Source organism: Papaver somniferum, chromosome 8 (assembly GCF_003573695.1).
Source record: "Papaver somniferum cultivar HN1 chromosome 8, ASM357369v1, whole genome shotgun sequence".
NCBI classification, from domain to species: Eukaryota; Viridiplantae; Streptophyta; class Magnoliopsida; order Ranunculales; family Papaveraceae; genus Papaver; species Papaver somniferum.
The window spans coordinates 138,415,901-138,487,989 of record NC_039365.1 but is presented as its reverse complement, the minus strand read 5'-3'; the positions used below and the strand labels follow the sequence as shown (position 1 = coordinate 138,487,989).

At 36.1% G+C, this 72,089-nt stretch overlaps 1 protein-coding gene and 1 pseudogene across 1 annotated transcript; both read left to right on the top strand.

Moving 5' to 3' along the window:
• The first annotated feature begins 13,778 nt into the window (after positions 1 to 13,778).
• LOC113303199 lies at positions 13,779 to 20,956 on the top strand (annotated as a pseudogene).
• A 30,814-nt stretch (positions 20,957 to 51,770) lies between these two features.
• On the top strand, positions 51,771 to 56,850 carry LOC113303198 (protein indeterminate-domain 5, chloroplastic-like). Its single transcript, XM_026552224.1, has 3 exons — positions 51,771 to 52,720; positions 53,059 to 53,455; positions 55,200 to 56,850. The coding sequence occupies exons 1-3, from the start codon at positions 52,558 to 52,560 to the stop codon at positions 56,557 to 56,559; spliced, it is 1,920 nt and encodes a 639-aa protein (XP_026408009.1). The 5' UTR covers positions 51,771 to 52,557; the 3' UTR covers positions 56,560 to 56,850.
• Positions 56,851 to 72,089: the final 15,239 nt, after the last annotated feature.

The window sequence follows — 72,089 nt, the reverse complement described above, 5'->3', positions numbered from 1 at the left end:
GGGTAGTATGGATTAAGCCACTTAGCATTCCAAGGATGTCGGAGGACCTCGCCTTTCAGATTACGAGGTAGCAGGAACCGCTTCCCGCAATGTCGTGTATTATAAAGGGTCCTCCCCACGTAGGTGCTAACTTCCCCTCTCTTTCTCGTTGATACTGTGGGATTGTTCTTAACACATACTGTCCCTCTACAAAATTCCGAAGCTTTACCTTTTTGTTGTACTCCCTTGCTAGTCTTCGTTGATAATTTTCTATCTTCTGCAATGCTGCTTCCCTTCTTTCTTCTAGGTCGTCCAATCTCTCTAACATCATGTCTGTTGTGATATTTTTCTCCCATGCTTCGGTCTTTGTGGTTGGCATGAGGATCTCTGTTGGGATGACTGCTTCAGCTCCATAAGTGAGGAGAAACAGGGATTCCCCAGTGGCATATCTTCGTGTTGTCTTGTATGCCCATAATACATTGTGTAGATGTTCACACCATCGCACCTTGTGTTCGTCTAATTTCTTTTTGAGTATAAGGGCGAGGGTCTTGTTGGTAGATTCCGCTTGTCCGTTTCTTTGAGGGTATATGGGGGTGGACTTGTTTTTACTTATTTTGAAAGTGTCTAAGAGCATGTCTATGTTTTTCCCCTGTAATTGTTTACCATTATCGGACACGATTTCCGCTGGTATGACGAACCTGCAAATAATGTTTTGGAATATGAAAGTAAACACGTCCACGTCTCTGATCCTGGCTAAGGCTTTGGCTTCCACCCATTTACTGAAGTAGTCCGTGGCTATTATCAAAAATCGTCTTTTTCCTGACCCTTCGACGAAAGGCCCGACGATATCTATGCCCCATTTTGCAAATGGCCACGGGCTATCTACAGAATTTAACATTGTTGCCGGCGCGTGTATCTTTTTGGCGAAGCGCTGACATTATTCACACCGTCGGGACATCCTTGCGGCATCCTGTATCATTGTGGGCCAGTAATATCCTTGCGTTTTTGCTTTGTCGGCTAGTGATCTCATGCCGCTATGATTCCCTGCGTCACCATAATGGATGTCGTTTAGAATTCGATGCCCCTCTTTCCGGGATAAGCAACGTAGTAACGTTCTGAGGAAGGATTTCTTGTACAGGACCCCATCCCGGAGATCATATCTTCCTACTTTGTAGAGTATTTTCCTAGCTTGTTTATGATCCGCGTGTAAGCTTCCCATTTCGAGAAACGCATGGATCACCATTCTCCAATCATCTTCGTTGCTGAAGTCTTCGTCTTGATTTTGACAGGATATCTTCTTCGTCAAAATCGTTATGGATGTCTTCTCCTACCTGGTCTTCGATATTTTCTTCCACTGTATCTTGATTGGTAGCGAAGGAGAATTGAGATGCAATCGAAGGATCGTATACCCTTATTATTTTAATAGCTTCGACGCTTTTATCCTTCAGCATGGATGATATATATGCTAGGGCATCCGCGTGCCTGAGATCCCTTCTGCATAAGTGCCGGAACTTGATGTTCGGAATTTGTGATGCCAATGTTTGGACCAAGGACATGTAAGCTGAGAGGGTGTCATCGTACACATTGTACTCGAGCCCTATTTGCCATATACAAGCTGCGAATCACTTGTCAGTCTTACATCGGTTACCCCCATTTCTATTATTACACGGAGGGCATGTACGACTGCCTCGTATTCGACGATGTTGTTGGTATGCTCTTTGAATTCTAACCTGAGTTCCTGTACAATCCTTTCTCCGGTTGGGGTGGTGATGACAATGCCTATTCCTGCTCCTTCCTTATTTTTGGAACCGTCGACGAAGACTTCCCATTGTCTTTGACTCGCGGGTTCGAGGATATCCATTGGATCCTTGCTTTCTTCCTCGGCTTCTGGTATTCCCTTAATCTCTTCGTCGTTGTCCAGGGGGAGGTCTGCTAAGAAATCCGCCAAAACTTGGGATTTTAAAGAATTTTGAATTTCATGAATGATGTTGAATTGGTCCAGGTGGGTGTTCCACTTGGCTATTCTGCGCACTTTTCCCGCGCTTTTGAGGACTGCTTCCAGTGGTGCTTTGCAAGGGACCCGGACGAAGTGAGTTAGGAAGTAGGTTCTCAGCTTTTGAGTAGCCCATACCAATGCTAGGATAAGCTGTTCGATCTTTTTGTAGTTCCTTTCCGCAGAATTGAGGGTCTTACTGACGTAATAGATAGGTTGTTCTATCTTCGTATTGATTTTGACCAACACTGCGCTGACTGCGTCTTCTGTTGCTGCTATGTATAATGCCAAAACCTCATCAGGATCCGGCTTCTGCAGGATCGGAATTGAAGCTAGGTGTTCTTTGATTTTTTGGAAGGCTTCTTCGCATTCTGCGGTCCATTCAAACTTGTTCCCTTTTTTGATAATATTGAAGAAATGTTTGCATTTGTCCGAGGATCGGGCAATAAATCTGCCCAAGGCTGCTATGGACCCATTGAGTTTCTGCACTTCTTTTAAATTCTTCGGGGATGGCATTTCTACTATGGCCTGAATCTTCACTGGGTCTACCTCAATGCCCCTTTTTGTTACCAGATACCCGAGGAATTTCCCCGAGGTGACACCGAAAGTACATTTCTCTGGATTCACTTTCATGTGATGTTTTCTCATTGCTTCGAAGATATCTCTCAAATCATGGTGGTGATCTTTGCGCAGCTTACTTTTGACGAGCATATCGTCAACGTAGACTTCTAAGGTACTACCAATCCATGGCCTGAAGATAGCATCGACCATTCTTTGGTATGTTTCCCCTGCGTTTCGAAGTCCGAAGGGCATTCTAGTGTAGCAATAAAGGCCATGTGGGGTGTAGAATGTTGTGTGTGGATGATCTTCTTCTGCCAGGGCTACTTGGTTGTAGCCAGAATGTCCATCCATGAATGACAGTTCTTCATATCCTTCTACTGCTTCTACCAGCTGATTTATGCTTGGCAGGGGATAGCTGTCCTTTGGACATGCCTTGTTGAGGTTAGTGAAATCGATGCATATTCTAACCCCTCCATTTTTCTTAGGAACGACGACCATGTTAGAGATCCATGTAGGGTACTTGACTTCCTTGATAAATCCTGCGTCTAGTAGTTTCCGAAGTTTTTTTTCCACTGCCTTATGATACTCTGGTGCAACTTTTCTAATTTTCTGCCTGAACGGGGGTGTGCCTGGTTTGATGCGTAGCTCGTGTTGGATTACTTTTGGGTCAATCCCCGGCATATCTCCTAGCTTCCAGGCGAATACATCCGCGTATTCTTTAAGTAATTTGGTTAGAGAATCTTCTCTTCTTTCGTCCATTATGGACCCTACTTTGATCATCTTCGGGTTTTCTTCCGTTCCTATGTTGATTTCTTTTACGGGCTCTACTGGCGTGAATACCGTCTTCGGGTCCCCCAGGACTGGGACGTTCTTTGATTGCTATTTGGTATGTTTCTGTCCTTCGTTGGCTGCTGAAGTACTTGTCTCTGTGCTTAGTACATTATCATCTTTTGTCAAGCCCTTTCCTGTAGTTTCGTTGAGGAACAGGTCTATGGCCTTCTCTTTCGCGGCTTCTTTATTTTTAATATTTCGGGTTTTTCGCTGCTCTTCTTGTTCGTTGTTGATACGATCCTGAGTGGCTTGGCACTCTCTTGCAGAGACCCGATCTCCCTTGATTTCCATTACTCCCTCAGGTGTTGGGAATCTGAGATATTGGTAGTACGTTGCCGCCACTCCCTTGAGTTTATGTAACCATTTTCGTCCAATACTGGCGTTGTAGGGGGATGGGGCGTCCACCACGCTCAATCGTGTTTCTAATTTCATGGGTCCAGCGTCAACTTGCAACATGATGTCTCCCAATGGCTTTGTGGGTGCTCCATTGAATCCGTAGATGGTGTAATAAGAGGTCATTAGATGTTCTTCATGGAGCTTCATTCGTTTGAATGCGTCGTAGAATAGAACATTCACTGAGCTTCCCCCGTCTATGAGGATTTTTTTAAGGTTACATCCAGCCACTGGTAGTGTGAGGACCAGGGGGTCGTTATGGTCTTCCATATCTTCTTCGATATCTTCAGCATCGAAGATAATAGGTGAGTCCATCCACTCTTCGTGCTCGTCCACCTCTATCCCATCGATCTTATACAATTCGCAGCGGTCTTCGAACTGCTTCCGTAACCTATTTCCTATCTGTGCTGTAAGTGAGGGCCCTGCGGCTTCAGAACACGAGATGGTGTTGATTGTGCGGTTCCCTTTTGGAAGTTGGACTGGCTTGGTTCGTTTGGATCTATCCTCGGCGACATCCTTTCGTACGTAATGTTTGAGCTCGCCAGCATCAATCAATTTTTGGATCATTATTTTGAGGTTTTTACATTTTTCGGTCTGGTGTCCATTGAAGCAGTGATATTCACAGTAATCTTTAGACTTCTCGGTTCTCGGGGGATGTTTTCCCTTAGACCATGGCCACTCCAGGTTTTCCCTTCCTTTGATCTCTCGCAGGATCCGAGCATAGCTAGCGTTGAGCTTCGTGTAAACTTGATCTTCGATTTTTCGGTCGCCTGTTCGTCGTTCATCCCTTCGTTCCTTCCTTTCTTCGTGAGGCCGCTCCACTGAGAAATTCCTTTTGGCCCCATTGGTTTGTTCTGCTGAATTGGTACGGTGAGACCTCTGCGGGTACGCCCTCGGGTTTTCACGCTGGATTTCTTCAAGACGAGCGTGCTTTTCAATAATTATTCGAAGATCTCCCTCTGTCTTAGGCACGCTTCCATGAATCTCAACAAATAGTGGACTCATTCGGTATAATCCCCACTTGTAGCAGTTGATACTTACCACTGGGTCCATACTTCCTATGGCTTGGCAGATCTTGTGCCATCTGTTAGTGTATTCCCTCGTGGTTTCCTTGTAGCCAATTTCCAGTGAAAAGATCTTATCCATTCCGGTGTTAACAGTCTTGTTGTACATGTAAGTTCTTAAGAACTTTTCTGTGAGTTGGTCGTAGGAGTGGATGGAGTCTGGCGGCAGATTATCAAACCAAGACAATGCTGATCCCTTTAGGCTTGACGGGAAGTATCTACAGAGTACGGCGTCGTTCTGACTCCATCTAGCTAAGACACGGTTATAATACCGAATATGTGCAGCGGGATCACTGGATCCATCATAGCATTCGAACGTCGGGACAGGGCTTTTCAGCGGAATAAGGGTGTTGGCCAGGCGATGAGTTAGGGGAGTGGAGTTAGCCTCTCTCATGACCTCTTATAACCTTCCCCCGCCTTGTCTACTTTTTAATTGCCTGATCTCGGCCATCATTTCATCACGTAGATCTTCCATCGCGCGGTGATGCCCTACGCTCTTATGCTCATGATAGTCTGACTCTCCGTCATTGTAATCTGGGTCAGATGCGCTACTTCCCCTAGCCGTGTCTCCATTGGCTGCTACGATGACTCTTCGGTCTCGATTTGGTTCTGGTGCCTTTGAATTTGCCTCATCAAGTTGCTGGCTAATCTTCGTGCTTAGGGCAATCTGGTCTTTTAAATCTTGGTTTTCTCTGGCCAGCAGAACTACAACATCTGCGTAAACCTGCTGGCTCTTCTTCAATTCTTCAAGCTCAGCCATCAGTCGATGTGATTGGTTTGACCCCCGATTGGGAGTCCCCGCTCGTGCTACTACGGCCATGGTGCCGCCTTCTTCTATGGTTTGTACTAAAGGTGGTGGAGTTTCAGCTTCGATTGTTGGCATTTCCAAATCGGGCGGAGTGCCCACCGGCACAGTTTGATTCTGTTCGTTTGTTGATGGCATTCCGAAGGTTGGCGGGTGCGCGGGTTGATGTGTTCTGGATTCATCCACCCTTTATTTTGGTTGGTGATATTGATTCGTAACAAGAGTTTTGCTTCCTTCCGCAGCCTTTGGGGATGCCGCTGCCGTACTGTACTTCGCTGCCAATGCTCTGAGGGTCGCGGTTGCAACGGAGTTAGCGTTCATAGGCGAAGTGATTTCCGCAGTGTCCTGTCTCTGACTAGTTATTTTGGCTTTGTCTCCTTTCTGCTTGCTACGGGTGATGACCGGGGTTGTCCTTGGTGCTTCCTTTGACGAGGCTTTGGATTTTCCTGCTTCCTGCATCTTTTCAATCGTGCTGTCGTTTTTTTTTTCTGCACAAGGGAATTTCAAACAGCGAGAAACAGAAATGTCCGTGCGGATCGGGTTAGTTTACGAAATTCATTACTCCAAGACAGAAAAAAAAACTGCCCGAGGGCCACAGGGAACTTTTAAAAATGCGGATTCATTGAAGATATGTGGATACGTGAAAGGATCCTTTTGAAAATGCACGTAGATCTTTTTGAAAATTTTCAAAAACCCACCGGAAAGAAAAGTCCGTACGAGATCTAAAAAATGTAAATCCATGGATCTAAGCAATAAATATTTTAACCAGTTTGAATTGCTTCGACAGATACTGCCAGAGCTAATGAAGTAGAGAAATCATATGCTAATTTAATATGAAATCACAGGATAAGATAAATCTTTTACCGGGATGAAGTCCCTGTTTCTAGCGCCAAATTGTGAACACGTAAATCACGAAGGAATCTATATGTTCACAAACAATGTTCGTACTCTAGGTACCGTCTCGCACTGATAATACAATTGCATTGATTCCTTGGCTCAAAATCCTCGGGTTTATCATAGCCTCATCTAATAACATCGCGAGGGGCGTTTACGCAGGGGAAGATAAAGAAAACGAAGTATAAAAGTAAAACTCAAGGAGCGTTAGGCGAATATAAAGTGCTGAAATGTAAATAAGACTGGGATTTACGTGGTTCAGCACTAAGGCCTACATCCACGGGGTTGTTGTTTCACTATATACTTGATGGTTACAGGGATAGTCGAGTGACTTTGGAGTTTACATAGGTCTGTATATTGTAAAGGACTAACTTACACTCACAATCTTTATCTCTCCTTCTCTCGCTGATTTTTCCCATCCCCTCACTATTGGTGGAGAGGGGGTATTTATAGGGTTAGAGTGTGGGACCCATTTCTGAGGGCCGTTGGAACCTTATATTCTTGTGTTTTGTGTCCATCACGCGGAGGTCTTCGTTCATTACTTGATCACGCAGAGCCATCCTCGTTCGTTCCACGGGTTGATCGACACGTATACTGCTCAGAGTGTTTAATGTGGGTAGTTGAGGCGCATGCTCGTGTCAGACAAGTGTCTTCTGCCCCTGTCACGTCCATGTCAGTCAACTTTCTCTTCACCGTTGATCTTAGCTTCTTTTGGGGATGAGATAAAGTAACTCTTCGGGAGTTATTTGGTGCTCCGCAGTACATCGTATTTTCGGTGCATCTTTTAACTTCTGCCCTTAGATTTGTTCGGGCAAAGATCCGACGTCGCCGGGATAGGCTTCTTGGCTATGGGCGTGTGTCATCGTGTTTTGATGAATTTGTCTGCATGCTCTCCACGTATCTTCCTATATACACGTGTTCGATGATGAAATATGTACACACAAGAATCGAGCATTTCTCACTTCCGTCGTCGCCAATCATCATAGCTGTAACTCTGGGATGAAAGAGATGGCATGCCCTTAGTAAAACTGGTGGGTGCCTTTAACAATCTGCAACATTCTTGTTTGACTGCCGCTCCTGGATAACCAACAAGCTTAATTTCTCGTTTCGCCCATAACTTTCTCATACGACGTCCGAATGAGCTCGTTCTTCGCCGTTGGCTTCGCCTTTTCGCCCTCTTCAAGATGATAGCAAAAATTCCTAGAGTTGAACGAGCTCTACTTGGTATTTGACCCTTCTCCACTTGTAGCTAACTTCTTTTATTTCACAATTACGTGCAAATTCACTTCTTTTGGACGATTCACCTAGCAAAACATAAATAAGAGAAAACAGAATAATATACAATAATTCGCAAGAATATGTAGCAATTACAAGCATGGATTCGACACTAAATATATGAAAAATATGCACTTAACATATGAATCTTATGATTTCGTGTTTAGGAAAATTGAATCTTGTCTATATTCACTCTAATGTAATGTTATTTAATTTGTATTTGATGTTGGTTATTGAATCTTTAAATCTGTGTTTCATTTTTTTCGTTTTATTCTAGGAACAAATACTATCTCCCTACTCCTACTTGTTGTGGTAGTTTATTTTTCATACTCTTTACTGTTTAAAAAGAGCATAACCATACTTAGAGCTGTCAAACGGGCAAGCTAGGGTCAACCCGGCCCTAGCTTGCCAACCCGTACTAGGGTTAGGGTCAACCCTAGCCCTAGTACTATTCACAAACAAGCTCAAAACCCCAACCCTACTCCTAGACGGGTCAACCCTGACGGGTTGGCGGGTTGGCTTGTTAATGTTATCAATTTAAAAATTAAATTTAAAATTTAGGATTTTTTAGGATTATTCATTTAGTAAAGGTCGAATCTAGGTCAATTTGGTGTTTAACTAGAAGCCCCACCACTGAGTTGTAAAGTGGACGTTTTTATTGCCACTTAATCAACGATATAGCCGGTTACGTCGCTTTAGTTTTCTTAGGCAGAGAACCCTAACATCAACTAAGCATTTTACTTTTTTTTTTATCATTTTATAAGTTTAAATTAATGTGAGTAAGACTAACTCACCGTGTAAATTATGCTAGTCCTTTTATCAATTTAGGACATCCCGAATAAATATGTGATTGATGAATTTAAGTTGTAATTTAATTTATTGATTGATTATTTAAAATCTAAAAATTGTTATATTTGTTTGGGTATATCCAAAATTAGCTTTATTTATTGATTTAAAATTAACTAATTCTAATATATGTTTGCAAATCATGGATTTTAAAGAGTTGGTAGAATTGAGGGATATATTTATTAGCCCGGCTTGTTTTCTAGTAGGGTTGTATATGCCAACCCTAACCCGGCCCGTTTAGACAACAAGCCAAGCTGGGCCGGGTTGAAACAAGTCGGGTTAGGGTCAACCCGCAAGCCGGGTTATAAATTGACAGCTCTAACCATACTAGTTGAGACATGTGTATTAGTGAATATGATATTATCTTCTATGAATACAGATCTTGAAGTTTTTAATAATTAACTAATTATCTATGTTTTGTTGTTAGGAGGAAGCCAGGAACATACAACATGGATACTAGTGGAGTTCCAATGAATACTCAAGGAGATAATAAGACTAACTTGAACAGTGATGTTGTTGGCTCCTCAAATCCATCAACTATAACCACAAAACAAGAGAACCACAGAGAATCTAGGCTGAGATCAAAGGTGTGGAAAGATTACGAACGATTCGCAAAGGCAGATCCACAAAACCCTACTAAAGTCTTAAATAGGGCACGTTGCAAAGGCTGTGATGTAGATTTTTCTGGGAATCCTGCTGCTGGCACATCACATCTCAGTAGACATACTAAAAGCTGTCAGAAAAAACAAAAAACTGATTCCGAACAAACCTTAATAGCCAGGGATGCATAAGGTAACATCATTTCTTTTCAGTTTAGTCAACTAGAGCAAGAAAGAATATCATGAAACTAATTATCCTGCGTGAACTTCCTTTCCAATTCGTGGAAGATAAAAAAAATTTGCATGGTGTATCAATGACAGCTTTCATCCTAGTTTTGTTAGTTTTAGTCGAACTACTGCTCGAAAAGATATTTTGAAGTTTTTTAAAGAAGGAAAAGAAAATTTGAAGAAAATTCTTTTGGAACATCCAGGAAAGATTTCTTTGACTTCAGATATTTGGTTATGAAAACGTCAGAAATTAAGCTATATTTCACTCACTGGGAATTTTGTTGATAAGGATTGGGTGCTTAGAAAAAAAATCTTGTCTTATTTATTAATCGATGTGTCACACACTGGAGAACAAATTGCTGAGATGATTAATTACATGTTAGTTAGTGATTGGAAAATTTCTCAAAAAGTATTTTCTCTTTCGATGGATAACTCTAGTGCAAATACACTTTCAATTAAACATTTGAAAGTGTTAACGCCTAACCTTCCAGCGAAAGGGGATTTATTTCATGTGTGTTGTTGCTGCCACATACTAAATTTAGTTGTTCAAGACGGACTAAGAGTTAAAGAATTTAAGGATATGCTTGAGAATATTAAAGATAGTATTGATTTTATGTTTGCTTCTTCTGTGAGATATGGGAAGTTCAGAAATGCATGTCGGGCAGTGGGTGTGCGTCCCAAAAAGATCCAAACTGATTGTGAGCATATGTGGAACTCCACTTATATGATGTTAAAAGATGCACTTCCCTATCGTAATGCAATTCAAAGGTGTCTAGAAGATATGGCATGCCGTTACAGTGTCACTAATTCTGATTGGGAACATGCTGAACTGTTGTGCAGTTTCTTGAAGCCTTTTTATGAAGCAACTAACTACTTTTCTGGCGTTGATTATGCGGCAAACAACTCTGTTCTTAGATTTTTGTTTGGTATTGGAAAAGTGTTTTTAGCTCATAGAAACATACCTAGTTTGAAGGTCATCATTGCTACCATGGAAGAAAAATTCGTGAAATATTGGGGTGAGACTCCTCATTTGTTTGCGATAGCTTGCATTTTGGATACTCGGCTTAACTTCAAAGGTATGGAAACTACTTTGTCTGACATTGAGGAATGCTTCGGTACTTCTGCATATATAATATTCGATGTCATAAGGAGCAAAGCAGTTTAATATCCCAAAAGCTGAAAAGTCTTTTTGCTGAATATGTATCTTCCATGGAAGTGGACGAACAAGTTAATACTGTTTCGAATACTTATACAACTCTCACTAGTACACAACCATCTTCACAGGGCACTTCAGGGGATGCTAGCTCCTCAGTTGAAGACATTTTTTGGAAATCTCGAAGTAGGCATAGAAGTGACCCATTTGCTACAGCATCACAAGAACTTACAAGGTATTATGCTGAGCCACCACCAAGTTTAGAGGAGATGAAAAGGTTTGATGTATTGGCTTGGTGGAAACAAAATGAAAAGAGGTATCCAGTACTTTCTTGCATTGCGCGTGATGTCCTAGCAGTCCAGGTATCTACGGTTGCATCTGAATCAGTGTTTTCTCTTGGAAAGCGTGTTATAGGCGATTATTGCAGCTGTTTAACGCCAAAAATGTTGGAGTGTTGTGTGTGTTTGAAAGATTGGTGGAAAGTTGAGTTTAAAGGATACCTTCAGACGATAGATCCATTGAACGATGATATTTCCATGGAAAATGAAAATGATCAAGTGCCAACTTGATTCAGTTCATCTTTAAGATATAAAACTAAGTACATTACTGTTGACAATCAAAACATATATGATTTTTGTGTTATTATTAATTCTGACATTTTTTCTAACTCATAATTTGAGTAAGCAATCATAGCATTTTTTTTTTCTTCTTGTGATTACATTTTATTGTATAACTATATAATGTTGCTCTGTTTTTAATCTATGTAGGTAAAGGAGCATAGGGTACCAAGTTGTTGGAGTACACGAATAAATTTCTTCGATGTAGAGAAGACTGGGAGCTCATGGATAGTCTTTTCTAAGACATTTTTTCTAACTCATAATTTGACTAAGCAACCATAGTATTATTTTCTTCTTCTTCTTGTGATTAGATTTTACTGTATAACTCTATAACGTTGATCTGTTTTTAATCTATGTATGTAAAGGAGCATAGGGTACCAAGTTATTGGAGTACACAATAAATTTCTTCGACGTAGAGAAGACTGGGAGCTCATGAATAGTCTTTTCTAATTATGAACAAACAATTTTCTTAGAGTTTTAGTTAATCTTTTGATAAGAATTTTATGCTTGTTTTCTTTTTCTTTTTCTACATCTTCCATTACATTGTTTTGACATTGGAAAGTGATTTTATTTAGTCATATTGTGATATGAATTTCTCTTCAGTAATCAAATCAAATGGCAGACAAGAAAAAGGTGGCATGTTCGTCCTGCCCGGCCTGGCCTGTTTAGTATTTGGGCTTTGGGTATGAAAATTAGTGTTACTGCCCCGCCAGGCAGGCCTTCTGGGTAGCTTAATTCCAAGCCCGTCCATCCTGGCCTGATATAGAAAACAGGTCAGGTAACCCGGCCTGCCCGAATTTACACCCCCAGACAAAATACGGTTGGTTTTAATATAATTAGATTTTGTCCCATTCCTAATCATGTCGTAACCAAACATGAAGTGAGGGAGTGATATTCCTTGGGAATCACATTGCATAAATTACATTCCCAGGAATCACAATCACTTCCTGTTAACCAAACACGCTCTAAATTTTGTGACTCATTTTTAACCTTGCAAATTCAACGAGAGATTTAGATGATGATTAATTTCGCAACTTTTTTCGGATTTGGGTTAGAAAATCCAAACTCATTGTCTTCCATAGTATTGTACCCTAAGTTCCTCTTCATTTTTTTCTTCTTTTGTGAAAGATTACAAAACCTAGTTTATTAATTTCTTTAGATACCTAGGATTATATATCTGATGTAAGAGGTCGATTCTGATTTGTAGCTCAAAATTATTGAGTAAAAGCCAAAAACAACTCAGTGTTGTCCGGTAATGTGGGATATAAATAGCGATGCCATGTTAACACTGGGTACAAGAAACTGGGCGCCACAAACTATTTTTTGTATCTTGTTTTATGTCGAAATTATCTTACAGTATACCTGGGTTTTATAATAGTGCACAAATTTGAAATTGCACAAGTCATGCTATCACGCGCGCGCGTGTTAAGAAAAATGAACTCGCGGCTAATATCCATTGGATTAGCATCATCAATTTTAGATCTTGATGTAAAATATTTTAATATATATCCTTCGGATTTTATTCATTAAGCACCCCTGCAATTTTGTCTGAAACCAAAATAAACCCTCCCAGTCCCCTGTATCCCCCTCTTCGTTGAAATCGCCGCCATTGTTCTCATCTTCTCCATGGTTAAGCAATTCATTGTCGTAGGTATTGAATATCAGTATCAATTACTATTAGATCAGATGATTTGATGGAAGATTTACAGTTTTGGACCTCTGGTAGGTTTGTATTTGGGTATAATGATCTATAAAAAAACAGCACAAAATGTATGAATTACAATTGCCTTGGCCGATGAACAGATTCCTATAACTTGGGATTTCCTATTTTATTGTACTTGATGCCATTAATTTATTTGAGATAGATTTAGCATTGATTTCTTCGATAACATCTTCGATTCTTCGCTGTTGTTGATAATCTTTCATAAAAAAAATTGTTTTGAAATTCAATCCCATCTCTTTATTACGGACTTTTATAGTTTTCAAGAACAAAACAATTTGATTCATCAATGAGATTAGAACAGAGAAGATTACGAAAAGAAATGATTTTTTTTTTATCAGTACTCAAATTAGAAGAAAGATAGAGTTAATTTCCGAATCCCGATTAAAAATAGAAGAGAAAGAAGAGGTGATAACCTGAAAATAATGTGAAGGCTTTATTTTAAAATCAATATAAAGTGCATGGGTCTTTAGAAAATAAAATCCTGATGAAATTTCATACTACTTGGATCTGCAAATCCTATGACTGTAAGCCGCGAGCTTGTGACAGCACGACTTACTTCTAAGACAACATGGTTGAAGGAACCCCCGAAATTCACGGGGTCCTTGCCTCCTTCCACTTGAAATATTTGCTTACGTCTAGCAATCAGATGCCCAACTGCTGACGCGCAAACGGTTTACAAGATCCGAACCAAATGTTAGGGCCGAGTGCCCGATGCCCGTAGCCTTTCTCTCTCTCTTCCCTGACGGTCAAGAATCTCTACCGTGTCTTTTATACGACGGGACGTTAATCCCCAGTGACAACTCAAATTTAAGAAAGAAGAATTTTACTACTTTTATTTCTCCCCCAGAAAATCCTCAAAATTTGGATTTCTTCATCCGCACAAAACCCTAGGAATTTGCTAGGGTTTATCATTTGTTATTTATCTGCAAATTTCTAGGGTTTCATAACTTGAATATATGAAATGAAGCGCGATTTTGAAGAAATTTCCGACGATGAGTGGGAGAAACACTCATCGTTCAAACCGAGATTCCCGAAGAAAGAATCCTCATCTCTGCCATTGGTTGAATCTTTTTCTTACCAGTCTAAGAAAATCGAAATCTCGGAAGGAAGTAGTGATGATTTATTGGAAATTACTAACGACAGTTTGGAGGATGATGATGCAGATGTAGCAGAAGTTCGACCTCAAACTAATAGAGCTCGAAGATTTGTTGTTGATGAAGATAGTGACGAGGATTTTGTTGTTGAAGAAGATACTGGACCGATTTTCTTAGATGATGATGACGAGGAGGAAGTAGAAGAGGTTGATGTTGTTGGCAAAGCTTTACAAAAATGTTCCAAAATATCAGCAGTTTTAAAAAAAGAGTTATATGGTTCATCAATGTCGGCCTGTGATAGATATTCTGAGGTTGAAACGTCTTCTGTGAGGATTGTTACACAGGTAAAACTATTACATTATCGTTCAAGTTTAGTTTGGGTTGGTTTTGGGTGCTAATTAGGTTCAGTTATATCTACACAGGATGATATTAATGCCGCTTGTGCAACTGAAGAATCCGATTTTCAACCCATCCTTAAACTTTACCAACTAGTTGGTGTCAATTTTCTTCTTCTGTTGCATAAGAAGAATATTGCTGGAGGTACGATTTTTTGCTTTGTTTTCTCTTGACATCAATATGTCAGGGGCACCATTTTTTTCTTCTCATACATCACTTAATTTCCATATCCACAATGCAAAATAAAGGTAACTCTCAGATGCTATGACATTTGAAGCTTTGAATAAGTGTTTATATTATTTCTGGAGGCTCAATGCTACTGTTCGCTGTTTTATATTAATTAACTCCTGCGGTAGAAAGCATGTTAGGTTGATAAGCATAAGTGGAGGCTCAGTGCTAACATGTGAATCACTGTAATGTGTCAGTAGACAGTAGCATTGAAAATCTAATAGAAAGAACTCCAACATGTTTAATGTAGTCTATCAAGTCGAGCAGTAAAAAATAATGGAAGACACCACATAAACAGAACCAGGTTTTTTCTCGAGAAGATAATTGCATTTTCAGATGAGATGCAATGGTTCTCTAAATCAAATTCTATTCTTCTTATCCAACTCATTGAATTGGTTACACTTGCCAATGCAACTATGCAGGAGTATCCATCTCTTCATTGCAAACCTGTCCTTCTTGTTGTGTGGCTCGTTCTTAATTATTTTCTGTCGGAACTAAATTCTAAGCAGATTGAACTAGAGAATCAAGTCATCTCAGGGCCAATTGTACTGCAAATATGAAGGTTTGAAGTCAACAAGTGAGAGACTTTAATTGGCATTTCAAGTATTTTCTTCTGTGTTTGAGCGCTAGCTTTGATTAAATCACTGATGTTGTGAAGTGTTCTACATAGCAGAGCGCTAGATTTGATTAAACTACTGATGTCGATAAGTATTGTATGTGACATCAACTTTCATCGTGAACTTAGCTCATTAAGAATGAAACTCAATATTTTAAAACCCTCACCAGTTCCATTTTCTTCTCTGGTGTTTTGCTAAAAAACATACGTGAAGGTGTATCAAGACTATTTAATATATTTGAGCAAGAGGATATCAATATCTTTGCGCAGAATTTCACTACTAACTCCAGGTCCCATGTTTTCTCTTCTTCATTCGTATTTCCTCTTGAACTCTATCGTTTATCATTTCTACGATTGTCTGTCAATGTTCTGTCATCCCTGAAATTGATTCACTACTTTTCTTCGGCTTAAGCTACTTCCTTTTCTATGCATAAAAAGCTGATATCTGGTAACTGTTCCCTGCGATTTATGGTTACTTTCTGTGCGTAAATTCTTTGAGCCTTCTTTCCCCTACAATGTGCTTTATTTTAACTATGTTAACTTGTGAGAAAGTTTTAGGGGTTCCTTTCCTGTTTGTTAAAAAAATGGGTTAGTAAGTGATACGAATCAAGGGGTATAGGGGATCAAAGTCTGTGTCTTTAGTTGCATACATGTGTCACTTTGCATAACTGGTGTCTTTGTAACTATATGTTCCCGTTCATTCTTTTATTATTACTTTTTATGTGTTTATTTTCTTCGTTTTTTCAGTTTCTGCCCATCTTTGGTTGAAAAGACTAGTTCCACACATTAACAAACCAGTACTCTGAATAATAGATTTTCTTATTTCTGGAGATATTGTGAATTAAAATTAGAAGCCTAGGGTCTGTTGCAGAAGACATAATATCTTGCGGTGTTCAATATGTATCGCGTATCCTCAGTAATTTTGCATCTTGCTGAATTATTTTCTGTTCTCTCACAACCACAATTTATGAGGTGTTGGTTCGACCACAGAAAGCACTGTTGCCATAAATATTTAAATGACCACCAATCTATTAGCTGATAAATTGTATAGCTATTGAATCTCTTTTCACTTTCCATTTTTAACTAATATTGCGGAGAAAAGAGTGCCATCTGACATAAGGTATGACCTGAATGAGATGAAACCTAATGTGGGTAAGCCTAGGTAGGCCACATTAGGTGAGGAGTGGCAACTGGTTAACTATTACATAGTGATAAAGAAATAAAATGATAAAAGAAGTATAAAATACTCAAGTATGCATGTCCAGGGATATATAAGAAAAGATGGACAAATATCCCCTTGGTGCATGTTGGTCCATATGCATCTCGAAGTTATGGAACTATAAATGTAGGCTTTTAAGAATAAAGCATGTATGTACTTATAATTTTATTCTTAACTTTTGATATGTTAATGCACACATTTCTCCATTGTTTTGCATATCTTTTACGGAGCCCGCATGTAGGAACATGCTCATATTCAATATTTATTAGTTTTACTTAGTATACTTGGTACTAACCAAGTATACTTTTAAAATTGATTGGTTCTTAATCAATTTTACCGTTTTATCTTATGCAGCCATTTTGGCAGATGAGATGGGTCTTGGTAAGACCATTCAGGTACGTTGTACAATTTCATACACTTGCACTTTTTAACATGTGGATATCAAATACTTTATATATATATTTGTAGTGATGTTATAATTTGTAATGATGTTATAATTTGTAATGATGTTATAATCTGACAGGCTATCACATACTTAACTATGCTGAAATACTTGGACAATGATCCTGGACCCCATTTAATTGTCTGCCCTGCTTCTCTCTTGGAGAACTGGGAAAGAGAGTTAAAAAAGTGGTGCCCTTCATTTACTGTGTTACAGTATCACGGGGCAGGGCGAGCGATGTATTCGAAGGAGTTGAACTCTTTAGCTAAGGCTGGGTTGCCACCTCCTTTTAATGTTCTTTTAGTTTGCTACTCACTCTTTGAGCGTCACAGGTTTGCTCAACTTATCTTCCTTCCATGATCTTGTAATATATTTTTGATGTGGATGTACATTTTATTGGGTAGAGACACTCTTTTGCAGTGCACAGCAGAAAGATGACCGCAAGGTACTGAAGCGCTGGCACTGGAGCTGTGTGCTAATGGATGAAGCTCATGCTTTAAAGGATAAAAGCAGCTATAGATGGAAAAACCTAATGGGTGTAGCACAAAATGCAAAAGAGCGTCTTATGCTGACAGGGACACCTCTCCAAAATGATTTGCATGTATGTTTTGGAAATGTTTTATCATGTGTCAGTATTTTTTCCACTAACCATGAAACATATGGTCAGGATGAGATCTAGAATTTAAAGCTTGATAGCAATCTTCTATGTACCTACCATTACCTCCCAATTTAGCCGCTGTGAGACAATTATAATGTTTGCAGGAACTGTGGTCATTGTTGGAGTTCATGATGCCGGACCTCTTTGCAACCGGAGATGTAGACCTGAAAAAGCTTTTGAATTCCGAAGATAAGGAGTTGAATGCTCGTATAAAATCCATCCTGGGACCGTTTATTTTGAGACGCATGAAATCTGATGTAATGCAGCAACTGGTCCCGAAGATTCAACAGGTCTGTACAACTTTCCTCCGCAGTTTGTTTTATGTTTCTTAAGGTTCTCATAGTTACCTTCTTTTAGAGATTTGTTGAACTGCCAATTTTTGAGGATTAATAAAAAAAAATTTAGGTTCGACATGTGTCTATGTAAAGGATGCAAGAGGATGCTTATAAAGAAGCAATTGAAGAGTATCGTGCATCCTCTCTTGCTTGGTTGGAGAAGTCGTCAGCGTCTACTCCCAAGAGTATAACTGACTTTATTCCGCGACGCCAAATATCCAACTATTTTGTTGAACTCTGTAAGGTGCTGATATTTGAATTGTTTACCAGTACAAATAATTACTGTGTAATGCTCTGAAATCCTTCTGATCTGACTCCTCTGTTTATGCTTACCTCAGATAGCTAATCATCCTTTACTGGTGAGACGTATTTACAACGATGAGGATGTCGTTTATCATGCAAGAAAGCTGTACTCAAAAGGTGCATTTGGCTTTGAATGTACCTTGGAAAGGGTTATTGAAGAACTTAAGAGTTATAACGATTTCTCTATTCATCAGGTAATTCTTTGTTTGTTGTTACTTAACCTTCACTTGCATGTTCTTTTCTTAGTTTGATAGCCAACAAGTTTTTTTATTGTGAACATGTTTCATGTTGATTTTAAGGTATTTCACTTGTTTTTGTTAATTTATCTGCCTTGATCTACAGACTCTAAACACGTGTAACGAAATGTACTTCCCTTTCATATACCTCACTTTGACAATTGGGTGCAAACCATTGTCTTCTATCTAGGGAAAAAAATTCCTTAATTCTGAGTGTATTTTATATTATCTGGACTTCCCTAATTGATCTCAAGTTGTGGTTTAGTGAACTTCTTAGTTCAGCTGCAGCAAAGATGACCATGGTAAAGGAGAAAAAAGGAAGCTCTTTAACTCCAAATACTCCACGAAAGCAATAAATTACTGTAGGAAAGTGGTTTCTAGGTTTCACTCTGTATGGTTATCATTCATAGGTCCATATTTAGCAAAACATGGAACAGATAGGCTAATTTAGCCTTTCACTCGATAGGGAAACCACTACACGCTATTCACACACAACACGGCTCAAAGCAACAGCGGAAAGGAAACTTGCCATTTCTACTTACAGTCAAGTTTGTTTCTCTATGTTTGTGTTGCAGGCGTTAGCTGATCTTCTCCCTTCATTAAAACGAGATGGGCATAGAGTTTTGATTTTTAGCCAATGGACCTCAATGCTTGATATTTTAGAGTGGACTTTGGATGTAATTGGTGTTACATATCGGCGCCTTGATGGAAGGTATTATTGTACTTCTGTATGCTAAATATTACAGATACCTATTGGTATATTTTATCCCTGTTACTCACTTACAAGTAGGGAATGTGTGGTTTATCTTGTACTATCACAATCCTTCCGATTGCAAAACATGAGTATGCATCTTGCATGGTCTTTGAGTGTTTATTCCTAAGTAGCTGCGGGAATCACTAATGTATTATCTGCTTTTTGTCTTATAATCAAGTCTACATTCATCAATATATATGACTAATTGAGGGGTAGATTCATTAAACTTCATTGTAAAATCAACATCAACATTCTTTAAGCGTGTCTAATGAGCAGTTGCACCTGAAATAGGAGAAGGTTACTTTTGATCCCTAAGCGTGTTCAATGAATAAGTGCACCTGAAGTTGGAAATGGTTAAAGCTAGATAATCATTATGAGAAGGACCCACATGAATTTGAGTGTTTTGTTTCATTCCGGGAGGAGTTGTAGCACTGGTCTGCAAATGTTGGTAACCTGTGTCAGACTGAGACATTGCGTTTACTGTTGTTTTGTAACTGTAAATACGAACAAGAACTACTATTGTTGTACGTATTCTTGAACTTTCTCTTTATGGCAGTACTCAGGTCACCGAAAGGCAAAATATAGTCGATGCGTTCAATAATGATACATCGATATTTGCTTGTTTGCTATCTACACGGGCTGGAGGGCAAGGCTTGAACTTAACAGGAGCAGACACTGTAGTTATACATGACATGGATTTCAACCCACAGATGGACCGATAAGCCGAAGATCGCTGCCATCGCATTGGGCAAACAAAACCTGTTACCGTTATTAGGTATGCTTCTTTTAAACTGTTCACACGTACTGTTGTAATGCATGGGCTTGCTCAGTTCCTGCATTTTTACCCTTCTTGATCTATGGTGATTTTTTTGTGGGGTTTGATAAATACATGCTAGTTAGGTTCCTAAACTTCTTGTTTGTTGAAAGGGATGTAAGAATTTTGTAGAAGCTGAAATTATAAGTTCAGAGAAAAAAATGAGAATATGTAGATGAAAATTTTAACCTGCAACTGAAAATTTTCTGTAGGCTTGTGACAAAGGGAACAGTAGATGAGAACATATATGAGATTGCAAAGAGGAAACTGGTGCTTGATGCTGCAGTGCTCGAGTCTGACATTGAAGTGGATGATGAAACTGATATGCCTGAGAAGACTATGGGAGAGATATTATCCGCACTGTTGCTGGGCTAATGGGGAAGTAAGATGATTTTTATCTAAAGATGATAAAGGCTATGTTACTGGTTCATCATGGTGGTTCAAACTAAGCCTAGGTTAGGACAAGCCGATTTTTCTATCGCAAAAGTTTAACTACTTACAGTGCAACTGGGTTATGAAATGGTATGCATAAACTCAGTGAGGAGGATGGGTTTCTTTCTTCTGACAAAAAACTGGGTCAGCTGTCCAGGAAGGAAAGAGAATCCTCCAATGTTGCAAAGTCAATCAGAGATAGAAAGATCAAAAGGTAACTGTTAAGGTATTTTTCCAAGTACAGTTACAAAATTGCTGATATTGTATCATTCAGATAACTTTGTATTGTTGTCCAATATATTACTGATAAAAGACACTAGGGGTTTAAGCTTGAATTTTTCATTGTGGTATATAGATTTATGCGTGCCAGGTAATGTGTAACTTTAAGTACAGTTGTATTCAATTCATTACAAAGATGGAAGCCGTGTATAAGTTACATGCTTTCACTAATTTAGTTGCCTTTCATGATTAATTTTAACAATTGATGCTGATGACTTTTACATGACAATTTGCTTTCATTGGGGCCTTGCTGTCTTTGTACTGCATTAATGTGTTTTTATCACCTGAAGATGCGGTGATTTACCGTCAACTCATCAACCAAAATCAAGCCTCCGCACTTAGCTTGTTGAGATCTGTGGAGTTTTACAACGGATATGGATATGTGCAGCTGTGCATGATTGAATTTTTTTTGTATCTATTCCATGGGTGGTAGTTCCTGATAGTGTTACCTCAGAGTAATTTTCACACGAATAATACCATGGGTGGTAAAATGGGGTTTTTAACAGACTTTCTTGATTTATGTTTTCCTTCGTTCACCAAAAGAGTAGGTGCACTTGGAGTTTGGACGTACAAAATCCAGAAGGCGTATGTCCGGCATGCTATGGAGTGCTTGTAACACCAATTGTAGAATCCCCTCGAGGCGACTGAGGGGTTCTGGAGCAGTTTCTGGCCTCACATTGTCTCAATCAGGTTAAAATCAGGGGTGTCTGAGAGCAACTGCAGTGGACGACTAAACCCAAATTTGGTGTCGAGTGGGCTGGCGTAATGGGACGGACCATCGATCAAAATTTGATCAAAGAGTAAAACTCGGACCAAATTTGGTCGGCGATTAAGACCAAATCCAAATATAGTCGGGCGTTTATATAATGTCCGCCTACCCGACGGGCGTTGGTATAATGTCCGCCTGTAGACGCGCGTTCGTAAAGTTAACGCCTGATGCAGGGCGTTGGTATAATGTCCGCCTGGATGGGGCGTTGGTATAATGTCCGCCTGAATGGGGCGTTGGTATAATCAACGCCTGGCATGGGGCGTTGGTATAATGTCCGCCTGGATGGGGCGTTGGTATAATCAACGCCGGACACCACATAAGCCATGGGGCGTTGATAAAGTCTTGAACCCAAATTTGAAAAGTTTACAAAACTTTGGTTGGGGCGTTGTCTTTATCAACGCCCCATTTTTTTTTTTTTTTTTGAACCCGGGCGAACGTATAATCTCCGTCCCACACACCAGGCGTTGCTATAGTTCACGCCCCATACAGGCGTTGTCTTTATCAACGCCCCATACCAGGCGTTATCTTTATCAACGCCTCATGCCAGGCGTAATCTTTATCTACGCTGGACGATGAAGCGGACTTTATATCAACGCGCGACCAAATTTACTCTTCACCCGCTACGTCACAGGACGGACTAAACCCAAATTTGATCTTTTTTTTTAGTCTTTGGTCTTTAGTTATGCTCGCACCACTGTGGACGCTCTGAGAAGATGAAATATCAAGTAATAGGTAGTCCACATTATCCTTCCTTTCTTTTCTCGGACTTGTTAGTTCCTTGTTAAGGTTGGCTATTGTTACCGCTTAAGGTATCCGCCACAACGCTACAAGATAACTTACGGTTATTCCTCGTTATTTTAGGCCAAGCACTACGGTGCCCCAATTCCCTACCATATCCCTCATATATAGGGAAAAAACGAAATTACCATTCACTATGATCTCCCATATCAGTAGGGATATCCTTTCCCTACAAGGCAGTTCTGATCCTCCTTGTAGGGAAGGGAAATCACACGACTACTCAGTTACCGTATGATTTTACGCTTTACGGTAACTCAGTAGTCGTACGGCAGTTGATACGGCTACTGAGTAGCCGTAGAATTTTACACGTATGCGTAAATATATTTGTTTGACATTTTTTCTTTTACAGCTCTCTCACACCCGATCTTTAACCATCCATCATTAATAACGACTCTATCTTCTCCACCGTCGGATCCCAACGGTCATTTTTTCAAAATCCTCTATAAATACCACTCTAATTCTCTACTCAAATCACCCCAGATCCTCGCTTCTTACAATTTGTTTTCTTCACTAAAATCTCTCAAATTTTCTTCTTTATGAGTTATAATTTTTCTTTTGCTCATCAATGTCGGAGACTCAAAGGCAAAAAAGGAAACATAGAGCGAGATTTAGTACTTTGGAAGATTTTCACATTGTTACTTAGTACCGTGATCTAGGTGAAAGTAGTTTTGAAGATAAGAATAAGTTTTATAAAATCCTTTTTGAAAAGTTTGTGGAAGCTTGTGGTGAGAGTCGACACGAGCGTACTATAAAAAGCGTTCTTAATAGGTTTAGCGTAATCAAGAATGAAGTGGATAACTTTTCTGAATGTGTTGCTGGAGCCATTGCAAGTAATCCGGAGTTGGACTATAATAACCGGATATGTTATCTAAATATGTTCATTATAGTTGTTGTATATGTTGTTTGTAAATAGTTTTATTTATGCGTATCTTATTTATGGTTTTTTTTTACATTGATGTAGATGATAATTGCGAGCAGCTATCATATTGAAATATACAAAAAACCCTTTACTCGAGATAGTGAGTACGACATGCTTAAAGATGTATCTAATGTACAAGTAGGTGTAGCTGAAGATATGGATCAAGATTCTAATCCAAAATCATCACAAAACAATTCATTAAAAAAAATTCTACAATGTATTGTCTCAAGCAACAAAAAATATTAGCCACATTATCTATCACATTACAACAAAATCATCAATCAATCCAAAATTATCCATCCCAATACAATTTCTCTGCCAACAATCTATCCTAGACATAATACATATTCATTTAATCATCCATCAATCCAAAATTATCAATAACAATACCATATCTAAATCAAAAATCATTCATAAACAACAACCACTTTGATTCAATCAACAAAATATGATAAATTCAATCAACAATATCTCAAACTTTCAAACAACATACAAGGAGACATTATAATCAACCTAACACCTCCAATCTAATCATAATCAAAATCAAATTAAATTTGAAACACTCACCTTGGAAGATTTTGTTGATGAAACTCGAAATTGAAAAAAGGAAATACTTCACCGGGTAGTAATGAACAAACCCATTGAATTTGAGCTCCTGAATCGCACCCAAGAGTCTTCAAATCGAAAGGGGTTAAAGAGAGGAAAAAAATAGAGAAGAAGAAGGAAGAAGAAGAAACGGACGAGCGACCTTGCTTCTGATGACTTAAACCTATATTACGGCTACTGAACAGCCGTATTGGTCAAGTCAAAGAGTTGACTTATACGGCTACTGAGTAGCCTTATGGCACTATTCATACGGCTGCTGAGTATCCATATCGTGTAGGGAAGGAAAATAAGGGCACCATAGTGAGGTTGCCTTCCTTGTGATATCCCTTACCTTTATTTGAGGGATAGGGAAGGGATGCCCTGCACCATAGTGCTTGGCCTTAAGGTGCCACACCACTACAAGATAACTTACGGTTATTCCCTCGTCATTTTAAGGTGTCTTTGGTTGATGGGAAAGGATTGATAATTCCAGGATTGTGATTCCATTTCTTAGATAAAAAGAATTTTGTTAAAAAAGTAATTCAAGGACCCAAGTCATTTGTACTCCTCAATAACAAGTTTTCCCCTCCCAACTTTCTTACAGATGTCATCAGCGATATATAATTACCATCTCTTCTAATATGCGAATTTTTTCAAAAACCAAGAATTGATAATAAAAATTTGACATCTCTAATAAGCTTATTATCTCCCATTTGACACCAACAATGTCGATAAATAGACTGCACCACTACTTCAACATCAACTATTAGATGAGTCTCGATGATGTTTAGACTCTTGATCCAACTCAATGCTTCCATCACAACCATGTATTTTTCGGCTTCATGATCAATCACTCCAGCTACATAGGTTCCTTTGACTCTACTATAGCTTCCTGTAGTAGAGTAGAGCACCATGCCAGTACCGGCCGTTAGTATTATAACCAAAAGACGCATCCACTTTAACTTTAAGAATCTCAAAATTTCCATCCATAATTGTTGTAGCTGCAATGCAATTGTCCGTAGTTACTTGTTCAGACATGCTAAAATTATTAAGATGGAACTTAATTATAGAGATTGTGCAAGTAGGGTTTTCTTTACAGATTATCCAGTTGTCAACCATTAGGGTAATCCGAAGTGTTTTGTTCAACAATTCCAGTATTGTTCATTCTAGTTAACCAATAAATGATCCATTGCCTGACTGATTTACAATGATCTCGAACTTAATCTATGTTGGTGTTAATAGATCTCTACATTGCTCTGGCATGACTACAACTAATCATAAGACAATATAGGATTTTCATCATGGTCACATATACTACAATGAGTTTCCATTGTTCTGTTGAATTCAACAAGCCGCTGGCTGGTAGGTACAATTCCTTTGAGATACTTCCAAGTAATTAACTTGACTCTGTGTGGTAACTTCATCTTCCATAAATATTTCCAGATTTCTTTAGAAACAATGTTAAGTGATGCTTCATTATTAACTTTGTTTTCTAAGAACTTATTACAAGCACTATTGGTAGCAAAACTTCCATCTTTAGTTGACCTCCATCTAATAATGAGGAGAGATTTGTATTCTCTTGATCTTTGTAGCCGCTTCTGTAGTAAATAATGCGCTAACAAGATTGACATTCTAAGAAGCAGTGTTAGGAATAATAGTCTCACTGACAAACACATTTTTCAGATGAGTGAGACTGATAGTTCAGCTCTAATATCTAGACCAATAATCCAGGTATCATACCAAATTATGATTTTTCCTCCATAATCCACCTCCCTGCAGTAGTGTTGTTGTAGAGAAGATAATCCCACTTCCATTCCTCTCCAAATCCATGAAATATTACTAATCCCAGCATTGGTATGAATGAAATTTTCATTTTTAAATATTTGGCTTTAATAACTTGAACCCCAAAGTTGATCAGCTAGAAAACATATTCTCCATGTTAACTTGGTGGGCAGAGCATAATTTAACACCTCCAAATCTCTGAAAGCCATCCCTCCAAGGTATTTACATATATATATAGATTTTTTCATGAGATTTGTACCCATGTTGGCTTGGTGTCCCCACTAAAACTTTCTTTTCATTGAAATCAAGTTATATGATAAGATTCTCGGCTTTTAAAAAGTGCGCATTTGTTACATAAGAACTGACTTGAGGATACCTTTGACGATAATAAACATACCTACTAAACAAAGGGAGGTTCCTTGCCAATTAGCCAGTTTTTTAGAGAACTGCTTGGTTGAACCCGCCAAGAGTTGTATGTCAAGGTTGGTTGTCATATTTTAGTATCAAAACTCACAAGTCACTTGATTAGATTACTAGAGTCAACTTTGTTATGTTAGACTACGAAGTATAGAAATGTTGAGACACACAAGTATTACTCTGAAGGCCTGAAGAATCCGAAGACGTATCGACATCAACGAAGACACCATCCTTCCACTTGAGGTTAGTAATACAACTTGACTTGTTTCCATTTCTATATCGTAAGATTTCAAGTCATTTTTGATTGAAAAAATAACATTCAAAGTTATATACGTGAAACTCTAGTATAAAAGACTTGACCATCTTATTATGATCAAAGTGTTATAAAAGAATATATCAGTAGTTGTGAATGTTTTATATTGATATATTATATGATGAAGTATAACGCTTATCTTATGAACGTCCTAATTGCGACATCAACATAATATTTGTAACTCGTTATTAGATTGTATAATGAACATAAGTTTGATTTCATGCCTAGAAAAATATGTTTAATAACATGGGTTTAAGGAAATAGACTTACGAACTTGTTTCGTAGTTGAAAGAAATCAATAGGATTGAAGGTACGGTTTTCATTGAAGATTTAAGGTTGGACCGATCCTAATTAACCTATATAGGGAATCAAGGTAGAACATACCCTAACTTATGTTGGGAGTTAAGGTAGAACCAATCCCTACCTATATTGGAGTCAATGAAGAACCGATCCTAAACTATGTCGGGAGTCAATATAGAACTGGTCCTAGTAAACAAAACCGATTTCCTTAGTCACGTACATTTTAGTGTTTGTGTGATTTGGAAATTGGTTTTGTAAAATAGGAAAGTTCAAGATGTCGACATAATGAGTAATTTGAACATGAGCAGAAATCTTATATTTTATTGTTTAAAGATATTCCTTGATACTCAAGGTGAGATCCCAAATCGAAATGTTTGACAATCTTTTTGAGATTTTCGAATATATGTGTTTTTGTTTTACCGACAAACAAAACATATCTCTGGAAATATATATTAGTTAAGTGCTAGCTAATATTCAGTTGTCCAAGAGAGATTTCGGTTATACAGTTGGATATTGGTTGGAATTAGACAAAATCGAATTTAGGTGCTTCATTGCATATCTTGAGAATATTTTCGGTCATAGAAATTCCTTTTTTTTATACTACTATGGTCTATAAATAGTAAATTTTATTCTTTTTACAAAGTATCCTGAGGCAGACACTTCGTTTCCTAGTCACTGTTATAGCCGGCTAATATTATTACTTGTAATACTATCTTGGAGAAAAGAGATAAATCTCTTACGTCCGCTAGTTTAAATAATTCTTTGGGTTCAAGAAGCATTTACTAGTACCGTTGGCGGGAAACTAGAATCTGCATTGTTATTTTTGTTTTCGATTATAAATCTGATTGACTGACGGTTGTTAACTCTTGATTGCACCTAGTTTGATTATTCTTGAGAGTCTTCTCTTCTGACATAAGGTCACTCAAACTAGATCAAAATATTAGTGGTAGTTAAGATATGACGTTGAATTGTGATCATCCATTGTTAACATACCTCTTTTTTTGCATGATCGATCATATGCTGGAATCAAGTTTGTTATTGTGCAGGTACATTAGACTATTAAAGGTTTTAAGACAAGAATATTTTCTTATTGGTTTGGTACCGTTGTAATTTGCTTCATACAAAAATTTGATCTGCTGGGATCCGACCAGATCTCGTATGTCTTTGATAGGCTATTGATTGAATAGTCATAATTAGATTGACAAGCTATCATTTGGTGGTACTCTTGAATATCCGAATATAGTAGTTCTGTTTGACTTGATCTAGTTAACTTTTCAATCCAGGTATTGGAAGATCTAACCCGTCAAAGGAGTTTAATTGATTTTAAGCCTTTGGAAGATCTAACAATATGTGTTTGGTGCGATCCAACATATAACACTGGAATCTAAAATTGTTTTGACAAAACCTATAATTGATTCAGTTAGCATACCATCAAGATTTGATGGCTTCAATTTTTCATGATGGAAGATACAGGTGAAGGAAGTAAAACTCTCATTCCAAGGATCTTTTGGAAACTTGATTAGAACTAGTTGTATCCCAATAAACTTTCTTTTAGACGTAAGAGACAACCCAAGTATTCTTTCTTCTCTTTAAATGGTCTAGTAAAGAAGTCAATTTAATTCAACACGGAAAGTTGAATTACTTAGCAATGTTGATTTGAATGGGTTACCCAATATTTCCTTAACTATTTCAAATTCTCACAGTATATTTGTCTGTATTACTATGAGAAATAAAATTCTTTTTCTTGTGAATATTATAACTTATGCCTACTTATCACCAGTTCTCACAAGTAATCCTAATCGATTGGATTTCAGAAACAACAGAGGAAAAATCTGTTCACAAATAAAGATCAAGAAAACTACCATTCTCTATTAAGTTGAAGTTTTTCTAATAGGATAAGGATATTATTTCTATTAAATACTATGTTGCAATAAAAAACTGTACCGCAATATATTTCGAGTTAAGAAACTACTTCAAACTTTTGAGAATCCGAAAAAGAAGTAATTTCTCAACTTCCCTATTGGAAGTAGAAATATGCATTCTCCACATAATGGTTTCTTTGAAACCAGTGATAGGATAAAAGGAGTTCGTCATATTAACAATCTTCGTACTCTTATATCTGAAAATCTTTCGAACATAACTCACGTTGCCCACTGTGTTATGTTCTTGTCATATGGTTTGGTATCACTCTTGGATACCTTTCTCATAAACTATGGACCTGTTCGGTTCGTAAAAGCCCACATGTGCATCAATATCTTCTTAAATAACAAGGGTTCTTCTTTCCTAAAATATGTTATTTCCTGGAATAAGGATGGATTTTTATTTTCAGAAATAAATATAAAAACTTGGCCCTTTCAGCAAGTTTTTGAGTTATTTTCGAAGAAGAAAAATATATTGATTTTTCAAAGTATTTGTTAGAGCACTGCTCGGTCGAACTCGCAAGCGTTGCTATCTCAATCTTGTTTGTCAAGTTTAGTTAATCAAAACTATATCCTTGATTTCCAGTCTACTTATAGATATGTTTCGGATAAAGATAGAATGTGTAGTTGAGCTTTAGACTTCATGGAGTTCACCAATTAAAGACGAAGATCTACTAAGGAGCTTGGAGGAACTTCATCAACAAAAGGTATGTGGAGACTAAAACTTATCTATCACTCAGAAGTATATTCTACTCTATCATCTAATGAGACTAAGTCATATATCTATATAGACTTTTATATTATACACATTCGATATTTCGAGCTGAGTTTATCTCGCTTATATATTTCTCGAAATATGTGTTGGAATATTTTTGCTTTAACTATGTTCATCATATTCTTGACGAGTTTAGTTGGAAACAATTTATTTGTTGGAAACTAAATATTAAGTCAAAAGATGATAATGTGAAAATTACCTTGAACATCTGATATGATTTATGTGAGATAGTCATTTGATATTAACTTGGGAAGTTTTGTATTGATCATTAGATCACTTGAAAATTACTTGAAGCAAATGATATGTGTGAGATTACCATTGTCGTCTTCCAAGGATGTTTCAATGATTGAAATGATAGTTTAGAACAATTACCTAGCTATGTATGGATACAACACGCATACATAGTATGCGAACTGTTTTGGTATAATTCAAGTACGAAATCTTGTTTGCGTACCTAGTATGCGAACGGTTTTACCTGTGAAGGTCTGAGAACCTTGTTTGCGTACCTAGTATGAGAACGGTTCTACCTGAGTTGGGGGTCCAGTATGGCTGTTTGCGAATCGGGGGTTTGCGAACGGCTGGATAGGCCAAGGTCCGGAGCTGCTGTTCGCGTACCTGGTTTGCGAACACAGTGGTTAAGTTCTAAAATCGGTTATGTATGATTCTCATACTCATGAACTAAAACATTTATGAATTAAGGAATGCAATCTTTACAAACCGTGGCTTAATGTTCATGAACTGATTCTTGTATAAGAACTTTGTACGATTACGAATCAATCCTATTTTGTTTCAATTTGTTCATATATATTTCTATGAGATAGTAAACAATTGAAACACTCTATTAGAAACACAATTATAATCAATTGATTATCTTTCATGATTGATTGACCATCATATTTGGTCTAGAAGTGTTAGATGAATATGGTTAAGACAAAAGTGCCCATATGGCTAACTTCGGTTAACTGTTATTGAGCCAACTCAATATACACGTTTAGGTACGGTTACCCATATCTAAATGAAGGTATATTTCATTTGTGTGTAACAAGCTAATACCATCTAACGGTGGAGATTGATTGCTTTATTTTTAAGCAGACTTAACTTGAAACTTAAATCAGGATTTCATCTAACAGTGAATATTAAATGATTTATTACTAAGTTATCTTAGCTTTGATTGTAAGCAACCCTGATTTGAAAGGCTATATAAGGAAGAACTCTAACAACTAGAAAACCTAAGCCTGGCACTTTCCCATGTCCTGGTTGCAAACTAGAGTTGATTCTCCTTTAACCTAGGTTTTCCCGAAACCATTATAGGTTAACGACTTGAAGACTTCATTTGGGATTCGTGAAGCCAGATCCAACTATTTTCTTTATAGTTTCGTATTCTGATCTTACTTGTTCTATCATATTGAGTTTTATGTTCTCTAAGATTTACTCGAGATTTATCTCCGATAGGTAAGTTATAAAAACTAATCACAACAGTTATTCGTCTCAAACTCTTGTGATTGCGTAATAATTTTTTTTGTTAATCAGTTGGGTTATTGTGAGGTGATTGATATTTCTAGGCTTCTCTTCAGGAGTATAAGACCGGATTTTCAATTGGTTCCTGTTCACCTTGATTTTTATCAAAAGACGAAAAAAAAACCGAATAAAGAATAGACATATCTTTGGGAGACAAATTTGTTTATAAGTCTCCGACTTTGGGTCGTAGCAACTCTTAGTTGTGGGTGAGATCAGCTAAGGGAATCAAGTGTGCAGAATTCGACGTGGTTCTAGAGGAGTAAGGAACGCGACTGTACCGTAATCTGTGTGATACTTGGTTAGGGCTCAACTACATTCCAGTCTGAAGTTAACTTGTAGTAGGATAGTGTCTGTAGCGGCTTAATACAATATGGTGTTCAAAGCTGTACTAGGTCCCGGGGTTTTTCTGCATTTGCAGTTTCCTCGTTAACAAAATTTCTGGTGTCTGTGTTATTTGTTTTCCGCAATATATTTATTTATATAATTGAAATATCACATGTTGTGCGTAGTTCAATCAATTGACAAATCCAACCTTGATTGTTGGTTATAACTTGATTGACACTTGGGAATTTGTCTTTGGTATCTTCCAAGTTATTTATCATATCAATCAGGCTCATAGATTTCTACCTGTTTGATTTGTTGATTGTATTGAGAAATAGAGATAAAGCTCTTTGATATATCTCTTGATTGAGCTGGATTTTAAGTTCATGCTCTCGGAATTATATTAGAGTTCAGTCCATACAGATTGCCGAACGAATTATTGGGTGTGGTTGTTATACCCCCGCTTTTTCAGTATTCATCTTAAAATTTTCGTGAATAGTTGTCAAGAATGGTGCCTAAAGAAGATCTAATAGGAAGACTAACAACATTGGTCTTTACTAACAAAATTTCTCGTATGGATGAGGGAAAGTTATCACATTCTCTATGATGTGAATATGATAATTTGTGGTGAATTTGTTAGTGACCGTTGTCTCTACAATGTTGAAAGATATCTTAATTCCTTGTAAAATGAGAGACTTGCAACTTGTGCCAAAATTTGTCATCATATAGTTCGTCCATCGTCGTCTTCTTGGTGCATGCATCCAGCTTGCTTGATGGATTCTTAGATCTGATCGGAAAACGAGTACTACTTAACGAAAGAATGGATGTTGAAAGTAAACGTGTAAGATTCTATGAAAAACTGTTAAAAACGGCTTTGGAGAACTCATTAAATGGTACTGACTTTATTATAGAAATTCTTAATCACCATAGGAATGTTCTGATGGATTTTCGGTTCCTACTCAATGAGATTTCTTGATAATATGAAAATATCTATTTTTGGTAAGTAAATAATATTGTATATTATAAGTTTTCAGAACCCTAAAAGGTACCGAAAAATCAAGAATGTCAATCTCTGATGCCGAGTCTTACATAACTGAGGATACTACTCCTTGTTCCGAAAACTGTACTTGTGATGATTAATTGCGACTTCTTCAAATGAATTAATTAAGTACTCACCTCAAAAACTTCTTTCCGAACCTTTCAAAGCGATGAAGAATATTTGAGGTATGTTGTAGCTAATATCAAGCAAACTCTTGCAATCCAAAAGAGTAAAGAAAAAGATGCATCAAGAGATGAATAAATTCGACTCTTATTTTATATTTTATAGGAGTAAACTAATCAATTGTTGATTTATTTCAATGTTTGTGTAAAGTTTATTCAAACTATTAATAATATGAATTATTAAGTTTTTATTTTTAAACTTTTTGTGTCATTCTTCAGATAGTTACGATTGCATTGTTTGCTCTGAATGATTATTTCTTTTCATTGCTTTCGGTTTATGAGATATTTTTTTGGCTTTATCAAACCCTAATATTTTCGATCTCATAATGTGGATATCTTATGATGTTGACTCTTTGATATAAGCAGGTTTCGGATCTAACCATGTGGGATGCTTTATCAAATGATCATAAGTAGATATTGGTTAAACTCATGTATGAAATCACGATTATACTATTATCAATTTATGTTTCATAAGTTGTGTATTTAGTACACCTATGAGTTTCGGTTGTAGCTTTTTACATTGGCACGTAAAATCTAAGACTTTGTCGGCCTTTCTATGGTAAAGGTTTTCTTGGTTGTTATTCTTTTATATTGTAGCGAATAAAAACTCACAGGGGGAGAGTTCTATATTAAACTGGTGCTTAAACGTTATATCTTTGTGGGAACAGTGGTTGTGGAAACCACAAGAAGAACTATTTTGATAATCTTTCTTGATATGAAAACTTGATCTGTTCGGATCTTAGTTTGTCATATCGAAGAGTGAGATAACGATTTATTTATGTTTTTTACTTGTTCCTGTTAAAAGGAGCTGATTTAAATGCATATTATTGCTTTTGCTTAACGAAAATAATGGTACAATTGTTATGTTTCAATTAATACGGTTAAGAAAAATTAAGTCAAGTTTGATTTTTATTTTGGCTTAAAGAAATAGAGGTTCAATTTCTTTAGTCCAATTGATTCCTAATAAAAAAAACTAAGTTAATTTTGATCTTAGTTTTGGGATGAGGTACAATTATTCAAGTCTAATCGGTTCCTTGATAAGAAAACTAGTTATCTAACCTAGTTTTGTCTTGTCTAAATGAGGTATAATTATTTATGAATAATTCCTGATAAGTAACTAAATTAATTTTGATCTTAGCTTGACTTATCAAATCAAGGGAAAAATTGATTCGAGCAATTGTTTCCTTCATAAGGTGCTAAAATAAATTACTTAGGTAGTTTCGGTTTTAGTATTACTTATTTAAATTAGTATGTTAGACCTTCGTGCTTAAATATTATAGGTTGCATGAGTTCTTATGAACTTGTAAGATCCTTTCGTTGTGCTCTTGTATTTTTTCATGTCTTTATCGTTTTTGTGACAAAAAGGGGGAGAAATATATGGAGTGTACGAGTGATTTAAAATCATTGAGAAAGGATATATGTGTTGAGTAATATAAATCTAATAAAACAGTAAAGCATATACTAAGTGGGAGAAACATATCATCATGCTGTGTAGTATTTCAAACTACAAGAGAAGAATAACAAATAGGTTTGGATTGAATAACTACCTAATTTTCCTTTAAGGTTGTTATTCAAATGCATCAACAACAACATTTATTTTTGAATATGTGGAGGTTATTATGCTGTTGAAAATTGGAATCAAACGTATCAAGAATGAGTTAAGACAATGTTATGTAATGTAATATCTTTATCTTTTAATTCGTGTATTCTACATATGTAATGGAGTTTTGTCACTAAAATTGACAAAGGGGGAGATTTTTAAAGAAGTGCTCGGTTGAACCCTCCAAGCGTTGGTATGTCAAGGTTGGTTGTAATATTTTAGTGTCAAAAATCATAAGTCTCTTGATAAAATTACTTGAGTCAACTTTGTTAGGTAAGACTAGGAAGTCTAAAAATATTGAGACGTACAAGTATTACTCTGAAGACCTGAAGAATCCGAAGATGTATCGACATCAACAAAGACATCATCTTTCCACTTGAGGTTAATAATACATGACTTGACTTGTTTTCAGTTTCACGTCGTAAGATTTCAAGCCGTTTATGATTGAAAACATAACATGCGAAGTTATATACATGAAACTATAGTATAAGAGACTTGATCATCTTATTATGATTAAAATGTCAAGGAAGCATATACATTTTTTTTACAGCCTTGGTATATTGAATTACGAAGTATAACGTATATCTTTTGAACTTCGTAATTGCGACATAGACATATTCTTTATAACTTGTTACTAGATTGTGAAATGAACGTAGGATTGATTTCATGCCTAGAAAACTATGTTTAATTACATGAGTTTAAAGAAGTAGATTTACGAACTTGTTTCGTAGTGGAAATAAATCAAATGGATTAGTGTTCTGGTTTTCATTGAAGATCTAAGGCAGGACCGCTTCCTACTTATATTGAGAATCATGGTAGAACAGATACCTACTTATGTTGGTAACTACTACGGTGCTTCAAGTGACGCATAATGATGACGCGTTACAAAGTTGCAGGCCAAGTCAGTATAGCCGTAATGGCGCATCATGGAGCCATAATAGCGGTATACGTTATAGATGGTCAAGTGCCAAGAATGGCATAACCTCGCAGGGCCAATGAAGTGCAAGTGCATCACTTCATTGTAAAGACATTTGGCTAAATAATGAAGCTATTGACCGACATAATGGAGCTTCATTGAGGAAAGGCAAGACATGGCCAAAGTGGCAAAATGCGACATGCGATGTTGGCATTAAGGCATATCCATGGAATTAAGTTGGCCCAAACTCAAGGATAATGCAAGAGTGAAGAATATGCCAAGAGTTGGTCTATGGTATTAGTTCAAGGCTGGCCAAAGCTTGAATAATGCAAACAAACTAGTAATGCAAAAGTGGCATTGCTATTGTCAAGCAGATTGGATAAGTGAAGCAACTGACGGTTAGGAATTGGTTATTGGCTTTGCAAGCATGCCAAATGTGTGAGACAAGATAACTCGGTTATAGAAGGAGTTTATAACCATTCATAACCGCCAAGAAAAAGTGTGGAATCAGTTGGCGTGACAACACAAAAGGTGGCAGTTGGAAGTGGCGGTTATGGAAACTACTTGGACACTTGGCTGTCCAAGGCTTGTGCAGCGGTTGCACAGAAGTTTTGGCCTGATCCTAGCATATATAAATACCTTAGGAATCAATAATTTTAGTGTTGTTCAATTGAGAGAAGAACCACTAATGTAGAGAGTGTTTTAGGCATTCACCAAGAGGGTGAATGGCCTATTTTGGTCCATGTGATGGACGAGTTTTATAATCTTCCTTTAGTGCAATAAAATGGGTTTGTTGCATTATTCTTTGTGTTCATTATGTTGCTGATATTGTGTGAGAATTGTGCTAGTGCATGGCAGAACCTATTATGCTTATGGGGGCATGAAGAGTTAGAGAGAAAGAAGAAAATACTTCCGTTGTGCAAAGCTTTTTGAGTGAAGGAAGATGCATATTTTGATGCAAGTATGCAAGGCCGAGTACTTGTGGGTGATGTTGAATCACTGAACCACAGAGTATTTCCAATCATGTCCCATGAAAATTTTAGGCGATTAAATGGGCGTGTGACAGCAGGTATCAGAGTTGTGTTAGGGGACACAGTTGCTGATTTTTCTCTCTTTTACTCAAGTTGGTGCCATTTGTTTGTCAAATTCAGTGGTGAATTTTTTGGGTTTCGTTAGTATGGAGACTAGAAGAAGTTGGTCCTGTGTGGAAAGATCAAATGGAATGAACTTTGAATCTTGAAGTAGCAACATGCCATGAAAGTTTATGACAAAGGTGTCAAAATTCCTGCCCAAAGTGTCTGACGAACATGCGAGAATCATTGGAAACCGGTTTTTCAAGTGATGGGATGACAAAACGAAGGAGTATGCTGACTGCTATGGTGCAAGTCAGGTATTGAAGTCCATGTTTCTCACAAGTATGCAAAGATTGCGAATTTGGAATGCATATCTTTGTGGTGTTATCAGTAGCGAGTACATTACAAGTGGTAATGGGAATTTTGCGAAAATTCCTGAACTCAAAGATGTTGTTGGCCTTTGCAGTGGCAAAGTAGATGAAGAACCTATCTATGAGATAGATTGAAGGTGTTTTCATCATATCCAGTTGGATGGAAGATTAATGTTATCTCTCTCGAATGCATGTACCTTGGTGGTAATGAAAAGTCTGGTTGCGAACCAGCATTTTTGTGGCAATTGTGATGCCATAAAATAAGAATTGGAATGACAATTCTTATCTAGCATAAAGCTTATTGAAAGGCTGAAGAAAGAAGCGCAAGTTAGGAAAAAACCGATACACCACGGTCTTGTGTTTGCAAAGTGTTCTTCGCTGATGCTAGATGCACACAAGGAGTGTGTTTGCACCTGGTTTATGAGTGGGATAAATATGGTTAGACAAGGGTGTCCAAAGACCTGCATTTGATCATAACCACAAGCGGATGTTCTTGTCAACTACAAATCAGTATTGCTACTAAGCTGATTTTGGAGAAGGAGAAAGACAAGAGCTGCCAGTTGTGCATGGGCAGTAAAAATGAGTTCCGAGTTTGAAGAAGAATGCGGTATTCTTGCTTCATGGAACGTAGGCAGTGGCGCCTCATTTGCAAGGAGTATGGCCTTGTTAAAATTGTCCAAAGTGTTTATCCGCGGAAGTCATTGAGTGATATGACTTTGCTGAGCTCTATGGTGATGCAGAATTACCAAGTTAAGTCCGTTCCAGTTGTGCAAAGGTGCACAAGTTTGTGTCAAGATTTGGGTTCTAATTGGCGTAACATGTATGCAATAGTAGCACGCGCCCAATGAGATTTGGGCATGGCCAGAATGCATGATGTGGTTGGATATGCAAGTTAGGCGAATCATAGATGCATGGGAAAAGAAGGAAAAATTAATGGTGATGCATAAGAATGGCATGAGGTCATTTTTGAAGAAATCTTCATGAAAGATAAAGCAACTTGATAGCATCAGTTTGAAGGAGTATTCAACTAAGTATCAATTATATTATGCTTCGTTATGGGAGTTGCATAAGAACGTTGATAGTTGGAAGAGTGCATGTGGAAAAGTGAGTTGCTACATTGGGGATAATAGGTTCTGTCTCGCTTCCTTTGTTGCTTAGAAGCAAAGATGAAGTCAGTATTACAAGGCTTTTTAGGTCTTACAAGTTGCAATCAATTGGCGCAAGTATTTTCTCAAGTTTGAGTATACTTTCAGTTGGGTCGAGGGACCTTGGTGTTGGAATGAAGTCTCTCTATATAAGGTAGTAGTGAATGAGGGTATTTGAGATGAAATCCTTGCCTCTTTCATTCAAAGTAAAGATAGTTCGCGTGGAAGATGCTACATAGCATATTAAGCCAAAATATGTAATAGAAGACGTTGAAAGTGAAAAGAAGCAAATATGGGAGTTGGTGGCATAGTCGAGTTTGCTGTTGGGAGTTATGTGGAAGTTTGAAGGCATTTGGCAGTGAATGCATGGAGTAACGCAGCAAGAATGAAGATGTAAGTCCATCAAGTATATGAGTTAAGAGTAACTCATCGTTTGGAAGAACATGATGTTGTTTTTCCGTCACATTAAAGCGTAGTAGTTTGGAAGAGCAAGTGATGCTTAAATTGCTGGTTTCAAAGGCGCGTGAAGAGGATGCCTGGCCCAAAGAGGCGTTGTGATGTCACGGGTATCCTAAGTCATGACTATACGAAAGTAATGCATTTCAATCATGATGTTGCGACAGTGCATGAAAAGAACAACAAGGTGCGGGTTCTTTGGCATACATATGATGCAAGTCCAAGAAGGTAAAGTTTGCAATATGATTTGGAGGCCAAATCTGGTGAAAGTCCTAAAGTGCAGCAAAGTCTATAGATTGTGGCGCATACCAAGAGTGGTATGGAGTCATAGAGTGCATACCTTAAGGCATGGCATGTTTGGCGTATGCGCATATGATTGAAGAATGAGGCCAAGTCTTGTATAAGTCCTGTTACGTTGCGTGGTACAACTAAAGTCGAAAAATGAAGGCATAAGACAATGGTAATGATCAGTGTGATCAGTTGGGAAGAATCATTACTTGTGTACACTTAGGCACAAATGATTCATGCGAAGTTCAAGCACAATTCAGGGAATTGGAAAGACGAATTTCCAAGTTGCATTTGGGTGTTGATATGTGATTGTCGTTGAAGTTGGAGCATAGGCCAACGCGAAAACAACAGTACAAGTCAGTAGGATCAATGCCAAGGCAGTAATCGAAGTGATGGCATTTGGTACTAGGCATAAAAATTTTGGCAAGAATGAGGGCCAAACAAGTTTGCTGAATTCTGAGTGTGGTCAGAAGTGTACAAGGCCGGAGAACAAGTATATTGAGTATACTTGGTTCCGTTCAACGAGGACGTTGAACGTATTAGGTGGGGGAGATTTATTACGGTGCTGCAAGTGATGCATAATGATGACGCGTTACAGAGTTGCAGGACAAGTCAGTATAGCCGTAATGGCGCATCATGGAGCCATAATAACGGTATACGGTATAGACTGTCAAGTTCCAAGAATGGCATAACCTCGCAGGGCCAATGAAGTGCAATGGAAGCACTTCATTGTAAAGATATTTGGATAAGGAATGAAGTTATTGACCGACACAATGGAGCTTCATTGAGGAAAGGCAAGACATGGCCAAAGTGGCAAGATGCACATGCGATGTTGGCATTAAGGCATATCCACGGAATTGAGTTGGCCCAAACTCAAGGATGATGCAAGAGTGAATAATAGGCCAAGAGTTGGTCTATGGCTTTAGTTCAAGGCTGTCCAAAGATTGAATAATGCAAAAAAGCTAGTAATGCAAGAGTGGCATTGCTATTGTCAAGCAGATTGGCTAAGTGAAGCAAGTGACGATTAGGAATTGGTTATTGGCTTTGCAAGCATGCCAATTGTGTGAGACAATATAAGTCGGTTATAGAAGGAGTTTATAACCATTCATAACCACCAAGAATAAGTGTGGCATCAGTTGGCGTGACAACATAAAAGGTGGCAGTTGGAAGTGGAGGTTATGAAAACTACTTGGACACTTGGCTGTCCAAGGCTTGTGCAGCGGTTGCACAGAAGTTTTGGCCTGATCCTAGCATGTATAAATATCTTAGGAATCAATAATGTTAGTGTTGTTCAATTGAGAGAAGAACCACTAATGTAGAGAGTGTTTTAGGCATTCACCAAGAGGGTGAATGGCCTGTTTTGGTCCATGTGATGGACGAGTTTTGTAATCTTCCTTTAGTGCAATAAAATGGGTTTGTTGCAGTATTCTGTGTGTTCATTATGTTGCTAATCTTGTGTGAGAATTGTGCTAGTGCATGGCAGAACCTCTTATGCTTATGGGGGTATGAAGAGTTAGAGAGAAAGAAAAAAAGACTTTCGTTGTGCAAAGCCTTTTGAGTAAAGGAAGATGCATACTTTGATGCAAGTATGCAAGGATGAGTACTTATGGGTGATGTTGAATCACTGAACCACACAGTATTGACGGTCATGTCCCATGAAAATTGTAGGCGATTAAATGGGCGTGTGACAGTAACCATGGTAGAACCGATCCTTACCTATATGTGGAACTAAGGTAGTATCGATCCCTATCTATATTGGGAACTAAGGTAGAATTGATCCCCATAGTTTAAAGACTTCATTGGGATCAAGAAGATTCTAAATAGTACTGGGAAACTAGAATCTGCATTGTTATTTTAGTTTTCGATTATTGATTTGTTTGACTAAAGGTTGTTAAACCTTGTTTGCACCTAGTTTTATTATTCTTGAGAACCTTCTCTTGTAACATAAGGCCACTCAAAATAGATCATGGGATTAACGGTAGTTCATAATCTGTCTTTATATCTGATGTTAACCTGTGATCATCCATTGTTAACAGGCAATGTTCTGTGTGTAATCGATCATAAGTTGGAATCAAATTTGGTTGTGCAGATACAGAAGAAGACATTGAAGATTTGAAGACAACAATATTTCTTATTGATTTTGAATATTTGTGATTTAACTTCGTGCACAAACTTGATCGGCTAGGATCTGACTAGATCTTGTTTATCTGGATAGACAATTGATTAACTAGTCATAGTAGATCGGCAAGCTATCATTTGTTGGTATTCTTCAGTATCAAATCTGATAGTTTGTATTCCTAGATCTGGTTATTTCGATAATCCAAATCTTGGTATATCTTACCCAACAAAAAAGTTTATTAGATTAAACGGAAGAGCCTTTGTTGAACTCAACATATAATCTCTAATTTACTTTTTGATATTGGAACAATGGTTACTGAATAGATTAGTCCTTTACTGTTTCGAAAGACGATCCCAAAGGAATTGAGTGTTTGAAGTCTTCACAACGGCTGAAGCAACTTAATATATTGGAATCTATCTTAGGATTCACGTGCATTGGCCAAATTGGTTATAGATGCAGGGATACTGAGGAAACTAGCTAGGTAACTATGGCTAGTTTACTTGGTCTCAACTATACGAAGTTGGTAGCAGTCTTTGTACAACGACTTAATTATGAGAGTATTCAAAACTGGACTAGGTCGTTGTTTCTGCTTTTGTGGTTTCCTCGTTAACAAAATACTATTGTGTCTTTACTTTTAGTTTCCGTAATTGTAATTATTGTTTTAGTTATGGTTAAAAGTAAATACATTGTACGTTAATCCAAATCTTGGGTTGATCCCTTTAGTTGTGTTCGGTTTCGAATTAATACTATACACCAAGTGTATACCTTAGGGTTTACTGTCTTCTTGAAAATTTCTGCCTATTTAGATCACGCGAGGTATCAGACTTATAGGTTGATATCAAAAATGTTGTGGTGTACTTGGTACCCCCGTCATTTTCAGCCTTGGAGATATTTTCTGCAAAGTAAAAAGTTGAGCGTGAATATCAAATAATTGAGTTTGGAAATATCCACATTTTGGTTGATATCACTAAAAATGTGTTATATTCTATTTGGACCAAGTTATTCTGGTGAATTACAGTCTTTTAGTGAGCTTAAAAGATGCAGAACCTTGAACATTTGTTTCCAAGCCTTACTTATTTCCACAACACAACTTTTATCATGTAACCAAGTGGAATTTTTTTTGAAAAGTGTTCAGAGATTCGTTTGGTTATAATCAGAAACCAACATTATTGGACAATGGTCACTGTCACTTTGAGAAAGATGCAACAAGTTAGAAAAAGGAAAAACGTATTCGATCGATTCATTATTACCATGGTCCATATTAATTCTTGATCTTCTTTTTCCAGTATCCATATTATTACTAGTCCAAGTATGCATTTTTTCTGTATCAAGCCAATATCTTATAAATCCACTGTCTGAAGAATAGAATTGACACATCCATCACCTGAAGAAAAAGGAGAGAAAGCAGAGTTAATGAGATAAATATTAAGATCTCCAAGAAGAATCCAATGTTGAGTAGTTCCTTCCAAGTTCTTTAGTAAAATTACATGGTTCTTTCTTTTTGTGAAGTTGCGGTAACCATACATACAAGAAATAATCAATTGATCAGGTTTATTAGGATCATCTTGAATTAGAACATCCATCATATTATCCTCACAGCTAAGAATTTCACAAAAAAATCCACATAAGTGCAAGTCCACTAGATAAGCCATCAGGTTGAAGATATTTATGTCGGTATATCTGAATTAAAGGAGGTAGGAGTAGTCTTTACTCTTTCTTCATTTGACTCATCATAGTATCCTAATATTTGCATAATGTTTCTTGTTGTTCATTAAATCGACTGATATCCATCTTTATCTTCTTTACGATCAAAATTAGAATCCATATGACAGATTGAGAAATGAAAAATTGTAAGAAGTGAGAAATATATGTAAGAAAGATAGTGATTTAAAATGCGCGTCCCTGAATAGATGACCTAGTTCAAGTTTGCACAATTCTCAAAGTAAGGAAGAGAGATGAGTATTTTTAATTAATTTTTTTACATTTTTTTACAGTTATACCTTTGATTTATCTCTCTAACTACACCACGAATATTCGTAAACTTTATATCATTGGAAAGAATTTTAAAAAACTTTCGTAAAAAATATAAACATAGCTATCAAATTATATATATCCAATTAACTAAAAAGATAGTTTTAGAAATATCATTTTATTTAATGATATAGGTCATCTATTTAAGGACAAAATTTAAAAGTAAATAGATCATCTATTTAAAGACGGGAGTAGCATATAAGGGAAATAGTCGCTATACGACTATAAAAAATTAAGTGGTCATAATTTTATGTCGATTTTCCTTTTTGGCCGATTCTATAACAATCATAAACTCGATTTATCCAACCACGTAACTTGGCAAATTCTCTTTTTCGTCAATAACAGTAGGATTTACTCTATATTGAGTAAATTATTTGGTTTTTAGATATGTTTATTCTATCTTATTTTTACCAAGGAGATAAATGTCGGTAAAGCTTATTTGTCAACTATATCAATTTAAAGATGTCGATACATGACGATCAACCGTTGGGAATAGCAGGGACGGGCCTAGTAAGGGGCTAAGTGAGACTATAGTCCGTCCCTGTTTTTTGGCTAACACAAACTTTATTATAGAAAGTTCTGTAAATTTTTAGATTTAGTCCAAAATCTTTCTTTGAAATAGGGGATTCAACTAAATAGATTTAGCCCAAAAATTAGTTATAGTTAGCCAATCACATATAATTTTTATCCCGTGTTATAGAAAATTAAAATTTAAACTTTGTTTAAGCCAAATAATTTTGTTGCTCTCGGCACATTTCTCTCCAATTTTCTTTCTATTTAGAAAAATCTTTTAGTAATCACCTTGTTTTGCCATTATTTGTGTTCATATTATTCTTTCTTTGCATATCTATCTGGTGTTATATGTAGGTGGATCACTATTGGCTATTGATTATACAATGCGTTCCAAAAAATTTGTCGCGGCCTTCAGCTGTATTTGTGAGATTCCAGCCTATCCAAAGAAATTTTTTGGATCCGTCCCTGCGGGAATAGACGACTGTTCGCGGTTTAAAAGGTTTAGTCGAGCAAGAAGCTCCCTGAATAAAAGTGATGGAAAATCCTTGTCAACAAGTATTAAGAAGTATTATCTCTATCTGTTTGACAAAATTGGACATTTAGCACACCCTTTAAGAATGTCTAACATTTTTCTATTAAAAGACATAATATGTTAAATTTGAGTAGGTAAAAATCAAGGTTAATTTAAAAGAGAGCAAAGTATTAAAGAAATGATTTGGTATTAAATGACTTTGGTATGATATTGAGAATATAACACTCCTTGCATATTGTCGAGCTAAGCTCCACTTAAGTGTGTCCTTTCTACTTTGTGTGATTTGCAATAATGTCCTTGATAGGCTAGTCAAAGTGGCTAAAATTTCGTTGCTAGTTTGGGCTTATAGGGATTATTTGAGGTCTATCACTACGTGACAAAACTAGATAAAAATACTAAAATACATTCAATTCTAAAATTTAATCATAATCTTTATCTTTATTTTTTTTACTTTTTTTTAGCAAAAAAGAAAATCAAACTCAAATTCATCCATCATAACTAATCAACATCGGTCGGTTTAAAATAAAAAAATCATCATTCATTTTTTTCTTAAAGAAAAAAAATCATACTAAACATCGTCGATTGCAACCTATATCTCTTTATTATATTTGTGATTGATTTATCTATTCAAAATTAAAAACTACAAACAATCTTGGGTTACTGTGTTTAACATAATCGGTCGACGTTCATGTCCATATTTATCGATTCCTATGACAATCAGTCGATGTTCATGAACACGTCAATCGATTGTCCTCAATGTGTTTTCTGGTCGAGAAAAATTTAACCAGAATCAGTAAAAGTTAATGCCCACATATTTCAATTATGGTATGAAAGAGACCCAGTTTTCTGTATGTTTTTTTTGTTAGATACGGATTATGTGAATATTCACATAAACCGATTATGTGAAACAATCGGTTTGTACGTGACTAGAAAAAACCTGATTGTTAGAATCGGATTTTATCTATGCGTACTTTAACCGATTCTGGATATCCTTCGTATATAGCAAAATACCAATCCAGAATCGGTTTACAAGTGCATGAACGTAAACCGATTCTGGGTAGTGTTTTCGAAAAGAAATTTTTATTATCATGTTTTGGTGATGAATCAACATTTTTCTAAATCAATAAGATTAAACATCTATTAATAAATCAAATTAACGCTAATTAATCAAGGATAAATTAGTCATTAAAAAATAATTGGTTAAGGAGAATCTCATTTTACTTCAAAGTGTCTTATTTTATCATGTAGTACCAGGCTCCAAATAATTGGCCTAAGGCCCAAACTTATAGCCAGGTAAAATTATCTGGTCGGATGTTACAGACTTAAACTCCTCCTACCATGATCATCTCCATGAAAATTTAGTTTGATTTAAACGTGAATTAATGTTTGATTGGAAAAAATATTTGGGATGATATTTTTTGCCTTCTTTTGTTTGTCTTCAAATCTTAAAAAACTAAACAGATTTGAGAGGGAAAGAGGTGTTGCATCTGACGAAAAAAACTAAACCGAAAATCTAGCAAAAAAAAAAAAAGATCAAAATAGAAAAAGGAGAAAGAGGACAAGCAAACTAGAAGAGCGCGTCTTTTATGGTGTCGTTCTTTCACAGTGGAGCCGGCAACCGATTCCTCACGAGTCTTATGGGACCATAGTTCAGGTTTTGTAGGTCCACTTACAGGTTCTGACTCGTGACAGTGAAAGAGAGACTCTTTACAAAACCCAAGCCCGTCGTCACTTGGCAGGACAGTGTTTTGCTCCCTCTGAACCAAGACTTGAACATTTTCGAATTTGTCCGGCCTAAAACTAAAATCTTCTATGCGCCCGACCGCTGGTCAGTGGCAGGCTCAGAAGTTTCGGGTACATGAGGTGAAGTTATTTAGCCAAACCAGATCCTTCGTGCACCGTTCGCACTTTTGTTCTCATACTATTTCATACGTTGGACATCATTTTGTGAATAAAAATCAAATAACGACGAATTCAAAGCTAATATTTTGGAAATTATTCCTTTTACAAAGCTCTACATGACTATCAAAAATTGAGTGCTTTCCGAAATAATATATTAATATATCGGTCTTAATTTTAATGGCCCTAAATCCGTTGATTTTCAACGACTCATCTTCAAAACAGTAGATGGTGGTGTTATACGTTTAGGAATACACTCACTTTTGGTAGTTATATAGAGCTTTGTAATAAGAACATATTATTAGTTTCAAATATGTTGTCGTTTGGTTTTTATTGACAAAAATTACCCCAACGTGTAAGATAATGTGAGAATAAAAGTGTGAAGGGATCCTTCATCTTTTATAATTTGTCAACAATTAAGAGTTAAACATTTTTTAAATTGCGATTGTTTTTCATTCGAATGTACGCCCGATAGAAAACTCAGTTTCCAACACTATATGTGCATGTAATTAACAATAATTTATATGTAAAGTTAAAAATTCATTAAAATTATTTTATGTTTGGAACTTCATTTTTTTATGGGTTAATACATTGATTAGTTAGTGTCTCCTGAATACTGCTAGCAATTACAAGGTTCAGGAATTAAATCCATACCTCCTCTAAGAGAGAGAGCATGATGGTACTCGAAGTTCATTATTCAAAAAGATAAACATACCTCCTATTCTTATCGGTTAGATTGTTTGGAAGAGCGAAATCATCGAATGTTTGTTGATGAACATAAAATAGTCACTAAGGTTTTATTTCTCATTAAGTCTACTGGATTATTATTTTGTTCTTCTTGTGGATCCTATGCTTTTAGATATGAAAGCATTCATACGATATGGACTTCGTGTTTTTGATATTTTCAAAAATATTTAAATTCTTGTAAAAAGAGAAGAATAAATCATTAAAATTGAAACAACGTAGAAGCTCTGAAACTTGGAGTATTAATAAATGATAAATACAGAATTTCTAAATTCATGAGTTTAACAAACTTTGTTAAACCGGCTTGCAAGGTTAGAGTTGTCCAAAACATCTACACTTAAAGATCCAGAAAATTAGGCCATTATGGGATTACTATAAAAACAAAAAAAAAAATCCCCTCACACAGAGCCATGCGTGGACAAACAAGATCCTCACTAGGTCAAACACAAACAAACGATACCGTTAGCGGTCAAGCAGTCTCTCATTATGCTAAACAATCTCCACACGCCGCCCAAACATCTATTTTGATATCATGTTAAAGTTTATGGGCCTAAATAACCTCGAAGACCGGTTTGTTTGTGTTTGACGCACCGATGGTCTTGTTTGTCCTCGACTCCGTCTAAAGGTAAGCGTTGAGAATAATCTTGCATCATATAGATTACGTGAATGGTATATATGCCATGGGAAACTCTCAACTTGAAAGCTTATTTTTTTTCTAGGTTACTTAGGCTCGTAGACTTTAAAATGCTATAATAACATGTGATTGAGTGGTGTGTGGACATTGTTTAGCCCATTAAGAGATTATTTGGCACATTAAAAGGTATTAAGGGTCTTGTTTTTCCCTGAGAGAGAGAGTTGAGAATAGTCATACATTGCATAAATTTCGTGGATATTATATATGCGTTGGGAAACCCTAACCTTGTATGTCAATTTTCGAGGTTAGTTAGACTCATGGACTTTAATCATAGTATGTGATTGGGTAGTATGTGGACATTGTTTAGCCCATTAAGAAATTATTTGGACCATTAAGGTATCAAGGATCTTGTTTTTCCCCGGCTCCGTGTGAGGGGATTGGGTGGTGTGCGAATATTTTTTAGCCCTTTAAAGATTGTTTGACCTTTATTAAGGGTCTTGCTTCGCCTCGACTCTATGGGAGTAAGTTAGACTCATGGACTTTAATCATAGTATGTGATTGGGTAGTATGTGGACATTGTTTAGCCCATTAAGAAATTGTTTGGACCATTAAGGTATCAAGGATCTTGTTTTTCCCCGGCTCCGTGTGAGGGGATTGGGTGGTATGTGAATATTTTTTAGCCCGTTAAAGATTGTTTGGCCTTTATTAAGGGTCTTTTTTCGCCCCGACTCTATGGGAGTTAGTGTGGAGAGAACAGTCTCGCATAACCTTAATTTTCTAGATTTGTAAAGTGTGCGTGCCATGAAAAATCGTAACCTTATAATGCGGTTTTCAAGATTAGTTAGACCCATAGAGTTTACATGAATAAAATATTCAACAACATCACCAACTGACAAGTGATCGAGCACCTAAGAGTCTACCCCTACGAAATTGTTTTTAGAATTTGTGGAAAAGACGAAAGAGTTGTAGAGGCGATTCATATGATATCCTTTGATGGAACCTGAAAAGGTAAATTGATCTTATACTCCTTATTGTTTGTCTATTTTTAGCACCATCATAAAAGTTTGATGACCTAGCTAGAGAAATAAGGTTGCTTGGGGTTTTCTTCACGACTATTTTTGATAGCTTCAATCCAATATTTCGTCGTGGCTGGTATTTTTTGTAACTTTAGCTGCACTGTTTTGACAATTGTCGATTTGGTGTATGTTGATCCAATGATGCGAGACACTTGTTGCAGTATGCTCTGTTCGAGATACACACTAATGCTATACATGCTCCCTACTATTAACGTAGTCATCTAGCAATGTAGGATTTTTAGCGTTTGTCATAATTGTGGTAATCTGACAGCAACTTCCTAGGAGATTACTCATCCATGGAGACTGGATTTTTATTCTCCTAGCATTTAACTGCATAATTCTTTTTCCCAGTTCTATTGAAAATACTTTGGTACTAGTAAATTTCAAATCCTTACTTGCAATTTAATTTATAAACTGACCAACTGTCGAAACCAGAAGTCTTATAATTCATGTGCTTATGTTTATTAGCGTATGCCGTCAATTGCTCCGTAATCAACATACTTGAGATTGTATTGTACTTTAGTTTTAAAATTCAACCAACTTCTTTATCTGAAATACACGATGTTTTGTTGGAAAAGCCAACTTTAAAATGAGTTTTTAATATTTGGAAGTTTAATTCAAAGTCTTTTTCCACGATTAAATATGATTCATTGGAATTTATTGAAATCTATTCTAATCGCTAATGGATTGAAGTTTGAGTCCGAATATATGTAGTTGATGAGGAATATTTTCAATGACTACTCTTCATAAATTTGGTGTTTTCTTTAAATGCTCATGTTAAGTATACTGACTTTTTAAAGAGTTGAAAAATTGTAACCAGTAATTTTTATTCGTCCGTAATGAGTCTGTTGTACTTGATTTTTAAAATCCAATAATTCTTGTTTTTTTGTAAAAAGGTATTTATGAGTAATTAGAGACTTAAAAAATCATAATGTATTCACTAATTAGGATCAATTCATAATTTTGATCGAGTTGGACGAAATTGCTCTTATACAATTTTCCCGCACGCACTTTTTACATAACTCTAAACCAAGCAAACCTAGCTCTTTTTGCAATTTCCTGTTTTTTACTCCAAACACAAAAAAAAGTACTATACACGTCAATTTTGTCTCTTATTCTTACCACCAAAAACGACAAGAAAGTGATATAAACCCAAGAGAAATAGAGAAAGAGGGTTAAGAGGTGTTTCTGTCAGAATTATGAAGGAGTCCTAAACATTAAATCTGTCATGATTATTTAACAAGCCCAATTTTTATAAATTATTATGTGGAAAAATCCTTTTACGGGGAGAAAGCTAACTTCAGTCTAGCTAATTTGATTTTGGGTTTAAAATAATTTTTCCCGATCAATAATTATAATTTGAATTCCGTTTTTATATTTACGAGAAGTCAAATTAGCTAGACCGAAATCAGCTTTTCCGGCCCATAGTAAAAGTCGTTTTTTCCGTAACCATTTACTCATTTTTCCGTGTGCAAAATAAGTAGACCTGAAAGTGGTAAAAATTGCTTTTCCCGTAACAATTTACTCAATTTTCTGTGTGCAAAATAAGTAGACCCGAAACTGAAAGTGCTAGATGGCTTGTTGGCGTTGCCATTCAATTTTTATTCGTCGGTAACTATCTGACATTGACCGGGGGTACACTTATTTAAGCCTAGAGGGCATACAATATCAGGTTGCTTGGGTTATAGAGAACTTGTACTGTTTAGCTAAACCTCAATAACATGCAACTCAACTAGATTTTGTCTAAAAATATTAATTTCTGTTGTTTGTGCTTTTGTATGGGAATCTTCTTAATTTTCGCAAATCTGAGTGAAACTCTAGCAAAAGTAGTTAATGATGAACATAAAGTCCAGAAAAATTAGGAGAGAAGTGATCTCTAAGTTTAATGTTGTTCAACTGGCTTCATTTACATTTATAACATGAAAGTTCTAGGAAATTTCTTCGTTTGCAATTTTAATCAATAATCGAAAGGTTGAGATTGCAAAACTCACCATGTAATTTAACCTTGCACTCAATAGCACTCTTTTGTCCTTGGAAGGAACCCCTGGAAGTACTTCATTTAACTAAAGAGTATCCAACAGCAGCATTAAATTACAAAATCTAAGAAGTACCAACTCATGAAGCCAGGGATTGCTGTACTTTTAGAAGAGTCGTATTAATCACCGATTTTTAAGACAACTGAACAGAATTCTGTAATTGTTTCTTGTAATGAAATTCTGCATTTATTATTAGTGTTATGGCACTACAATACATTAGTAGGAGAACGATATACAGCAAAATTGTGGCGTAAATTGGTATTGACTTTTATCTTGTAAAATTGTTAGATGGTTGACTTTGGAGTTGGAAAATGGGGAAAAAAGAAAAGAAAAGATTTGATAGCAGCTTTCACCTTACAGGATTATAGGATTAGGCACAAATACTTATGATCCCCAACTTGCCGGGCTCCAAAGCCGGCCCCCTGCTGGCAATTTTTGTTGGTTTTTTCGGGCAAGCTGAAAATGAAACTGTAGGATGTTTGACAAGCTTATGCCTAGCATGGTTGGATATGTGGAAAAATTTGGGGATGCTCCCACAAATACTTTTTGTTGCCGACTGCATCAAAATAACTTCTGAAAACGTATTCAAACACGCTATTAACTTTCTTCATTAGTCGTCAGATGAACTTCTCTGCTAATAGGATGACTAATAGGGGTGCAAAATAGCCGGGGGGTCAATCGGAGTCTTATGACTCCATTCCTCCATTTTTAGTTAAGAGTTATAAACTTAGAATAGCCTGATCAATATTACTTCGAATTGCATCATTGTTCCTTCGGTTCTATTTTGTTTGTTTTTTGCTTAGAACATTTTTTGTACACAATAATGTGTAGTTGATTTGGTTAAACTGGTTTCTTTTTGTTAATAAAGTTTGATGACCAAGGTCCAAGACCATATAAGTTCAGTAATTTCACTGAGAAAAACAGCCTCAGTAGAACCACAAGGCTGAGACAATCGATCTCTTTCTTGAACAGTTGGCCTGTGATATGTATATCCTTTTTCGGGAGAGTAGCGCTATCTTGTGCATGAAATGTTCCCTGTCTATTCACGAGTCACGACTAGGACTGGTCCTCTCATGTTTTGGTAATTTTTCTACGAGATATTGGCTTATGTGTAAAATGATCAGGGTCTACTGGTGAGACAGCATGAACATAATATATCGACAAGGATTAGATTGTTGTTGTTGTTGGAGTGGTTTGAGTAGATAAGTGAGTTTTTCTTTCTTTTTTTTTTACCTGTAAGAAATTGACTGGGATGTTATCAAGATATAAATTACAACAAAATCGTGATTCCTCATATTCCTAGAAGTATCGTTTCTCACCTGTTGTATGGTCAATTCAATTTGGAATCTTTGCATGATATTGACCGTGCAAGATCAGCAAAAAGAGGTGTAAATAGAGAATATATATATATATATGTTTATTACTTTCGGTTTATGCAGTACTAATCTTCAGTTTGAAAACTCATATCATCCTATGCTCAAATCCTTGCCACTCTTTATCTTATTTATCCATGGAACAAATTATGGTGATGAGTGTGATATATATACGCCCCATAAATCATGGTGTCCAAGAATTTCGATCTCAAATTGGTATCGCCACCCAATAATTCACGAGAGAATTATATCTAGTGTATATATAAGCAGAACTAATGCAGTAGTTTTTGGTGTTTCTTTTAAGATTTTAACAATATGTATTGTATTTGCGAGGGTGGTGATGAAGGTAGGTTTGTCTTGACATGCAGTAAGAAGATACGATATTAGAGAGAGATGGGGGAGGGAGGAGAGGGTAAGGCCTACAGGTCGGTGGCCCCAATCCATCCCCATATAACGACATAGTAGACTGCGTGAGACTAGCATGAACATCAACACCCTCCAGACCCCCTCTCTCTCTATATGTGCCTGCCTGCCCCTCTCATCAGCATTTAGCAACCTCTCTCTCTCTCAATTAATATTAGTATTATTTGTGGTTACAAAGCCCAGCTGAAATGGTATATGAAAATCAGGAAAACTGTAAGAAAAAGTAACTATAAATCTATATCTTAAAATAGATCGATACATAGATAGATTTAGTAGATAGAATACCTTTTTCTTGTGATGTATGGATGAACGTATGTATGTATGTATGGTAATTAACAAATCACACACTGGTAGCTAGAGGAGAAGCATCATAACATCAATAACAACAACCTCTTCATTCAACCTGGCTTCTCATTAGCAACAACAACAAACAGGAAGAGAAGAGAGGACAGACAGAGAGAGAAAGAAAAAAGGGGTGAAGAAGAAAGAAAAAGAAGTCTTTGGATTCATAATTATTAATATTCTCTCTGCTGCTAGATAGTATATAACTTCTCCTACTCATCATCATAATGTTTTGATATATCTATCAATCAAACTGCTGTTGTACTTCTTCTTTTGTTTCTCTTTTTTTTTTAAACTTTTGGTTTTAAGCGAGAAGAAGTTTATTTTAGAAAAACACGATCAACAACATCAGGGGAAAGTTTAATAGCGGCAGCTAGCTCTCTATACTACTAGCTAGAGATTCAAAACGCATAGACAGCCGCAAATTAAATATTTGCAGAGAATTTTCCATCAACTCTTCTGAAGAAATTTGAGATTTCATGTGGGGTAGCAATATATTTTGGTTCAAGTGTAGTTGTTGAGAAGAATATATAGAGAAAGATTAGAATAGAAAACCAGAAGGTGGAAAATTAAGCTAAGAAAATGGCCGCAGCTTCTTCATCATCCTTATTTGGAATTAGAGAAGAAGATCAAAACCAAATGATGAAACAACAACAGCAACAACAGTCATCAACACCAACATCATCAACAGCTCCAGTAACTGCACCTGCTCAGAAGAAAAAGAGGAATCTCCCAGGAACACCAAGCAAGTACCATATCTCTCTATAAACATATATAGAAAAACATATGAATATAAACAAAATACCATGAGCTTAATTAAATAACAAAACTAGTCTTTTCTCTTTCTGTTTTTTTCTATGGAGTTCATCCAAACAAAGTTTTTTGATTTTTTTCTTTCCACAATCTTCTCAACACAAAAAGTTCTAATTTTGAAACTTATTCATTCAGTGTTAGCTAGCTAGAATTGAAATGGTTCTTGTTTTTTTCCTCCTTTTTTTTCTTCTAATAAAATCATAACATATCTTCTTCTTTTTTTTTAATATTTGTATTTCCATTTTTTGGATTTTTGTTTTCACAAAACAGATCCAGATGCAGAAGTGATAGCACTATCTCCCAAGACTCTAATGGCCACAAACAGATTCATATGTGAGGTATGCAACAAAGGATTTCAAAGAGAGCAAAATTTACAGTTACACAGAAGAGGACATAATTTGCCTTGGAAGCTAAAACAAAAGACAACAAAAGAAGTGAAGAGAAGAGTCTACTTATGTCCTGAAGTAACATGCGTCCATCACGATCCTTCTAGGGCACTTGGTGATCTTACTGGTATCAAGAAACATTTTTGTAGAAAACATGGTGAAAAAAAATGGAAGTGTGATAAGTGCTCTAAGAGATATGCTGTTCAATCTGATTGGAAAGCTCACTCCAAGACTTGTGGTACTAGAGAATATAGATGTGATTGTGGCACTCTCTTCTCAAGGTACCTGGTTTTATTCATTAGTTCATACATGCATTCATTCGTTCATTTAGTTTCACTTCCATTAAATCATGTTAATATAATCCAAAAGGCAAATAGGAAATCTACTTTAAAAGTCTTTCATTCATTCACTCATTCGTTCATTCATATTCATCATTACTACTTTTTAGAAGTCTTGAGTTTTTGTGCCTAGCTAGTAAACCTAGAGAGCATCAGTGAGAAAGAGAGAGTACTGAGAGGAATTTTAAACTTCCTTGTAGCTTGATTAAAATTTAGGTTTCTGAATTGTTGGGTTCATTATGAATTCAGATTCCAATGATCAGGGGGTACAAGAATAAAACCATCAAAGTTAGAGAGAGAGAGAGAGAGAGTGTGTGTGTTAGTTTAGACTTTGTTTAGTTTATGGTTGTTTTGGTTATGGAGAAGGTTTTGTCTTTCTTTTTAGTTTCTTCATCGTAACTTTTAGGTTTACTTTAGAGATTCTTCTTCCACTATAGTACTAGCCTACTGCTTGAGAGACAGTAATATATTGCTGCTAGTACAAACTAATAATCTATGACTATACGTGTAACTGAATATCAAGAAGACTGCTCACACGTGAATCAGAAACTGATAAGGTAATTATTTTTTTTAGAGAATGAGAGGAAAGAACTAAGGTACAGTTGTTTTTCTTTTTTGTTCTAGTATGTTTTACGTCCTCGAGAAACACGCCTCAATTCTTCACCCTTCATTTCATTTCTCCATCTGCTCTCTCTCCTGTTCACGTGCTGCCATGAAGGTGGTGGTGGTGGTGGTTTATGGCTACTGTAAGTTCGTTTGTTCTCTTGTGAGTTGGCTAGACGTGATCCGGACTGCTGTGTGTGTGTTCTTTGGAGCAGGTTCCTTCTTTTGGTTAGAATTCTATCGTTTAGGAGAGAGAGGGAGAACAACGACAGCATGCTCTCTCTCTCTCTCTCTCACGGATTGGCAATGAAGAGACGACAGTATCATATGGGGTTAATTAGCTAAGGTTAAGAGATCCTATCTAACAGCAAAATATGGTCCTGAAAATCTGAAAGCACTAACATGATCCTGTTTTTTCATCAGAAAGAAATGAAAAATATTCTGATCAACTTGTGAATAAGTGAAGAAAATGGTTCTAAAGTTAGGCTTCCTTGATTGGTGTTTTTCATGCATTTAGTAAAATTCCTGTATTGGAAAAACTTGATAGTTCATGAAACAAGTCCTATAAATAGGTTGTTGTTGATTGATGGATGGATTTTCATCGATTCTGAAAAGAAAGAAAATCAGATTTAATGTTTAGGCAGTCCTTTTAAAAGAAGCTTTTCTTGATTGCTGCATTATGAGTATATGGTTCTTAAAGTGATCAACCATACGTAATAAATGTTTACTCTACTCGTCTACTGTATTCAATTCCTTTTTCCATATCTGTATCTTAATTAAATTCCAGCTTTCATGATAGTTTTTTCATTCTTCTTCTAGTTATGTTCTTGAGTACTGGCTTTGGTTTTACTACTAATGCCTCGTTTCAAATTATTGTATCTCCAGTAATTCATTTACTGTTGAAATTAGTTTTCTTGTACTTATGTTATGCTTTCCTCCACTCTCTAGTTTGAGTTACTGAAGTAATTAGACCTAATTATATATATTCACTAATTTGACAAATTTAATATAATTAACTTACTTTTTCTTATTTGAACCAAGTGATATTCTGATGAATAATTTCTTTTACGTTCCTTGCATGCAGGCGTGATAGCTTTATAACCCATAGAGCTTTCTGTGATGCTTTAGCTCAAGAAAGTGCACGGCTTCCTACCGGCTTAAGCACCATGGGAAGTCATTTATACGGAAGTAACAGCAACATGGGATTAGGTTTATCTCAAGTTGGTTCCCAGCTGTCCTCACTGCAAGACCAAAGTCAACTATCTACTGATCTTTTACGACTGGGGGGTGCAGGAGGTACACAATTTGATCATCTTATGCCTCCTTCGGCTCCTTCACCATTTCGATCATCACAAACTGCACCATCATCCGCCTTTTTCCTTCCAAACTCAAACCAAGAATTTCATGATCACCAAGAACCTCCATCGCACCACGGGTTATTACAAAATAAACCATTTCATGGTTTGATGCAGCTTCCTGAACTTCAAAACCCTACTGCAAATAATTCTCCATCTGCTGCCGTGGCTGCCGCTGCTAACCTGTTTAACCTTAGTTTCTTCTCAAATAGCAGCACTACGAGCAGTAATGCTAACAATGGTAACAACATTTCCTCTTCTAGTCTTTTATTACCGGACCAATTCAACAATGGAAATCCTGGTGGTGATCAAGGAAATATGTTTTCGGGTAACATTATGGGTGATCAAAACATAGGTTCAAATGTTTCTTCTCTCTACAATGGTTCTGCTCAAAATGACACAGCTATTCCTCAAATGTCTGCTACTGCATTACTCCAAAAAGCTGCTCAAATGGGTTCAACTACAAGTGGCAATAATGCAATGTTAAGAGGTTTTGGTAGTTCTTCGTCAACAAGTGCAAGGCCATCAGATAATAGAGCACATCTGTCTACCAATTTTCGAGGTAGCTTTGGTGGTAATGGCAGTGGTGGTTCTGGTGGTGGAGGTGGGGAGAGTTTAAGATCACAGATTGAAAATGAGAATCATCTTCAGGACTTGATGAATTCTCTCGCAAATGGAAATTCTTCCATATTTGGTGGTGGGTCATCAGGAGGAACTAACACGTTTGGTGGTAATAATAATACTGGTGGTCAAGAGTCAAACTTTGGCGGATTTAACTCGAATCGGGTTACATTGGAACAGCAACAACAACAACATCATCAACATGGTAGCTCAAATTTGTCTAGCATGGATGACCCGAAACTGCATCAAAATCTTACGGCGAGTATGGGCGGTTCAGATAGATTAACGAGAGATTTTCTCGGTGTTGGTGGCGGGATGGTGAGAAGTATGGGTGGTGGAATATCTCAAAGAGATCAACAACAACAGCAGCAGCAGCAACAACATCATAATAGTGATCTCAGTTCCTTGAATTCAGAAATGAAATCTGGGTCAGCAAATCGATCTTTCGGAGGAGGGAATTTGCAGTAAAGATGAATTTTGATTAAGTAGTTGCGGAGGAAAGAAGTGTAGGTATGTTGCTCAACTAGGTGATTTTTCTAGACAGAGTTGTGATGTGGTTCTTCTTTAGTTTTATTAGGATTTGTAGCTTAATTATTAATCAAGGGTTTGGATAAGAATCTCCTCTCTTTTTTCCAGTTTTTTTTTTTTTAAATTGTGTTTCCTTTTGCTGTAGATGTTTTGGTTTTTAAAATAGAAAACCATAGACTCATATATACTTGTTGGTTTCTGTTTTCCGAGTATTAATTTTCCTATGTTCTATTTTCCCTTGTTTGTTCATGCTGAATTAAATAAAGTTAAATATCTTTTCAAATTGTTCTACATTTTCTTTTCCATGCATGCATGCAATAATGTATGTGTCGTGGATGATCATACAGGTGTTTGTTATTTGCTTCTTTATATTCGGATTCTCATACATCTGTTGCATTGTTCTTAACTTGTATGGAAACTTATGAGAGATTTTTCTTCTTTTATCTAGAACCATAAAAACGGTGGCTGATTTTAGGATTCAGATATAGATCATTGATGTTGATGTTATTTCTGTTAAATGGTAATTCCGATTTGATCATCTTTTTACTTTTTAGCTACCTGGTTAAATCTAACTACCCTGACTTGTTGTTTGCATCTGTACTGTAGTGCACTTTAGTTAGAAAATGAGAGTGACAGAAAGAGAATTACTTGGGGTTATTATGCAGCTTGCTTCGAGTCTCTTGTCTCTCTCATGGCGTCTCTTATGTTTGTCGTGAAACTTATATAATAAGAGGGTGGCCATTTTTCTATTTATATATTTTTTTCCACTGTTTTCCGACAAGGTAAATAATAACCTAATATTTTTAGGGACCACTCAAAAGGAATTAGGGGCCAACAACAAGGCAAAATAGGGTCACTTAAACCTCCGAGTTCACCCCTTATCAAAAAAAATTCATAATGATAAAATTGCCCTCCAACAATCGGAAGTCAAACAACAATTCGGTAGTAACTTGTGTCAATTAAATTTCCGAATATATAGTGTCCTTAAAATGAGATTCTTCAAAAATCCTAAAATTTTCGAATTTTGGTACTACCATAATCGGTAGTAAATTTAACTTCCGAATGTACACCGGCCCCAAAATGAGATTCTGCCAAAATTCTTTAATTTTTTTAACTTTGGTACTACCACAATCGGTAGTAAATTATGTTAATTTAACCTCCAAATATATTCAATTTTTGAATTTTGGTGCTATCATAATCGGTAGTAAATTGTGTTAATTAAACTTCCGAATATATAGTGTCCCTAAAATGAGATTTTTCAAAAGTCCTCCAATTTTCGAATTTTGGTACTACCATAATCGGTAGTAAATTAACTTCTGAATGTATATCGTCCCCAAAATGAGATTTTGCCAAAATTCTTTAATTTTCTAACTTTGGTACTACCACAATCGGTAGTAAATTATGTTAATTTAACCTCTGAATATATTCAATTTTTGAATTTTGGACTACCATAATCGGTAGTAAATTTAACTTCCGAATGTATGCTGGCCTCAAAATGAGTTTTTAAAAAAAAACCCTAATTTTTCGGATTTTAGAATTATAACAATCGGAAGTAAGATAAATGAACTTAACTTCCGATTATATAGTGGCATTTTGAAATAAGAATTACCATATTCGGTAGTATTTTAAGTTAATAACACTACCGATTATATACTGGCCCCAAAATGAGTTTTTGGGAAAAAAAACCTTAATTTCCAAATTTTGGAATTATAACAATCGGAAGTAAGGTATGTGAACTTAAATTCCGATTAATTATATAGTGGCATTTTAAAATGAGAATTACCATATTCGGTAGTATCTTAAGTTAATTAAACTTCCGATTATATACTGGCCCCAAAATGAGTTTTTGAAAACAAATCTTTAATTTTCGAATTTTGGTCTACCATAATCGGTAATTAATTGTGTTCATTATCTACCGATTGTGTTTTATTTTTAGTACAGAAAAATTGAATTTTTTGAATCAAGAATAATCAGTAAATAACAATCAAAAATAATCGATAGATAAAAATTGTTTTATCTAACGATTCTGGTTGATGTTCATCGTTTCTTAAGAACATCATCCATAATCGGTAGGTAAAATAGATTATTATCAACCGATTACGTTTCTGCTATTGTAAATCCAAGAACATCAATCATAATCGGTAGGTAAAATAGATTGTTACCTACCGATTATGTTTCTTCTGCTGCAAATCCATGAAAATTTCGGAACAAATTTCTGACTTCAAGTAATCAGATCAGATATTAAAAAAAAAAAAAACTGAACTGTTGTTTGAGTTCCGATTGTTAGAGGGCAATTTTATCATTACAGAAAAAATTAATAAGGGGTGAACTCTATTTAGATTAGGGTGATCCTATTTTGTTTTATTGTTGACCCCTAATTTCTTTTGAGTGGCCCCTTTAAATGCAAGGAATAATAAGCATGACACTCCTTTCTATTTGATTTTGTTAGCAGGGAGAAACATATCCGATTAGCAGAGAGAAACATATGAACCTTGATCAATTATTTTATTATATTTCTAATTCTTTCGAATCTACCTACTACAGTTTACAACTTTACATTACAATTAAATAGGTACGAACTATATGTTCTATGTTAAAAAAATTTAATGGGGGATACTAACTACTCCTAATACAAAATATTAAAAAACAACAAACAAAAATAGAAATCCAACTGTACCATATAAATAAAATAAATTTGTCACTTCTCTTCAACGATTTTTTAACGTGGTTAGGGTAATATTCTACCTGTATTTCCAAAGTGTGGTCATTTTTTAACATTTATGCACAAACCTGGTGATAATTCATTGGATAGTAATTAAATTTTAAGAAGGTGTTTGAATAGTACATAAGGCAAGCAGGCGATTTCCTGCGGAGGGGCAAATTTTTTCAGCCAACCTTAACTGCTCAGATCTTCTTGGATCTGAGAAGTACCAGATTCAATCTTTTAATATCAATAGCGTTTTCCTCAAATACATCGACCTTCAATTTAATCTTCACCTTCACACACAAAAAAAAAAAGAAAAAAGAAACTAATATTAACCGACATGGATTTAGCATTTTTCATTGGCTAAATGCTCGATTCATCGGCTCTTCAACGTCGATTAGGTCACTTGCTTGCTCCTATTGTGATACCCTTTCTTTTTATTGGAAATCTGTTCCTATTTTCATCATGTTCTGCTTGATAGGACTGAGTTTTCATCTGAGTTTTTTCTCAGATCTGGTATTCTTCTTCATCCTCTCCGGACTGGTTTCCAGCCGCAATAACCTCTTCCCTCTTACAAACACGAGGTAACCCTTATACAAGTTGGTTCTTCCTAAATCTCTTCATCGAAATACTAAGAGGAAATTTTAGTTACCAGTTTTTCATATAGTGATGTTAGGGGTGTGTATGTTCTGATTATGTCTTCAATCATCGATTTATGCTAGAAGTTTGAATTTATCTTAGGATTTCTTTAAACCCATGAACCAGTTGAATCAAAATTTTCATTTAAAATCTTAAACTTTGATCTTAAAATCCTTTCTGCAATCCACTTCTCATGCTCAACCCCCTCTTGTGTTTTGTACTTTGTAATCCTTTGCTTCTGCATCTGATTTCAGCTTTCTTCTTAGCCTTTCTTTGGGCTGGTGATGCCCTGTTAAACCGTTGTTTTCCTCTAATATTTTTTTGTATGTGAAAGGCAATTTTCAAGCCACCAGTTTAGTCTATGCTCTAGGTGTTAGTTTGGTATTGTTGGTGGCGTCCTTCTCGTGTTGTTTTATTCACCTTGCCTTGTGTCTTTTGGTCTGTGTTGTTTAGTTCATGGGGGGGTTTCTTTTTTGTCAATCGTTTTGGAGTTCAGTCCTGTTTGTGAAGATCTGGATGTTTTCATTTAGTTATTAGATTTTGACTCGGTGGATCCAGAGTTATTTCTATGATCAGGATTTGAGTCTTTTCGGAAGTTTCTCATGATATGGGTTTATTCTCTTTTGCAGTTGGGATTTCATTTCTATTCATCATAATATCACTTCTCCATCTAAGCACAATTTCTAACCAGAAAAATTCAATTCACATCTCAGCAAGCAACATATATAAGCAACTGCACCTCATGATGGATTCAATGTTTACTAATTTCCTAAGAATGTTTCTCAGCCACAACCTTATTAAGTATCACAACAGCAAGCACCTAATTGGTATGCGAATGGTCCGATGAATTCGACACCTTTGCACTACAGATTTTGTCAATTTCATTGTACAATTTCGTAGTAGTACCTTTTGTTTAGTTTAGGTCAAGTCTCTGTATTATGTATGTTTTTCAGTTTAGAAACTTCAGTAACTTAGTAGCAGTCGTATCTTTACTAGCTGTAATTCTAGTTGTACCTAGGTTCAGTTCTAGTAGCCTATGTAATAACATTACTAGATTTTTAGTACAAAATCCATCAAGGGCAGAGATCGGATACATCTTCAAGACACAATCACAGTACAAACTCAGTTTGAAGTTATGGAAAGAACCGGAAAATAAAGAGGTAGGCAGATATCGTTTGGGCACAAAAGTACGACCAACATCTCGGATGAATTGCAACGAAAACCATCACTATCAACCAAGTTACTATGGACTCAATGTCCATCAAAAGTACAACTTTTCTTGTGGAAAGCATTCGTCGAAGGCATACATATCGTCGACAACTTCATCCAGATCCATCCCATCAATTCCAACATCTACACTTGTTGTAATTCAAATCCGGAGATAAATAGTGGCCCTGAAGTGTACCGCCATATTTCGTTTATTCCTCTGCATACCAATCCATTTGTATCTGAATATTTGGGTATCATATACCCTCTTGTAATAGCCCTTTAATTGTTCAATAAATTTCATGTTTCAAAAAAAAAAGTAATTAAATTTTACAAATTCGAAATTAACTTTGTCTAAGCTCCCAGTTAATCCTTTTAAAGCTATGATTAAGTCGAACTTGCCGAAGAAAACCCAGTCATATGAATGAGTCTCAGAAGTAACCGTCATCTTGAACAACAAAGTCCAACCTCAATTCTAAATGGGAGAAAAAAAGTAGGGGATCTAATCCTCCCAAATGAAAATTGATCCCGCTATTTCTCGCCCGTACTATGGACAAACGAGATGGATAATACCATTGTACTAGACAGTGAAACTCAAACCCCAGCTAGTTTTTAGTGATAAAAAAACATTATTAAGTAATTGCAGAGTGCTTCTTATTACTCGGTACTTCATAAATTCAATAATGTTCATCAAATGTCACCAGCTCTCCTTTATATACGGTTTAACGATTACCATATTTTGACCCGCAAGAGTTTTTCTTTCTGAATATATATATATATTGCAAATTATGTAAATCTGAGTATCGAGAACGCACGAAAAAGTAATAAGAAAAGAATGAGCAGATATATAAGAAAATAAAATATTCTACGAGCTCAAAACAGTTGAATTTCATAAATTGATTCTCGGAGAGAAAAAAAACACACTTATAGATAAGTATACACGACCACATAATTAAATCACTTTTTCAACAATTTTCCATAGCTTATACTCAGATATTTACCATGCGCCAATCATTAAAATTGAAGCCTCTCATTTCTTTGAATATTGAGGTCCAGTTATAACGATCACATCTTTTTTTATATAATGATGGACAAACTCAGATAACTATAAGAACTAGAATTTATAAACCTCTAGAAAATCACTTATGATTCAAAATTTAATTATATAACCTTTTGTTAGACATTGCTCGGTTGAACCCACCAATCCATTAGTATGTCAAGGTTGGTTATCATATTTTAATATCAAAACTCATAAGTCGCTTTATTAGATTTCTAGAGTCAACTTTGTTAAGTTATACTAGGAAGTCTAGAAATGTTGAGATATACAAGTATTACTCCGGAAACCTAGACGTATCGACATCAACGAAGACATCATCCTTCCACTTGAGGTTAGTAATACATGACTTGACTTGTTTCCATTTATATATCGTAAGCTTTCAAGTCATTTCTTATTGAAAACATAATATGTGAAGTCATATACATGAAACTATAATATTAGAGACTTGATCATTTTATTATAATCAAAGTGTCAAGGAAGAATTTATCAATATTAGTGAATGCTTTGTATTGATATATTATATACGAAGCATAATTCTTATCTTTTGAACTTCGTAATTGCGACATCAACACAATATTTGTAACTCGTTACTAGATTGTGTAGTTGAAAAAGCGTGGGTCTAACAACCTCACCCAATATTTCTCTTAGCAATTTGTATGGACTAACTCCAATATACTTTCAAGAGAATCAACTAGACAGTCAGACTCAATCTTAAGAAAAAAATATCAAAGAGTTATATCTCAATCTCTCAATTCAATCCGCAATCTTGCGTGCCCAATTGAATATAAGAGAAATAACTTGAACGGTACCAAAGACCAATGTTCAAGGATCAATCAATATCAATCAACAACCAAAGGTTGGATTTACCAATTGATCGATTCAACGCACAACCTGTGATATTTCAATTATATTATAAAATATAATACGAAAAAAAATAACACAAACACCAGAAGTTTTGTTAACGAGGAAACCGCAAATGAAGAAAAACCCCGGGACCTAGTCCAGATATGAACACCACACTGTATTAAGCCGCTACAGACACTAGCCTACTCCAAGTTAACTTCGGACTGGAATGTAGTTGAGCCATAATCAATCTCACACTGATAAAGGTACAGTTGTGTTCCTTACGCCTCAATAAACACGTCGGATTCTGCGCACTTGATTCCCTTAGCTGATCTCACCCAAAACTAAGAGTTGTTATGACCCAAAGTAGAAGACTTGATAAACAAATCTGAATAGATAAATCTGTCTTCCACAGATGTACCTATGAGTTTTGTTCCGTCTTTTAATAAATCAAGGTGAACAGGAACCAATTGATAAACCAGACTTATATTCCCGAAGAACAGCCTAGTATTATCAATCACCTCAAAATAATCTTAATCGATTAACGAAACAAGATATTGTGGAATCACAAACGATAATACGAAGGTGTTTGTGACTACTTTTAAATCTTGCCTATCGGAGATAAAATCTCGAGAAAATCTTACAGAAGATAGTACTCAATCACAATAGAACACAGTAAGATCAGCACACGCAGCTACAGAGAAAATAGTTTGGTCTGGGTTCACAATCCCAATGAAGTCTTTAAGCCGTTAACCTACAGGGTTTCGTGAAAAACCTAAGGTTAAAGAAGAATCGACTCTAGTCGCAACTAGTATCACACATGATATTTTATGTCATTATGCAAATATTGATGGAAGATAGGACGAACTTATGCTTACAAGGATTATGTCTATTGTATGTCATTGTGCAAATAGTGATGGAAAATAGAATGAATCCTTGTCTATTCCGCAGTATTGATCTTCCCTGATCCATATTTTATGTATATACTGTGAGGCTCCGTAAGTTCCTTATGTTGAGCATGACCAATTAAATTGATCACACTCTTGTGGTAATTTAGTTGTGTATTTCGATTGAATTAATCATGGGTTTTCTTGTGGTTAACTTAATTGAGTATATTTGGATTCAAATTCATATTCGTATGTGATTTATTATGTCTAAAGAAATCCTTCTTTTCTTATGAAATTAAGGTCGCTCTTGTTGTTCTTTATGGAATGACATTTTATGGGAAGAGTTCTTAATTGAACTTGTGCTTAATTGCCAAATCTTTGTGGGGAGTGCGGCTGTGGAATATTATAGGAGTTATCTTGTATCTTTATAAACTCCTTGATGAACGCATTTAGCTTCGGCTTTATGATTGCATCTAAATAAGTTGATATGTGCTTACTTTTGGTCATGAAATGTCTCTATGGAAATTTTCATTAGGATCCCGTTTTCGTATCTTTGCCAATTTTATTGACAAAAACGGGGAGAATTAATGTGTAGTTCACATTACAAATCCATATGGTTTTCGGATCATTATGTAAGGGGGAGTGGTTTCCATGTAAGATGAACTATTGACTAAGGGGGAGTGATACATATCACCATAGTATTGTTGTCGAAGTTGTGATACAATTGAACTTTGATGTTGTATAATAATACTATGACACTGTATAACAATGATTGAGAATTCTTGTTTTCTCATTGTTATACCTACGGATTTTCAACAACGATGATGCTAAACTTACAACCTTTAGAATCATTGGAGTACTTGGAAGTGACGAATATTTCGAGTAATGTTGAAGATTAGGCATGTGGAATAAGATCTACAAAAAGTTTATTTATCTATTTTTGTATTCCATATGTATTGGTAGTTTTGTCACTAAAATTGACAAAGGGAGAGATTGTTATAGCACTGCTTGGTCGAACTCGCATGCGTTGCTATCTCAAGCATGTTTGTCAATGTTAGTGATCAAAACTATAAGTCTTGATTTCTAGTCTACTATAGCTAAGTCTCGGACTTGGATAAAAAGTGTAGTTGAGCTCAAGAACTCCATGGTGATCATCATACAAGACGAAGATTTACTCAAGGAACTGGTGGAACTTCATCGACTAAAAGGTATGTGGAGACTTGAACTTATCAATCACTCAAAAGTCTATCTACTCTATCTCCTATCTTGAGACAAAAGTCATTTTTCTATATAGACTTTGACTATACACATTTGCTATTTCGAGCCGAGTTTATCTCGCTTATCTATTTCTCGAAATATGTGTTGGTAAGCTTTCATTTTGGCCAAGTTCATCTTTACCTAGTGACGAAAGTCATATTATGTTTCAATCACTTGAAAATGGCTTTGACGAAAAATGGTTTGTGAATAACAACTATATAACGTCCTCTAAGAATGTTTCAATGATTGAAATGAGAGTTTAGATTATATAACCACTGTTGGATATAAGCATTGTGTGGAAACACATACATGTATAAGTACTTATTACTTGAACCAAAGTATGTGTACTTTGTTGATCAGGAAACCAGAACAAGAATCCGCGAACCCAGTCCGCGAACTGTCGGAGGTTCTCTTCCCGAGAAAATCTGCTGGAGTTTGTAAACTTTTTCGAACTTATTCCGGGTACTTAAGTCCGCGAACTCAGTCCGCGTACTGAGGTTGGTTATTTCTAAAAACGATTATTCGTGAACTTATACTTATATTAACTAAGGAATGCAAGTTTATAAACCGTGGCTATAAAGTCCATGAATCGATTCGAGTGAATCAAATCGTTTTTGCTTAGATTATATCTTGTATACTTCTATAAGATCTAAGCAATTGAACAACTCTACAACTAGTTCATTTGAGTCATTTGAACTAGTTATCGTGAAGAAGAACATGGTTGATATGAAAGTGCTCATATGGCTAACCATTTGGTTAACTATTGTTGAACCAACAAACGTACATGTTTGGGTACGGTTATACAAACCTAAAACGTGCATTTCATTTGTGTATAACAAGCTAAGTTTTCGATATAACGTTTGAAAAATATAAGCTTGAATCTAATCAGGTTTTCATCTAACGGTGAATATTGAATGCTTTGTTACTAAGCTAACATTGATTGCAAACCCTGATTTGAAAGACTATATAAGGGAGAACTCTAGCAACTGGGAAACCCAATCCCCACACCTCATGTATGATACTAGTTGTATAAGCTAGAGTCGGTTATCCTTTAACCTTAGGTTTCTACCGAGACCCTGTAGGTCAACGACTTGAAGACTTCATTGGGATTGTGAAGCCAGACCGATACTACTTTCTTGTAGTTGTGTGATCTGATCTTGCTGATTCTATCGTATTGAGTACAATTGTAACGATTGGCTTGAGATTGATATCTCCGATAGGAAATATATAAAAGTACACACAAACATCTTCGTCTTATCGTTTGTGATTCCACAATATCTTCTTCGTCGTGTCGATTAAGATTATTGTGAGGTGATTGATGATACTGAGCTGTTCTTCGGGAATATAAGTCTGGTTTATCAATTGGTTCATGTTCACCTTGATTTATCAAAAGACGGCACAAAACTCGTAGGTACTTCTGTGGGAGAAAGATTTATATATTGCCGTAGACTTTTCTGTGGTATACATATTTTTTATTAAATTCCTCGACTTTGGGTCGTAGCAACTCTTAGTTGTGGGTGAGATCAGCTAAGGGAATCAAGTATGTAGCATCCTGCTGGGATCAGAGACGTAGGAGAATAACTGTACCTTGTATCAGTGTGAGATTTATTGGGGTTCAAATACAGTCCAGATCGAAGTTAGTTTGTAGTAGGCTAGTGTCTGTATCGGCTTAATACAATGTGTGTTCAATCTGGACTAGGTCTCGGGGTTTTTCTGCATTTGCGGTTTTCTCGTTAACAAAACTTCTGGTGTCTGTGTTATTTCTTTTCGGCATTATATTTTGTTATATAATTGAAATATCACAGGTTGTGCGTTTGAATCAATCACTTAGAATATTCAACCTTTGGTTGTTGATTTACATTGATTGATACTTGAACATTGGTCTTTGGTACCATTCAAGTGATTTCTCTTGTATTCAATTAGACTCGCAGATTTCTATTTGCTTGAGTAAGAATTGAATCGAGAAAGAGAGATATAACTCTTTGATATACTTTATTAATATTAAGCCTAGTTGATTCTCTTAAAAGTATACTGGAGTTAATCCATACATATTGCTAAGCGGAATATTGGGTTAGGCTGTTGTACCCCCACCTTTTCAATTGGTATCAGAGCAGGGAAATACATTAAAGACCTTACAAGTCTGTGTTTGTAGCGATCTGACTCTATGGACAGGAATTTTATCTCCATAAATATACCACTAGTCTTCGATGGCTCAAACTACTTATGGTGGAAAATTGATATGCGTGCTTTTCTTCATGCTCGTGATTTTCAAACATGGGTACGTGTTGTTAATAGATATGATCCTCCGGTTAATACAGAAGGAGATGTATCCATACCGAAGGATATAGATAGAAGAAATTCTTGTTTCAAAGCATAATTCTGGCGGCTTAAACGCTATCATACATGTTATTACCCCAGGCCTTCAGCACCATGTGACTATGTGCACAAAGTCTAAGGAAGCCTGGGATATCTTAGAAACTGTATTTGAAGAAAATACCAATGAGAAAGAAGCTAGGCTTCAAAACCTTAGTTCTGATTGGTAAAACCTTCGTATGGTAGATGAAAAAACGTTTGATGAGTTTAATCAAAAAGTGTCTGAAATTATTAATGCATCTTTTGCATTGGGTAAGACTACTCCTGAAAAGTACATTGTGATGAAAATTCTCAGATCGCTGCCATCTAGATACGACTCTAAAAAGCATACCATCATTGAAGGAAATAACCTCACAACGCTTTCCATATTTACTCTGGTTGGGAAGCTAAAGATCTTTGATCATGAGTATACGTCCAAGTCTAGTAAGGATGTTGCTTTCAAAGCACAGAAGAACATTAAATTACTTGATAAAAGTAAAAGTGTTTGTATCTCTGAAGATGATCTTTCTGAGGCTGATTCATCAGATGAAGATCTTGACAAGTTAGTCTCGTTGATCACAAGACAATTTAGGGATCTTCTTTTGAAGAGAAGTAAACGGTTTTCAAGAGATAAATCCAAGTCGTCAGATAAACCTCGTAATCGTGTTCCTCCTAAAAATAGGGATATTGATGAAACTGATGACGAGGATATGCCTCGGTGCTTTAAGTGTAAAGGTTTTGGTCATTTTGCAAATGAGTGTCCAAATCGAAAGAAATACACTGGGAACAAAGGTCTTGCTGCAACTCTTGATGAAATGTCTGACAACTATGACTTTAATGAAGACGAAAAATCGAGCGTTGCACTTCTTTGTGAAAATATTGAGTTTGATAATTGTAGCAATACACACATCAATCTTGATATTCTTTCAGAAGAAAACCCAACTAATATGGAAGATAAAATTAACCCCTTCTTTGGAAACTCTATGTATGATGTTTCAGGTTCCACCTTGTGTCTAGCTGCTTGCACATCTCAGATGCATGAACTATATTCAAGATTGACGTGTTCATATTGTTCACTCAAGGGTCATGAACTATCAAAGTGTTACAAGTATAAACACAAATTGAGATATGTCAACAAACTTCAACGAAGAGAAAATCGATTAGCAAACAAGCTTAAACTCGCGCAGAAGACTGCTGAGGTATGTAAGATTTTATCTTCGTCTAAGAAGTTAGTTTCCAAAGACAAAAAAAGATCATTAGAGAAGAAAATATGGTCAAATATTTTTGATAGACAGAGGTCTGTGGATTCCTCTCAAGAGGAACATGGTGGACAAATTGTTGTTCACCGCAACACAACTTGATTGTGTTGATTTTTAAATCTTGTCTCATGTGCCTGATCAAAAGAGACAAGTTGTGTACCTCTCAGGCGTTAGGAAAAGTTTGTTTTCTTTTTTTCTTAGTTTTTGTTAGGAATTCTCTATCTATCAATAAAAAGAGGGTTATTCTCGATAATTCTACTCTCTCTAGGGCTCAGAGTTGTGCGTGCACGAACCTGTTAAAAAGGTTGCGTAACCCTACATTTTTTTTTCTTTCCTTCCCTAAAACTTCTTTTATCTTAAGACTACTTGTTGATATTGTGATTTCCTCTCACAAACCCATACGTTTATGGATACTCCAAGCATTATTTCTTCTGATGGAAAAGATGTTGACACGATTGTCAAGCCATCAATCATGAAGGAAAAAGAGAAATCTCTGTTGCCTCCAACTTTGAAAAGAAAAAGAAGGAATCTGAGGAAGCCAAGAGTCGTTCCTTCAAATTCTCAGAAGTTTTCTGATGTTCTTGAAGTGTTGAAGGAGACGCAAAAGGAGATTCAACAAATAAAGGCTTTTGTGTTTAAGACTCATGAGATTCAGAAGGCCCTGGTTCGGTATCAGTCAAGAAGGTTTATTGATATTAACTCCTATCTTCATGAACCTTATGTCCCAATGACTGTTGATGACAAGGAGTTCGGGGACGATAAAGAATTCTTCAAAGGTCTTAACATCTAGTAAATCTTCTGTTTTTGTTTTGTTTAGAAGAATAAATAGAGTTTGGAATAGTTATTATTGTGATTACACATAGATATGTCCAATATTTTCATCTTTATTATTTCTATATTTATTTGATTAAATTCTAAAATTGTTTGGAAGATTATTTTTGCAGTGTTAATCTTTATGGTTTTATATATTGCAATTTGTTATGGGATATGTGTGTTTGTGTCCGTGAACTATAATTGTCCCATACCGTGTCAAAAGTTAAGTCTTTCATATGTCGATATGCATGTATTGATAAAAGAATGAATGAGATGTTGACATCACAAAAGTTTGAAACCTATTATGTCATTATGCAAATATTGATGGAACATAGGACGAACTTTTGTTTACAAGGATTGTGTCTATTGTATGTCATTGTGCAAATAGTGATGGAAAATAGAATGAATCCTTGTCTATTACGCAGTATTGATCTTCCCTGATCCATATTTTATGTATATACTGTGAGGCTCCGTAATTTCATTTATGTTGATCATGACCAATTAAATTGATCACACTCTTGTGGTAATTAGTTGTGTATTCCGATTGAATTAATCATGGGATTTATTGTGGTTAACTTAATTGAGTATATTTGGATTCAAATTCATATTCGTATGTGATTTGTTATGTCCAAAGAAATCCTTATTTTCTTATGAAATTAAGGTCGCTCTTGTTGTTCTTTAGGAAATGACATTTTATGGGGGAGAGTTCTTAATTTAACTTGTGCTTAATTTCCAAATCTTTGTGGGGAGTGCGGCTGTGGAATATTATAGGAGTTATCTTGTATCTTTATAAACTCCTTGATGAAAACATTTAGCTTCGGCTTTATGATTGCATCTAAATAAGTTGATATGTGCTTACTTTTGGTCATGAAATGTCTCTATGGAAATTTTCATTAGGATCCCGTTTTCGTACCTTTGCCAATTTTATTGACAAAAAGGGGGAGAATTAATGTGTAGTTCACACTACAAATACATATGGTTTTAGGATCATTATGTAAGGAGGAGTGGTTTCCATGTGATATGGAGTATTGACTAAGGGGGAGTGATATATATCACCATAGTATTGTTGTCGAAGTTGTGATACAATTAAACTTTGATTTTGTATAATAATATTATGACACTGTATAACAATGATTGAGAATTCTTGTTTTCTCATTGTTATAGCTACGTATTTTCAACAACGATGATGATAAACTTACAACCTTTGGAATCATTGGAGTACTTGGAAGTGACAAATATTTCGAGTAATGTTGAAGATTAGGCATGTGGAATAGGATCTAGAAAAAGTTTATTTATCTATTTTTGTATTCCATATGTATTGATAGTTTTGTCACTAAAATTGACAAAGGGGGAGATTGTTAGAGTACTGCTCAGTCGAACTCGTATGCGTTGCTATCTCAAGCATGTTTGTCAATGTTAGTGATCAAAACTATAAGTCTTTATTTCTAGTCTACTATACCTAAGTCTCGGACTAGGATAGAAAGTGTATTTGAGCTCAAGAACTCCATGGAAATCATCATACAAGGCGAAGAACTACTCAAGGAACTGGTGGAACTTCATCGACTAAAAGGTATGTGGATACTTGAACTTATCTATCACTCAAAAGTCTATCTATAGACTTTGATTATACAAATTTGCTATTTCGAGTCGAGTTTATCTCGCTTAGATATTTTTCGAAATATGTGTTGGTAAGGTAAGATTTCGCTTTGGCCAAGTTCATCTTTACCTAGTGACGAAAGTCATATTATGTTTCAATCACTTGAAAATGGCTTTGACGAAAAATGGTTTGTGAATAACAACTATATAACGTCCTCTAATTAAGAATGTTTCAATGATTGAAATGAGAGTTTAGATTATATAATCATTGTTGGATATAAGCATTGTGTGGCAACACATACATGTATAAGTCCTTATTCCTTGAACCAAAGTATGCGTACTTTGTTGATCAAGAAAACCGTAACAAGAGTCCGCGAACCCAGTCCGCGAACTGTCGTAGGTTCTCTTCCCGAGAAAATCTGCTGGAGTTTGTAAACTTTTACAAACTTATTCCGGGTACTTAAGTCCGCGAACTCAGTCCGCGTACTTAGGTTGGTTATTTCTAAAAACGATTATTCGTGAACTTATACTTATATTAACTAAGGAATGCAAGTTTGCAAACCGTGTCTATAAAGTTCATGAATCGATTCGAGTGAATCAAATCGTTTTTGCTTCGATTATATCTTGTATACTTCTATAAGATCTAAGCAATTGAACAACTCTATAACTAGTTCATTTGAGTCATTTGAACTAGTTATGGTGAAGAAGAACATGGTTGATATGAAAGTGCTCATATGGCTAACCATTTGGTTAACTATTGTTGAACCAACAAACGTACATGTTTGGGTACGGTTATACAAAACTAAAACGTGCATTTCATTTGTGTATAACAAGATAAGTTTTCGATATAACGGTTG

Excerpts from the sequence above, each read along its gene's own strand:
- LOC113303198 (XM_026552224.1), top strand. The coding sequence starts at position 52,558 with ATGGCCGCAGCTTCTTCATCATCCTTATTTGGAATTAGAGAAGAAGAT. Across the intron at positions 52,721-53,058 it reads GAATCTCCCAGGAACACCAA|ATCCAGATGCAGAAGTGATA; the intron begins GCAAGTACCATA and ends TTCACAAAACAG. Across the intron at positions 53,456-55,199 it reads TGTGGCACTCTCTTCTCAAG|GCGTGATAGCTTTATAACCC; the intron begins GTACCTGGTTTT and ends CCTTGCATGCAG.